This window comes from Podarcis melisellensis, assembly GCF_964234715.1.
Source record: "Podarcis melisellensis genome assembly, chromosome: 11".
In the NCBI taxonomy this organism is placed as follows: domain Eukaryota; kingdom Metazoa; phylum Chordata; class Lepidosauria; order Squamata; family Lacertidae; genus Podarcis; species Podarcis melisellensis.
Window position 1 is genome coordinate 40870309 of NC_138543.1, and position 72020 is coordinate 40942328.

At 41.6% G+C, this 72020-nt stretch overlaps 3 protein-coding genes across 8 annotated transcripts in view; 2 read left to right on the forward strand and 1 right to left on the reverse strand.

The window, feature by feature from the left end:
• Positions 1 to 2515, forward strand: part of ANKRD55 (ankyrin repeat domain 55) — a 38999-nt gene extending 36484 nt beyond the window's left edge. Inside the window, exon 12 of the mRNA XM_081929470.1 lies at positions 715 to 2515. Within this exon, the coding sequence (XP_081785596.1) occupies positions 715 to 995 (281 nt within the window). The 3' untranslated portion in view covers positions 996 to 2515. The remainder of the gene's footprint in view (positions 1 to 714) is intronic.
• Positions 2516 to 26439: 23924 nt separating this feature from the next.
• IL6ST (interleukin 6 cytokine family signal transducer) lies at positions 26440 to 59404 on the forward strand. Its single transcript, XM_081929639.1, has 16 exons — positions 26440 to 26620; positions 32196 to 32276; positions 33684 to 33995; positions 35697 to 35829; positions 37555 to 37709; positions 40043 to 40194; positions 42564 to 42720; positions 44232 to 44314; positions 45179 to 45398; positions 46947 to 47123; positions 48040 to 48141; positions 48771 to 48917; positions 50565 to 50705; positions 51723 to 51819; positions 53299 to 53380; positions 54430 to 59404. Exons 2-16 carry the CDS (start codon positions 32210 to 32212, stop codon positions 55123 to 55125), a joined length of 2721 nt encoding a protein of 906 aa, XP_081785765.1. The 5' UTR covers positions 26440 to 26620; positions 32196 to 32209; the 3' UTR covers positions 55126 to 59404.
• A 4310-nt stretch (positions 59405 to 63714) lies between these two features.
• The window catches only part of IL31RA (interleukin 31 receptor A), an 18141-nt gene continuing 9835 nt past the window's right edge, over positions 63715 to 72020 (reverse strand). For all 6 annotated transcript variants that reach the window (XM_081930307.1, XM_081930303.1, XM_081930305.1 and 3 more), the window contains 8 exons: positions 71484 to 71706; positions 70674 to 70856; positions 69610 to 69711; positions 69192 to 69338; positions 68108 to 68248; positions 67274 to 67367; positions 66023 to 66089; positions 63715 to 64428 (listed from right to left, as the gene is read on the reverse strand). In XM_081930307.1, coding sequence (XP_081786433.1) covers positions 63955 to 64428; positions 66023 to 66089; positions 67274 to 67367; positions 68108 to 68248; positions 69192 to 69338; positions 69610 to 69711; positions 70674 to 70856; positions 71484 to 71706 — 1431 coding nt within the window. In that variant the 3' untranslated portion in view covers positions 63715 to 63954. The remainder of the gene's footprint in view (positions 64429 to 66022; positions 66090 to 67273; positions 67368 to 68107; positions 68249 to 69191; positions 69339 to 69609; positions 69712 to 70673; positions 70857 to 71483; positions 71707 to 72020) is intronic.

Genomic DNA, 72020 nt, shown 5'->3' on the forward strand with positions numbered 1-72020 from the left:
CACAAAATACATAACAAAACAAACAAATTAAGGAAACCAAACCCCTCACCCCCGATCTCACAAGCACATTTAAAAGGCCATAGATTGTTCAATCAGTCAAAGGCCTGGCTATAGAGAAACGCTTTTGCCTGGTGCCTAGAGATATGTAATGAAGGCTCCAGGAGAACCTCCCTAGGGAGAGCATTCCACAAACAGGGAGCCACCACAGAACAGGGATGAATTCAGTTTTGTCTATGCTCAACTTTAGTTTGTGTTGTGACATTCTAGGTGAGACTACAGATAGAGAATTATAAGGGGATGTCAGACACACCTATCCCTCCACATATCATGATCTCAATTCAAAAGCCACATACTGGGCTGACATCTTCATCAAGCTGTCCAGTACAACTCCAGGGCCTGCTTCTTCATCACAACCAGTTCAGACCTAATTAGCATATATGCGAAATTAGGGATGAGGTTGCCTTGGTGGTTGCAAGGGGCAAGTACCCATTCTGCCCATGGAAAGCAAGAACAGTTGATATGTTAAGTGTGCATAGTTAGACAGAGCAGCAGAATTCCAATATTACGATGGTGCATCTTAAAGCAGTTATGAGCATACATACATACATAATGCCTGCAGCATAACCCACTAGAGTGCACTAAAAAATATACATCTGACAAGCTGCATTATCTCTTGGTTTGTTCTCTCACTTTTCTCTCTTTGCTTTCTTCCAGCCCAGCTACCACCCAGCCAAGCTTCTCAGGGTGTCAAGGAGACAAAGACATTGTCTTTAAACTCATTACGAACTGGCACCTCTGTTCTCCCACCAGCACTTACCACAAAATCCCCCAAAGCAGGACTCTCTCGGAGTAATTTGCTGTACTCTTTCTTACCAGTGCTGTCAGCAGAGCCTCTCCGAACAAGCAGAGTTCTGCCTGCCATTCCAAGCCAGAAGGAACCCAGCCTCGTGGAAGCACTTAACCAATCGCACTGCAAATCAAACAGCGACAATTAGCTGAAGAATCCCGGGCCGTCCAACAACTGGCAGATAAAAAAAAAAAATGTACACATTGCTTTCCAATCCATTGTCAACGAGAGAGTTAGCAAACAGACTGTTTTAAAATTCATGCAGCACTTATCGCAGCAATCAATTGGGGGAATTTATTTAACTTAATAATATATTGGGAAAGTGCTAGCAAATGTGCTGTGGAAACAGAAGGGAGACGATGAAAACACAGTTTTTCTTAACTTTGTTATTTAGGAGCCAAGCAAGATTGCCTGTTTCCAGTGCCCAGTCAAATGTATTTAATATTTAGCACATGTACATCTCTTTGAGGTCTGATTTGCATACGGTGCCACCTTCAGGAGGCCACTCAAAAGGATCTACCTGTGCAGGTACTCCAAACACCAGGTATTACATTTAACGGAGTTGTAAGACATACCGTACATATGCAGCATTTACATGCCAGTATTCTGTGGCCTACATGGCAGCCATGTTCATGTGCAAATGCTCCAAACTTAGTCACCACACAGGCTAAGAACCTTTTAAACAGGATGTCCCTTATATAAAGCATGCACCCAGGTAAGTGCCTTTCAGAACTATCCCCACACAATGGTCCTGTTCTTTCATCATGATAGGCTACAGGTTGTCTTCAACCATGGTTTAATTAAGAACACCCCTGCCCTGCTTCTATTCCTTCTTTGTATTTTTCTGTTTTGTGGCTCATGGTTTGTTTGAACCAAGAAAATCACGATCCAGGTTCTGATGATGAAAGCCATACTATGGCTTATTTGGGTGCCGTATGGGGCGGGGGTGTGAGATAAGCAGGAGAGGAATGGCAAGGGGAACAGCATGGCAGGAAGCAAGCACATTCATGATTAAAGAATGGTTTAAGGCAAACAGGCTTGTTTTCCTGTGCAAACCAGGCCAAATGGCTGACCCAATTCAATCATCTGTAAGACCATTTTGAAGCTTGCATTAATTAGTAGGAGTTAAGCACTCTTAACCTCCAGCAGTTTGTACCCTGAGTGTTGGCTAGGATTTTCTCCTCTTTTTCCTTTTTAATTGGCAAAGGTTTTTAATATATCGAAACAAAATATAAACCAACGGTAAAAGAAAATGTTGACTATGACTGTAGAAGATCTATGAACTATAAATAAAACTCATACTTTACAAATTTCTTGATGTTGGATTGTCAAGAAATACGCATTTCCTGTGCTAGGAACAGTTGGTCCCTGTGATCTCTGTGCTAAATATAGTGCAGAAAAGGGCAGACCAACGAAGAGCATTGCCTTTTCAGTTGTATAGTTGACGATTGCAAAAGAAATATATATAATGCATATATTTGCAAATGTACATATCTGCATTCAGCAAACGCGCTTGGGGATTTCTCCACACGATCAGTTTAAACTTATTTGTGGTGCTTTTTCAAGCCATTACAGCAGCACTGCTATATTGCTCTGTTCACAGTTCCTCAGTTTTGCCAGCACCACCATGACAAATAAAGTACCGCTATCTAGGGCTTTTTGCTACAAGGGCATGTGTGGCATTGTTGTTGTTGTTGTTGTTGTTTATTAAATTTCAATATCACCCTTCGGCTGAAGATCACAGGGCTGTTTACAATATAAAAACACAAAAATATGCAAACCACAATAACAAACGAAAACAATAACCCCCCCCACACACACACATAGATTGCTTAATTAGCCATAGGTCTGGGAGGAAGAGAATGTTTTTGCCTGGTACGTAAAGATATGTCATGATATACAACACATTCACCAAAGTGTGAAAGGCTGTGGCCTGGTGATTTGTGTGCTGTTTGTTGGTGGGCATCCTCAGGACCCTACTTTCCCTTCCTGCAGTTCTTTATCTTTAAACTGGACTTGGACCAGTCAGCCCTTCAAATAGAGCACTGTCCACCATTCATTTTCCTTCCTTCCTGCTTTCCTTCTAGAAATAAACAAATAATAATGTTCCTTTGCCAGTTAGCGTGGCTAGAAGAATAAGGCATAACTATACAAACAGATTTCCATACTCTTATCTAAAGGAGGTCGCACAAACCTATGGGCAGATAAAATTTCTTCCACCACAATCCTATTTCCTGCTCAGAGGGATCTGCTCCTTCTTCTCAGGTTACTCCTTCTTCTCTGGAAGTTCAGATCCTATTCCTCCATCTCACAAAGGTCATTGTTGTTGTTGTTTAGTCGTTTAGTCGTGTCCGACTCTTCGTGACCCCATGGACCAGAGAACGCCAGGCACCTCTGTCCTCTACTGCCTCCCGCAGTTTGGTCAAACTCATGCTGGTAGCCTCGAAAACACTATCCAACCATCTCGTCCTCTGTCGCCCCCTTCTCCTTGTGCCCTCCATCTTTCCCAACATCAGGGTCTTCTCCAGGGAGTCTTCTCTTCTCATGAGGTGGCCAAAGTACTGGAGCCTCAGCTTCACAATCTGTCCTTCCAGTGAGCACTCAGGGTTGATTTCCTTCAGTATGGAGAGGTTTGATCTTCTTGCAGTCCATGGGACTCTCAAGAGTCTCCTCCAGCACCATAATTCAAAAGCATCAATTCTTCGGCGATCAGCCTTCTTTATGGTCCAGCTCTCACTTCCATACATCACTACAGTACTGGGAAAACCATAGCTTTAACTATACGAACCTTTGTTGGCAAGGTGATGTCTCTACTTCTCAAGATGCTGTCTAGGCCTCTCATTGCCCTTCTCCCAAGAAGCAGGCGTCTTTTAATTTCGTGGCTGCTGTCACCATCTGCAGTGATCATTGAGCCCAAGAAAGTAAAATCTCTCACTACCTCCATTTCTTCCCCTTCTATTTGCCAGGAGGTGATGGGACCAGTGGCCATGATCTTTGTTTTTTTGATGTTGAGCTTCAGACCATATTTTGCGCTCTCCTCTTTCACCCTCATTAAAAGGTTCTTTATTTCCTCCTCACTTTCTGCCATCAAGATTGTGTCATCTGCATATCTGAGGTTGTTGATATTTCTTCCGGCAATCTTAATTCCGGCTAGGGATTCATCCAGCCCGGCCTTTCGCATGATGAATTCTGCATATAAGTTAAATAAGCAGGGAGACAAAATACAGCCTTGTCGTACTCCTTTCCCAATTTTGAACCAATCAGTTGTTCCATATCCAGTTCTAACTGTAGCTTCTTGTCCCACATAGAGATTTCTCAGGAGACAGATGAGGTGATCTGGCACTCCCATTTCTTTAAGAACTTGCCATAGTTTGCCGTGGTCGACACAGTCAAAGGCTTTTGCATAGTCAATGAAGCAGAAGTAGATGTCTTTCTGGAACTCTCTAGCTTTCTCCATAATCCAGCGCATGTTTGCAATTTGGTCTCTGGTTCCTCTGCCTCTTCTAAATCCAGCTTGCACTTCTGGGAGTTCTCGGTCCACATACTGCTTGAGCCTTCCTTGTAGAATTTTAAGCATAACCTTGCTAGCGTGTGAAATGAGTGCAATTGTGCGGTAGTTGGAGCATTCTTTGGCACTGCCCTTCTTTGGGATTGGGATGTAGACTGATCTTCTCCAATCTTCTGGCCACTGCTGAGTTTTCCAAACTTGCTGGCATATTGAGTGTAGCACCTTAACAGCATCATCTTTTAAAATTTTAAATAGTTCAGCTGGAATACCGTCACTTCCACTGGCCTTGTTATTTGCAGTGCTTTCTAAGGCCCATTTGACTTCACTCTCCAGGATGTCTGGCTCAAGGTCAGCAACCACACTACCTGGGGTATACGGGACATCCATTTCTTTCTGGTATAATTCCTCTGTGTATTCTTGCCACCTCTTCTTGATGTCTTCTGCTTCTGTTAGGTCCTTTCCACTTTTGTCCTTTATTATGGAAATCTTTGTACGAAATGTTCCTTTCATATCTCCAATTTTCTTGAACAGATCTCTGGTTCTTCCCATTCTATTGCTTTCCTCTATTTCTTTGCATTGCTCGTTTAAGAAGGTCTTCTTGTCTCTCCTTGCAATTCTTTGGAAATCTGCATTCAATTTCCTGTATCTTTCACCATCTCCCTCACATTTTGCTTGCCTTCTCTCCCCCGCTATTTGTAAGGCCTCATTGGACAGCCACTTTGCTTTCTTGCATTTCCTTTTCATTGGGATGGTTTTCGTTGCTGCCTCCTGTATAATGTTACGAGCCTCCATCCATAGTTCTTCAGGCACTCTGTCCACCAAATCTAAATCCTTAAACCTGTTCCTCACTTCCACTGTGTATTCATAAGGGATTTGACTTAGATTGTATCTTACCGGCCCAGTGGTTTTTCCTACTTTCTTCAGTTTAAGCTTGAATTTTGCTATAAGAAGCTGATGATCTGAGCCACAGTCAGCTCCAGGTCTTGTTTTTGCTGACTGTATAGAGCTTCTCCATCTTTGGCTGCAGAGAATATAATCAATCTGATTTCGATGCTGCCCATCTGGTGATGTCCATGTGTAGAGTCATCTCTTGTGTTGTTGGAAAAGCGTGTTTGTGATGACCAGCTTGTTCTCTTGACAGAACTCTATTAGCCTTTGCCCTGCTTCGTTTTGATCTCCAAGGCCAAACTTGCCAGTTGTTCCTTTTATCTCTTGACTCCCTACTTTAGCATTCCAATCCCCTATGATGAGAAGAACATCCTTCTTTGGTGTCACTTCTATAAGGTGTTGTAAGTCTTCATAGAATTGGTCAATTTCAGTTTCTTCAGCACCAGTAGTTGGTGCATAAACTTGGATTACTGTGATGTTAAAAGGTCTGCCTTGGATTCGTATCGAGATCATTCTATCATTTTTGAGATTGCATCCCAGTACAGCCTTCGCCACTCTTCTGTTGACTATGAGGGCCACTCCATTTCTTTTACGGGTTTCTTGCCCACAGTAGTAGATATGATGGTCATCCGAACTGAATTCACCCATTCCCGTCCATTTTAGTTCACTGATGCCCAGGATGTCAATATTTATTCTTGCCATCTCATTTTTGACCACCTCCAACTTACCCAGGTTCATGGTTCTTACATTCCAGGTTCCTATGCAATATTTTTCTTTACAGCATTGGACTTTCCTTTCGCTTCCAGGCATATCCGCAACTGAGCGTCCTTTTGGCTTTGGCCCCGCCGCTTCATCAGCTCTGGATCTACTTGTACTTGCCCTCCGCTCTTCCCCAGTAGCATGTTGGACGCCTTCCGACCTGAGGGGCTCATCTTCCAGCGTCATAACTTTTATATGCCTGTTGTCTTTGTCCATGGAGTTTTCTTGGCAGGGATACTGGAGTGGCTTGCCGGTTCCTCCTCCAGGTGGATCACGTTTGGTCAAAACTCTCCACTATGACCTGTTCATCTTGGGTGCCCTGCTCGGCATAGTTCATAGCTTCTCTGAGTTCTTCAAGCCCCTTCGCCACGGCAAGGCAGTGATCCATGAAGGGGCACAAAGGTCATAGTTATTCATAAATCCCTTTCCAACTTCATTGTATCTAGCCTAGGTATGTACCTACCTACTAAATTCATAGGGGAATTTCTAAAAATCTCTCCCAGACTCTTCTCCCTAAATCTAGTCCCTAGTCCCTCTCAGGCTATTCTCCCTAAATCTGAGGGTCTGTGCTTGGGTGACTGACCTGACACCCCAAGCCCTGTTGAATTTTAAGCTTACAATAGGCACTTGCAGATGGCCTCTTGAGAAGGCTATCAACATCTACTACTAGCCAAGATATCTGTGCAGACCCTCCAAGTGTCCCTATTTTCCAGGGGCGTCCCTGATTTAGAGAAACCATCCAGTTTTCTGATTTAATCTTTGAATGTCCCAATTTTCCTTAGGCATTGGAGAAATGTTGGAGGGTATGGAATTATGCTACCCCCCCCCCAAGGTGTATGAAGGCAATCCTGTATGGGGAAGGTTTTTTAAATGTTTAATGTTTTATTGTGTTTTTATATATGTGGGAAGCTGCCCAGAGTGGCTGGGGCAACCCAGTAAGATGTGTGGGGTATAAATAGTAAAAATCACCATGGAATGGGACGTCCCTATTTTCATTGAAGAAATGTGGGAGGGTATGTCTGTATTGTATTGTAGGTGACCACAAGCGGGGAAAATGCTGTTGTATTAATTTACTTCATGACATTTTGTTTTCCTACAATTTTAGAAAATCATAGTGAGATTTTGCAAGCTGATTCCAAGCAAAATAGTATACTCGGAAACCTTCAGGCAATCATCTGTCTTTTATTCTCCAAAAGCACCACGCCTGAAATGTTCATGACTTCTTTAACCAATGTAGGGCAATGCCATCATTTTGGTAAGTGAACAAGACAACTGCATTACAGTCTGAATCTCTTCATTTAGAAGGGCGTGTCCATTTCATTTTATTGGAAATGATTGTGGTCCTTAAGCAATAACAACCTTTTTATATGGTATTTTTTTAATAGACGCCAACAAACCAGCTGGTCCTGATTAACACTACTGCTAATTTGTTGCCAAGAAATGCTTTCCTTGTAATTTTGTAGGAATGTATTTCCTTTTTTTATTGCAAAAATTGTAATTATGTTTCCCAGAATATTTCTGAGACAAGGACCAATCATCGCTGAATCGGAGCTCCATCACAATTACCATACCTTCCCCCATCCTTGAGTACAAAGTTCATCAGTGAGGAACAACCTGCTGCAATCAAGTACATCAACAGGGGCCACAAGATGAGCAGAAAACAGTCACAGAAACCTGAGAATGTGGGTGGAAATTATACCATCAGCTTTGCTGCATGTCTTCAAAGACTGCAGTGTGGGGAGAGCAGTTAAGCTTCACCATCACCTCACCACCAATTGCCTTCTGTAGCCCCAACTCTCAACAGCTGTTCTCCTAGTTCAGTTCCAAATGAATGGCTTTGATGGAAACACAGTTCTGGGCTGGAGAAAAGAGAAGCAGGTGAGGGAGAAATTGAAGGTAGAAGGCAGTACATAAGACAGGGATGAGCAACCTAAGACCCTCCAGACATTCTTGGACCCCAACTTCCATCACCCTCAGCACAGACAATGGTCAGGGATGATTAGAGTTGTAATCCATCAACATCTGAAGTGCTGTATGTTCCCTTCCAGCTTCTACTTCTGCTCTGAAAATTATGCCTTCTCAGTCCTGCTTTGGAGCTAAAGAACCCTGTGTTGAATAATGAAACTCTGTTCCCATCCACCCTGTACATTTAGAGCAGTATAATGCCACTCTAAACAGCCATGGCTTCCTACAAAGAATCCCAGAAACTTGCTGAGAGTTTTTGGGACGCTCCAATTCACAGAGCTACAATTCCCAGTGTGGTTTAGCCCTCAGTCCCTCTTCCCAGGCCACTTACATCTTGGTAGCATAGGTGGGGGTTGGCCACTGGCCCCAAGAGGGTTTACTTGAGCCTGCAGTGAGTTCATTGTGGCAGGAACTATCCTGTTCTTACTGGGCTCCTGAGAAAACAGAGACTTGCCAGCAGCAACCAAAGCAGAATCCAGTCCAAAGTCAGAGCCCAAGCAAACAGAGTCCACAAGAAGGGTCAGGTGAGAGGCAAAACCACAGCAGTCTGCAAACACTAGAGCTGTTTCTTGTATCTAAACAGAACTGTTAAGTTCTCTGAAATTAGTTATTGCCTCAGTTATGTTCTTGGATTTGTGTATTCAGTTCAGGAACCATTTGTGCCTTGCCAAAGGTTAGAAGCAGCTATTGGATAAAAGGCACTCGTGGATGGAATGCTTTTGTTGTGTTTTGTTTTAAAGCCGGAGACTTTGTTGATCTGCAAACAGTATCAGTCATGCCAGGCAGGGCAAAGCAGCCTCACCCCTGAGGTTCTTCCATCTGATTGGTGCAGCAGCAGTAGTGAAGGAAACTTGCTTAACATTTGCACCTAGATGTTCCCGCTTGTTTATCTTCTCTTTCATCATTTGTGCCTGTTTCTTTCTCCTCCACATCTTCAATGTAGACTTAATTCATGTATGTGATACACACAAGGAAACCACTCAACAGGAGTTATGGTTTACAAATTTAAAATAGAGTCCTCCCAAAACCAGCTCCAAGATCACAACATGTCAACGATGTGAGATATATTTTATTTTATTCTTCATTTTATGACCTTTGTTTCTCTTTGGGCTTCTTTTAAACTAAATTCTTCATTGCCTAATAAAGAGGAAGAATGTATGTTTGCTCCCATGTGCTTCTCTCACAAAGCAACACCTTATACATTTCCAATATGGTGATAATTATTGTGCTTCAAAAAATGTGGTCTATAATTGCTGAAGTACAACTTCATATTCTGGTTGCTTCATACAAAGCAAAGGTTTAACATCTATTCAGAGATATCACTTTCTGTAGACAAGAAGCCTTCAGTTAGCTATTCGTAGAATCATAGAATAGTAGAGTTGGAAGGGACCCTGAGGGTCATCTAGTCCAGCCCCCTGCAATGCAAGAATCAACTAAAGTATCCATGACAGGTGGCCACCCAACCTCTCCTTAGAAACCTCCAAGGAAGGAGAGTCCACCACCTTCTGAGAAAGTCTATTGCACTGTTGAACAGCTCTTACCATCAGAAGTTCTTCCTGATGTATTGCCTTTTTTTTTGCAATTTGAATACATTGGTTCGAATCGTACCAGTTCTATGAAATCCCCTAAAATATTCACCCACTTCTTCTAAGAATCAAGGTTCTGAGTTACAGGAAAAGGCATGGGACGGGCTGCAGTCCATTTTCTTCTTCTTTTGTCAATTTCACAATAATACTACTTGACCTTGACCTTGAAAACAAAAAAAGAGGGAATGTTCACCCTTTTCCTGTTTTTGTTCTTTGAACTTTTCAGTTGGGTGAACTCTCTGAGATTACTTTCTTTTCCCTTTTTTAAAAACTCACAAATGCAGAGCAAAAATGAAATGGAAAAACAAGTATTACACATCAGTTACCATTTTTCCATACAAAAGTGGAAACTGAGTGTAAAATATGTTGATCAAGCAGCCTTGCACTTTGACAAATTTAGGTTCATATTTGATCTAATGCTTTATTATTCCATAGCCTGTAATGATTTACATAATCCACACTTGGTTTAGCCATTAGGTAGATGGGGGTTGTGGATCTCTGCCCCTCTGACCCAACCACAGTTATTCTACCTGAGCAGGCAGACAGTAAACCAGCCAAAGCACTCCAGCAGGCAATGTGAGTTTGTTCTTGCTTGTGTAGGAAAGGAGCAGGCACCAGGTGGAGTAGTGAGTGAGATGCAGACAGGTATTGGAGGACCAAGCTGTATGTGCCACACTGTGACCTGCCTTGGTCGCCTAATATTGCTGCTGTCTCAGCAGAGAAGCTGGAATGAGATCAAACTGCAGTCCAATCAGCTTCTGCACAAGGAATGGGGGTGAAAGCGTAATCCTGGACCAATTGCACTGCCCCAATTCAAAGTGCTGGTTTTGACCTATCAAGCCTTAAACAATTCAGGACCCTAACAGCTCATGGACTGCCTCTTTCCATGTTAGCCACCCCCAGACCCTGTGATCAGTTTTTTTTTCCATTAGTAGTAGCAGCTGTAGTTGCAGTACTATTTTGTGTTCTCATTTTGTATTCTTCTGTTGTGAACCACCCTGTGATATTCAGAGGAAGGGCAGTACAGTATCCAAGTTTAATAAATAAATAATCTCATTTACTTAAGGCAGCAAAATGTCTTGAACTGATCCTGCGTCATTCTGGCTCTACCAGGAATTGACTGGTAACACCAAGCAGTCGATTGAAACGGGCAGTTCCTGAGATCATCTGTGTTCAGATATAAGTGGATGCTGTTTTGAATAAAGACGAAAGCTTTCAAAACAGCACTGATTTTAGCCACTGACTTTGTGTACCACCTTGTATATCACCAGCAGTACCACCCTGGATGCAACCCAATGGACATTCCTACTGGCTGTAGACCAGGGAGGAGGACCCTCTAACTTCCAGTTGTTGCTGGACTCCCATAACCTCTGAACATTTGTTATCTTGGCTGCAGCTGCTGGGAGTATGGATAACTTAATGCACAATAAAAAGGACAACTGGAGATACCCTGTGTCAGACCAGTGATCCATCTAGCCCAGTTCCACCTACATGACTCCATCTTGTAGCCACTCTCAAAAATCTCTGTAAGAGGCCTTTCAAAAGCCCTTCTAGCTGAGATCCATTAACTGAAGATGCCAGGAAGTGAACCAGGGTGGCCATCTTTCCTACTTTTCAGAGGAAAGTCATCTATTTGAAAGGCTGCCCATCTAAGGGTGGCTGCAAGATAAAAACACCCTAAGAAGGAAGAGCAGGGGCTTTGAAGTTGCCCATTGACAGAGAACATCTGGTCAGCAGTCACAAGGTCACCTGGTCACAATCTTCCCCATTATGAGATTTAATGCATTTCTATTTAAATTATAGTAATTGTTTCTATGTAAATAAATTAGCAAATTGCATATGTATCCTGTTTTGCCTTTTTTGTGACTTGTGTCCTCTTTTTTGGCAATGCATACCTGGCCACCCTGCATTGAACTTGGGATCTTCTGCATGCAAAGCATATGCTCCACAGAGCCAGTGAAAAAGAGGTGCCAGAACCAGTGGCAGAGTTAGCTGCATGGGAGCCCAGAGTGGCAACCATGCTGTGCACCGGGGGGGCAGGGCGAGCTGCGCGGCGGGGCCATCCACCACGCACAGGGTCAGCAGGGCAAGCCCCCCCCCCACGGTGTGCCTTTTTGTCACCCCCTCATAGATGACATCTGGGGCAGACCTCCCCCCCCTTCCTGCACCCCTGGCCAGAACTCACCATGAACACCTCCCTTGTTCTTCTATAATGGCCATGGCACCCACTTGAAAGGTGCTGGAACTGAGTTTCAGCAAGTTCCAGCTGGGGGGAAAAGCTCTGCACAGAGCTATAGCCAAATCCCTTTTCACAGAGAAGCATTTTCATTACATTACATTCTAACTCTGGCCTTGAAAACATATTTGGGATCTGTTGGTTAAGGAGAGGCTGCCAGTCCCATAATCTCCAGAATCCAGTTTGCCCAAAGAACCAAAATGCTAAAGGGCAGAGTTGTGGCGAACCAACAAAGACTGCTGTGTGGTTTCCCATGGTCTATTGTGTTCCTTATTTATAGCAGAGATGCATTTCTTTGGAAATGTGATGGCTTCGTTGCCAAGAATCCCATCCTCTATAATCTGCTCTGCTGAGAAATGTTTGTAAAAAAAATATAGCAGAGTTTGACGGGTGAGCCAAAAAAGCATATGGGAGGACAGATGTGAAGATCTTTTGGGGAACATAATCCCTCTGCTATCGGTCAGTGAAAATAAAGAGTGGCCTTCCTAGAAACCATTGTCATATCCTGAAATGCTCCTTTCTCCGAAATGTTTCAAGGGCTGTTCTCTCAATGGCACAGCTTTTTCCTGGTAAGTTTAATTAATTTGGTCTTGGCAGTCGTGTTAAGGGGAGAAACAGATGCCACTTGGGAAAGCCAGGGGTCTCAACCCCATGGTACTTTCATAACATTAATGGAGGCAGTTTCCAGCAACTAGTATTCAGGAGCTTTACTGCCTCCAGAAGCAGAGGCTGAACATAGCCAGCATGGCTAGTAGCTGTTGATAGCTTTATATTCCATTAATTTGTTGAAATATACTCTGAGTCGAGAGTGGATTTCATGCTCTTTATTCAGCTCATAGTGGTGAGGAGGAGTGAATGTCCCCTCAAAGTATCTGCTTTATATACATTATTTACACAATGGGCTGCATGTGATTGGCTAATTCCGGAATTCTCCTGTAGGCCAATCAGGTTGTGGATTCACTTCCATCTGGAGCCGGACTGGGTGGCTCCTGCAGACCAATCATACTGCTGCATTGCTCTAGGACCAATCAGACTGCTGCATTTTGGATCCTATTGTTCTAGGACCAATCAGACTGCTGCATTTTGGATCCTATTGTTCTAGGACCAATCAGACTGTTGCATTTTGGATCCTATTGTTCTAGGACCAATCAGACTGCTGCATTTTGGATCCTATTGTTCTAGGACCAATCAGACTGCTGCATTTTGGATCCTAGTCACTCAGTACATAACATTTGTCAAAACCTCCTTTAAAACCATCCAAGTTGACGGCCATCGCTGCCTCCTGTGGGAGCAAGTTCCATGATTTTAATTATGTTCTGCACAAAGAATTACTTTCTTTAATCTGCCCTGGATCTTCCAACATTCAGCTTCATCGGGTGTCAACAAGAATGAACCTATAGATGCAGCCCAAACATATATAAGTTTGCTCAAAAGTTAAGTTTTGCTGAGTTTGGTGGGACTTGCTCCCAGGAAAGCAGCCAAAGGGTTACCAAGAGAAAGGTTAAAAGTAAACTTCTTGAGCTTCGTGTAGAAAATGGGTGGGAGATCTTGGGTGAAACAGAAGTCAGCGGATAGTTTACAGAAGCTACTTCCTCCGATTCTTTTGTGAAAAGGAGGATGTTGATAATTAAAGCTTGATTCCCTGGATATGCAACTGGAACTGGCAGCAAACATGTAGAATCCAAGAGAAGGCTGAAGAGTTATCAGTCTAAACAGATTTGTTTGCTCTTAGATGGAGACTTCTCACCCACTACTCATATATAACGACATGTTGACACCTTCATTACATATATTTGTGGCTTTGTATGCACACATAGGTGTGGTATGTGGAATACCTTCTTCGAGATCCCTTCTCACCAATTCAAATACACATGCCAATTCATGCCCATTCAATTGGGGGGGCACCACAAATATTTTATGGGGTGGCCCCGAAGAAACCTTGGCCCTTAGGAGTTGACTCCTATGTCGGTGGCCAATTGATTTATTGTCACTTGAATATTGGACTTTAGGTCTTCAGCAGTTGCACGTTCCTACATTTTGACTGCAAGTTTGCAGATCCCGTTACTTAAGGGATCCAAGCAAACATTTACTTAATGCCCCTATTAATGTGGAACGAGCTGAAATATTTACTTTGGTACCTCGGTTTTAAAACGTAATTGTCAGGGGCTCAGGAGCAGAGGCACAGGAGAGGGAGGAAATGGAGAGCGAGGGGGAGGAATCCGAGGGGAGCGTAGGCGATGACAGTGGTCCGAGGGATTCCCTGAGTCTCTCCAGCGAATCGGAAGATTCACAGAAGGGGGCGCCCATGGCCAGGGCAAGGGGGGTGCCTAGGGGGACACCCCAGGAAGAAGGGGCCAGAGGGGACTCAGAGAGCAGCAGTTGGAAATCAGGACCAGCTTCCCCACCAGAGCACAGTGGGGGGGAGGAGTCCCAGGTATCGGGATCAGGCTGCTCACCACCAGCGAGAGGAGATGAGTCAGGATTGACCACGCCTCCATCGGAGAGCGCGGAAACGGTCGAGAGGAAGGTTGGAGGCTGGGCGCGCGCGCCAAGTTCAAATGTACAGGCGAGCGGCACAGCAGGTAGCCCGGATAGGGAACCAGGTCCTAAAGCCCGCCGGAAGGAGGGACAAGAGTCAGGGGGGTCAGCGTCAGAAGAGTCCAGAAAGGAGGAGACCCCGGGGGGCAGAAGGACCCAGAGGAGGAAAGAACAACGGAAGAGGTGGAGTAAGGCTAGAGTCTTAAACTGGTGTACAGGGGGCGGAGACTCAGACGGAGCTTCGCCGGTCTAGGTTCTAGACGTAGAGCTGCACGCTGCGGCTTGTAAATGGAAACTGAACTTCAATAAAGACTTTTGTACATTACCACCGGCTGGCGTTGGTCCTCTGTGAGCTGGGACCTAGAGGCAGCTCTGACAGTAATCCATTCAAGAAGACCATTCAAGTTCTGAAACATGTGAAACCTGAAAACTCAACAGCCAACAGCTAGGTCTCAGGATCTTGCACTCAGTGGAAGCCGCGTGGCATGTTCGACTTCTGGGGCGTGTTCGAAAGCCAAAGCATTTACTTCCAGTTTTATGGCAATCGTAAACCAAAATGTCCATCAACAGAGATGTTCAAAAACTGAGGTGCCACTGTATAGTACTTTCAAAGTTATTCACAGTTTGGTTTATAGGGGTGAAATGCTCAAACCTTTCCAACATTCGGCTACAAGTGTCAGCATTGGAATTTGCTGATAAAGCCAAAGTTGGAAGAGGTACTTATCATACCAGTTAAGGATTACAAGCAATAATTATTTTGGGTTTACTTATAAAGCCCACCACATAGGCTTTGTGACCCACTTGCAGAACACAACCCACAGAGTAAGGAAACACTACTCTAACCTAACAGAGGGACCCTCCTGACTGGTTTTTGGGGAGTAGTATTCTACATTCTTGAGCTGATGTAATGAAGTTTGCTTGTGGTTGATTTATACTGAACCATCCACACATCTTTCTCCTTTGCTAGTTGCGCTATGATTCTTCCCCAAGATTACCATGCTAGTGCCCTCTGGCAGGACACTGTTTTGCTACAGTGCAACAAAAGCTGGACACACAAAAAAAACCCCACTTGGAATATTTGTGGTGGTATGGTTTTGAAATGAAGAGGTATATCCACAAAACATTTGCGGGCACAAACAGCATTGAAAGCGCATTGTGTGTAATCACCCCAATACCATCATGAGCACAAATCATAACTGATGCACATTAGAAATGACATCTGGAGAGGCCCAGATTATTCAAAGCTAGTAGTAACTTCACAGAAATTGTGAGGGCAGTGGAAGGTGATGAGACACTTCTGGTCTTCCTAAACCAAGAAAGCATGAGTTTCTGGGAATTAGAGGGAAAGCCGGATCTTCCAGGACAAAGATTAAAATGGGAGGACAGCTTTTGAATCAGCCTACCTGCTGGACAGCTGAAAAGCATTGGAGGAATATTGCTTCTAGTTTGGCTGGAAAGTAGGGTACTGCTAGCATCTCACTCTCCAGCTAAGCTAGTAAAGGATGGCATTGAGTATAGAGAATCCAGCTCCCTAGGCTCAATTTGTTGGCCAAATTCTGATATAGGGGGTGAGATATGGGAGGGAGCGCACTGCTTTGTGCATATGGGCATCATTTCAGGACACAATGCTTCTGTTGAGTCACTCTTGGCCACAATCAAACCCAATATTATTTATTTGGAAAGCAACTCATAGAGAACTACTGATTCACGGCCATGTGAATCCTTCTGGTCATGTGGGATACCATCAAATAAAACTGCTATGAACCACTGTCACCTAAAAAGGACATTGGCATGCCATTTAAATGTGCTTATTGTGAATCATGAGACAATGAACCATTCCTTTCTGGCTGTCGGAACTGCCCTAGTCTACATCTTGATGTTGAGTACAGGGCAGAAGTACTGGCAAGGATCCCTTACCCCACTTTTATAGAGCAAAATGAGAGACGGCTGTGGAATACCATCTCCAGTTCCTGTTAGATTTAGCAACACAACCACATTACAGGGTGTGAAGCAGCATCTACTGATCTGCCAAACTGCTAAACAGAAGAGAGAGCAAATCACCTAACATGGTGATATGCATTGACTAAGCAGCTGAGACTTGCTCCATTTGTGTGTGGAAGAGGCAGTGAGCTGGTTCTCTCCCCTAACATTCTTCTCTCCGAGCTGGTGCCCTTCATGTGTGTTGGTCTACAACTCACTTTACCCCTGGGGCTTCTGAGAGTTGTAGGCATCATCTCTGGAGAGCACTGGGGACAGAGAAGCTGCTTTAGAGATAAAGGTCATTGATTCCAGTCCATACTGTGGGAGAGCCTACAGACCCTGGAAGTTGCTCTCTAGATTTTGTTAGTCACTTGATATTGCCCAGGGCAACCCAAAGTGACTTACTACCAACCAGACTGTTATGTACTGAGTTGAATAGGATCCAAAATGCAGCAGTCTGATTGGTCCTAGAACAATGCAGCAGTATGATTGGTCCGCGGGAGCCACCCAATACAGCTCCAGATGGAAGTGAATCCACAACCTGATTGGCCTACAGGAGAATTCCGGAATTAGCCAATCACGTGCAGCCCATTGTGTAAATAATGTATATAAATCATATACTTTGGGGAAACTTCCATTCCTCCTCACCACTATGAGCTGAATAAAGAGCATGAAATCCACTCTCGACTCTGAGTATATTTCACAGACAGAAAGACCAAAAAAGACCAAAAGAAAAAGATGCCAGGGATTTAATCTGGAACATTCTGCATGCAAACCAGATGCTCTACCACTGAGCTAAGAAAGCACTTCCCTTTAGGCAGTGGTGGCCTTTTGTCTTCCTCAGCCTTAGGCAGGAGCCTGGAATGATGAGAGAGCAACACAACAGAAAAGGTATTTGGGGGTGTTAAAGAGAGAAAGTCTCCATCCTACCCCATAAACAGCAGGTTGAAAAATTTCTTCATTCAAAGAGGATCTGTCGGCAAACGCAAGGGGCATGACTTGCAGGTGTGATCCTACTCCTCCATCACTGCCTAAGGATGTTTACTTAAAGACAGTGTTGCTCACCTAAAGACAAAGCGGTGGAGAATCACTTTTGTCACAATAGATGTGAAGGTGTCAGCCAATGTATGAGCTTTCCTAGTTGTACCACTTTGTCCTCGGTTCCGGCAAGCCCATGGCTTTCAAACCATTACATTTAAAACCGAACTAAATGAATAATGGTGTCCTGCCATGCTCTCACTGAACTCTGCATACTATCAATATAATTAGTTCACATTTCCATACCTAGTCCTGTGACTTGGTTTGTTTTAACTGTGTTGTTGTTGCTTACTCTGGGTTTTGAATGGTAGGCACCTGACCTGGGACTTGCTGGTGAAGGGCAGGGAATTAATATATTCATCATTGTTATTATTTCATAAAATGCATTTCATAAAATTTAAATGCTGCTTGATTGGAAAAGAAAAACAAAAACCTCAAAGAGGTTTACAAAAAGAATAAGAATAAGAATGAAGGGGTGTCAATCATGGTCACCAAATCTTGTGTTGTTTGCGCTTGAACATCTGCTACAGAACATGCAGTTGTCTTTACCTTAACCCTTCTGGTTTTTCAACAAAATCAACCACTTGTCTGGAAGCTGCATGGCTATGTGAGCATCATCTATCTTTACCAGGCCACTTCACACTGAAATAGGAAGAGGGCTTGTTGCTGCATGCTTCCTTCCTCTTCAAAGCACAGGCCACATTCGATTGCTGGGGCATCTTGCCCTTACCCACACTGAAGGTGCTTTTATTTTTGGCATTGTGGTTCGGTGTTGAGTGGCAAGTGCTGCCTGAGTAGCTCAATGACATCACACATTTGAATTCCAAAGGGGAGTTGCCAAAATCAATCTTTGACGTTCCCTTGCCTGGCAGATCTCAGGTTGGAAATGAACAGGGAGGGGTCCCTGTGTAGATTAAAAACTGGGAGCAAGCAGGAACCAAAGTCCTGCAGAGGAGGAGCAAACTGTTGGGTGCTCCAGGTATCCAAAAGCTTGTTTATTCCCTAAGGACGCCCTAATCTTCAAGTGCTTTTTGATATTATTAATGCTTTTAAAATATTTTAGATGTGTTTAATTGTAGTTTTATTTGCAACAATGACAAAATCAGAGGAATAAGTGTGGGCAAGCAAAATTATAAAACCAAAGCATTTGCAGACAATAAGCATTCGCAGTCTTAACTTTGGAACAACCCCTAGAAAGTGCATTCGAGTTATTAAAGGAGATAAATGAATTTGCAAAACTGGCAGGCTTTAAAATAAACAAAGGTAAAACCAAAATGTCAGTCAAGAACATGGATGATCAAATTAAGAAGAAATTAGGGGAAATTGCTAGTTGGGAAATAGAGAAAAAAATGAAGTATTTAGGAATGTGGTTGATGGCAAATAATCATAATATATAAAAGGATAATTATATGAAGACTTGGAAAGAAATTTTAAAAGTCCTAGATATATAGGGCAGAATATAACTATCTCTAATGGGGAGAATCTGGGCGATAAAAATGAATATTCTCCTAAAAATGTTATTTCTGTTTCAAATGACCCCAACGCTTAATGATGTATGCTGTCTTAAAGAATGGTAAAAAGTTCTGTCTAAATTTATATGGGGGGTAGAGAAATCCAGGATAAAACATATTCTTATTGATATAAAGGATAAAGGCTATAATCATTCATGAGCGATTTCAGCAGCAAAACCCAATGAAAAATCTGTACCTGCTGGCTTGTGGTTTATCTTCAGGAGAAGAAAAGGCTAATCACAAACCCTACTCAAATCTGAAGTGGAGTCCCTAAGATTGTATTGTGGTACTACTAGTCTGCATGTTATTTTCACTGAAACATGCATTTTTATGCACGCTTTAGCCCAGGTATATGCATTTTCACACAGTTTACCTGGCTGAAGAACTGCATTGCAAAATTTGGAGAGCTGAAAACTTCAAAGGATGGCTGCATTTCAGTTCACGCATTGTTTCAAAAAGTACAAGTCTGGTAGGCTCTCCTTTTCATGTGAACTAAACTGAATTTCCCCAGCATCCCTCCTTCCAACCTGACTTCTATCATGCTTTCCACCCTGTTAAGTGTGCAGAACAATACAGCCTCATCAGCAACCATGGCAAGAACCTATTGAAGGCGGTGGACATGGTTGACAGGCTTAAGAGCCATGAATCTGGGGAACAGCTGCTCTGTCCAGAATAAAGTTCCAGATGAGGAACGAGAGAGTTGAGCCAAATAGGTTGAGGGTGAGGATGAGTTGAAGAGTGTCTGAGAAGTGGAATGTTACGTGACAACTAGCAGACTGGAAACGTCGCAGGAACCAAGCCAGCAACTGCAAAGCAGGAAGCCAGGCTCAGAAAGGTCATATCCACACCATGCATTGCAAGCACTCTTATGCCACTTTAACAATCACAGTGGCCTCCTGCTTTGCCAAAGGCAAAAAGGGGTTGGTCCCCCCCCCCCTTTTGGAGGGATTTCTGAAGCAAATGCAACACACAAGTAGTGAAGAAAGCCTGAAATTTATCAAGCAGCAGGCTTATCTCGCACAAGAAGAAAATAGATCAGGCAAATGACAACCCCTCCTTTCAGCTGCTGGGATCCCCAGGGACATAGCAGCAGAGTAGACCTTCATCTAGCCAGGCTATGCAACACCTACATCAGTTAGTGCCTGCATCAAACCTTCTCTCTCTCTGGCTCAGACCCTATGGTTTTTATACCCTTGTCCACCCCAAGTCATGAGGCTTACCGGTAATTGCTTAACCAACTTCACCCGGCTTGATTGTTAAGCTACCTTCACCTGCCTTGGGGGGGGGGGCTGGTCTCATGATCTAGGCCAGCAGGCAAGCAAAGTAATTAATCTACAATTGTGTTTTCTCTGCGCAAGGAGCATTCCTGCAAGCAATCAAGTCAGCAGGAATCACTACTGCTGAGCTTAGGAGAGTGGTGAAGCCCTGCTTTATTAAGGGTTAATTGCACAAGGCCACCTACGCCTCCTCGGGTTAACCGTTTATTTTCCACTACACCTCCTTGCAACTCTCAGCACACGTAATGAATTACAGTTCCCATGTTTCTTTGGGGGAAGCCATGACCCTTAAAGTGGCATGAGATCATAAGACAAGCCAGCTGGATCAGGCCGAGGGCCCATCTTGTCCAGCATCCTGTTCTCAAAGCAGCTAACTAGATGCCAATGTGGAAACCTGTGTGGTGTTCTTACGGAGCCCCCGGTCGTCTCACGGACTAGTGGCCCATGCACCACTAGTCTGCTGCCACCAACCAGGTCCTCCCCAGTAAATCACTTAGTCTCAGTCGGGTTCTTAAGTTAACAAAGAAGAGTGTAGTTCATTGCAAACACAAATAAACTTTAACTGCATTCAAAACGTTGTTACTCTTTACCTTCTTAGTCTTATTTTATCCTGTCTCTAACTCTTCTACCTCCCCTCACACAAGAACCAACTGCCTCTCTATTTCCAACTGTCTGCCAACTGCTTTTCCAATTGCCTTTCCCAACCAACTAAAACCAACCAACCCAAACCTCAGGCTAAGCCCTTTTATAAACAGGTAGGCTCCGCCTCTGGCTTTTCTATTGGTCTAACTATTAACTCTTTCTCTCCCCCTGTACAGACATTTTTTTAAAAACCGGGCAAACGCCACACCTGCAAGCAGGATTTGATCGCAAGAACGCTCTTCCCTTCTGTGGCAGTCATGTTGCACCCCGGGAGCTGCCAGAGGGGTGACAAGTGAGGGTGCAGGCCTGAAAAGTGAATGTGAAAAGAGGCTTGCAATGCAATACACAAAGCCATTGGAAACCTGAAGCCAGTGGGATCAAGACTGCTCTGTTACAGGATAGCTAGCTTAAGTGCTTTGTAGGCAGTACTTCCCTCCAGAGTCTACCCCTTTCTCTGATGAAATGTGATGCTGAAAGTATGAAAGAACTGCAAAAAAGAACTGCCAGCAATGTCAGATCATTCAATCCTTAACTCTTGATTAGTTCTTGGGTGGTTGTGCAACTGGGATACCTGACCAGGACACCTGAGTTCAGAAACAATAGCCAAACAATTCCAGGGAACGGTTGTGGCTCAGTGGCAGAGCATCTGCAAAAGGTTCGACTCCTGGAATCCGCAAGTAATATTAGGAGAGTTCCCTGTGTGAAAGTCTGGAAAAGTGCTGCCATTATAGAGATACAGACTACCTGGACCTTTGGACTCCTCCCGGGTCACAAACCCCTTCCCATGTCCTCACCAGCCCTGCTCCTTGCCCTTTTGCCAGACTGGGAGTGTCCTTCAGCTACGACAATGCCTCTGGCTTGCCTGGGTGGAGAGAGCAGTATGTAAACATCTGACTTTTGCATGGCTGAATCCATGTCCTACTGTCTGCAGGTAAAACAACTGCATCCGTTGCTCTGCCTTCTGTTGCCACTGCTTCCACCCACTGCCCGCATGTGGGCTCCAGAAGATTGCCCATGAGAGTCAATGTGTCCCTCTGGCTGAAAAAGTTCCCCCTGCCCTCCGCAGTTGTCAAGGTTTGTCTCCAGTTATGGAGGCTGGGTGGGGAGACAAGGTGTTCTTCTTACCCCAGCAGGACTCAGCTTGTCCCATAGGTGTTGGCTTGCCTCTAGGGAAGGCTCAAAGGTAGGTGGGAGCTGGGCTAGCCTGGAGACAGCCTTTGTTCTGCAGTGGCTGGGCCTGTCCCTACATGACAAGTCAGGTACGATGGTATGAAGAAGTACCTAGACTCAGATGATTTCTGTATTTCCAGTCATTAAACTCATGTAAATGTACACTGATTGCTCTCTTCTACAGACTTTCAAAGATTGACAGACGTGCGTTCATTCACTTTCAAATATATTAGAGAATTCACAAGTGTACACATTTTGTTTTTATTGTACTTACCTTCTATCTCCAGGGCAGAAACGAAGTAAACACATAAGCACAACATGTAAAAAATTACTCTTTTTACTGGCCCAGGATCAACTCATTTGCCCTACGGAGGAAGAGATATGAGAACACAGCTCCTATCTCTATAAGGACTCTCAAAATATAATTTATGATGTTAGTGTGTTGTCCTTCCCACAAGGAATTCAGGGTAGCAATACAGGAAGCTCTCACGTTTTATCCTCACAACGACCCTGTGAGACACAACAACTGGGCTAAGGTTGAAAAACTCACGTTGGAAAGATTTAAAATTGACAGTGCAACCCAGTGAAACAATCCCATTGAGTCCAGTGGATTTTATTCCAAGCTAAGTGGGTATAGAATAGAAGGTGAAATTACTGAATTGAATGTCCTTCATTTCCTCTTTGCAACTTCCTCAGGGGAGGCACCTGTCTTGTGAAATTCTATATACATGTACTCAGAAGTAATTCCCACTGAGTTCTGTAATACTTGCTCTCATGTAAAGTGGTATAGAATTAGAATTTAATTCCTATAGACCAGGCATGGCCAAACTTGGCCCTCCTGATGTTTTGGGACTACAATTCCCATCATCCCTGACCACCAGTCCAGTTAGCTAGAGATGTTGGGAGTTGTAGCCCCAAAACATCTGGAGGGCCAAGTTTGGCCATGCCTGCTATAGGCTATAATATTTTTCATAATTCCTGATCATTGGCCATATTGGCTGGGGCTGAAGAGGGTGCGAAATAGCAAGGCAGCTTCAGAAACAGGATTGAGAAAGCTCTAAGGTGTTATTGTAGGGGAGTGGAGGGTTGGTGATCAGGGCAGAGCCCCCCAGCAATTAAATAATAATTAAATATCTGCACAGTATTCATGTAAGGGACCATCACTGATCAGTCTGATTAAAAAAACTAAACTGTTACTTGCAACCAGGGAGGGATCCTCCCAGTTTCTCATATTTCCAGTCTTCTAAGTTCAGTTTTCCAGATTTCCACATCAGTTTGTGGTTTATTTGTTTTTTTAAAAGAGTCTTCATAAAAATTTATCAGTACCTTAGTACAAGTTTATTCTCATATGCACATTTTGGCAAAGCAGCTTCCCCCAATAGAATGTATTTTCCCCAATAGATGCATTTATATGCTACTCTAACATGTCCATTTTTGCATACAACACTTGACTAGAGTACTGCATTGCAAAATTTGGAGAAGTACAAATTTTGAAGGATGGGTGTGTTTTGGTTCACATGTTGTTTCAGAAAATGCATATTAGGTAAGTTTGCTTTTAAATGAGAACTGAAACAAATTTCTCCCCATCCCTAATTGCAACTAAAATGGTTTGGAAAGGTACTTCTTTTGCATACAAAGCAGCCAAAGTATGGCAAAAGAATCTCTTGTCAATTTATTTAAGTGTGTGGTTTATACCGTATATTTGTTACAGCTAATGATTTTGACAACTAGAAATACTGACTGTTTTCTGGATTGCATCTTCAGCCTGAATATCTTCTGTTAGTGATGTTGATATTCAGTGCCAGAATTACGTGTAAGCTAAACAAGCTAAAACTTAGGGCCCCACTCTCTTGGGGGGCCCAAAAAATTCAAAGAGAAAAAAACTGGATGTACATTTCCAAAATATAAGATAAAAACAAAATAAAACCTAGATACAGCAGCTGTATGTAGGTTTTATTTTATTGTGTTGTGTATGGACCTATTATGTCCATAAATTACCATATAGCATATATTCAACACAAAAAACAGTGACAATTTGTTGTTGACAAAGGACAGCTGGACACATAAAGGGTCCCATTACCTTCGGTAGCTTAGGGCCTTATCAAATCTAAATCCAGTCCTGCTGATATTTGAAAGGCAGAGAAACACCAGCTGTTTGCAATTTTTAAAGGGTTCTGTAATAAGGGTGAGACACTGAAGTGGAACCCATTTGAAATCAATTTAATAAATTCGCACATGTAAGGTCACAGGTTGGTGTAAGATCACTTTTCGTTTTTAGAGTAAAACTAGAGTTATTAATGTGTCTGAGTTTTAATTGTTTAATGTTTCTCACAAACACAGTTCAAACAAAGCACACACAATTCATGAGGTATGTCAGTAGTAATTTTTAGAATATTAATGACTAGTTTCCTTTGCTATTCATAGCTTTGTTTTCCAAGTAAAAGGGAGTTGAGAGTGTGAAGCGGCTATTTCAATTTTTCCACCAGGATTTCCTTGAGCAGGTAGAGGAGTGCCCTTCTTGTCTTATCTAGGTAAGTTTATTTGTTCTAGGTAAGTCTTTGTTCCATTATTTTAAGCCTATTGCTATGGCCACTTTTGCTCCTGGCCCTACTCACCACTGCCATGTGGCCCCCAGAAGATTACCCACAAGGGAATATGGACCTCTGACTGAAAAAATGTCCCCTGTCCCAATGCAGAGGAACCATTTCAGAACAGAAACAAGAAAATCCAGAATTTTCAGCTCTCTGGGAGCCTGCTGTTTATCTGTGTTCCTTCTGTGATACAGACATGGAAACAAGGCAGACACACCCTGGCCTTGTCCTGCACCAACTGATACAGTGTTTTGGTGGCTTGTGGCTGTCATCACATTAATTTTCTGTGTGGTGCTGAGGGTGTGTTTGTGTGTCATTTCCACATCATCTGCAGATTCTGCATAGGGTTTCTTTTTCCCCCACCTGGGCTGAGTGGTCATAGGATATTGTGGCTGTAGTGGTAGTGCTTCTCCCCTTCCCCAAGGTAATTTAATTAATATATTTATTTACTCTGCTTCATCACTGCGGCAGCAGTCCCAGGGCATGATACATTAAAATGCAAATTACAGGTCATATAAACAAACAGAACTTCACCAACTTGCTCTTAACACAATAATAAACAGACAGGCTGAGGTACTAATATCCAGAGAATGCCCAAATGTAAACTTACATGAAGAGCATTCTCCAACCTTGGAGACTGGAGTACAAAACATCTGGAGGGCACTAGGTTGGGGAAGACTGGTTTATGCAATGGGCCGCCATTTTGTTATTTAATAATAACAACAGAAACACTGTCACAAGAGCTAACTGTTTCTCATATTTTCATCCTTTATTTCTGTCCTGCTCTGTTTTATACATGTGAAACAGAATCTTCCCAGCAGCTTGTAAACAATGCTTCTGTGGAGAAACTATGCTTTAATTTCCGGAAGGATGGCTATGAAATTATTTGGCATTAGAACAATGTGGTACAGTGGCATCTTAAAGATAATCAAATGCCTGTGTCAATAATAAGTGAACTCTGACAGATGGAAGCTATTACCATAAACAAAGATAGTTGAGGCACCTTACAGTGCAATCCCATCCATGTCTACTCAAAAGTAAGGCCCAGTGACTTTAATGGGGCTTGCATCCAATAAATGGGGAATTGTTTGGGTATTTTTTGTTACTGATATTAGTATTTTGTAACTTTCCTTTTCGATACTATTATGATTCCTGTGGAAACAGGTTCCATTCGGTTCTGTACTTTTTGACTACTTTTGTTATGTTTGTAATTATGTAAACCTTTTCATGCTTTAAGCTGCGTGGAGCAGGGTTTTAATTATCATTATTATTTAGCAAATCTGTATACTGCCCTCCATCCGAAGATTGGCTTACAAATAAAATGATGGTGACTGAAAGGACTGCAACTGTAATATAAAGACTTAACAGATTCATTATAGCCATAAGCTTTCGTGGCCTTTCCCTTTCCCTTCCCTTTTCCTGTAGTGAGAACCTTGCTGGCTATATACCGTATTTGAAGCGCTACATAATAAAAACCCAAAATCAGCTTAATTATCCAGTGTATCTTGCTCACGTGCTAATAAGCAACCGAGCTCAACCGGGCTCCCTTCCAAAGTAAGCCAGCATATCGGATTGCACCTTCAGCCTGCAAAGCGCACATTCAGCCAAGCCCCAGGAATGTAAAACTGTACTGGGTTTACTTTTGCTGGTTAATTGATTGGGGCACGGAGCAAGGGGGGGGAGGATGTCACACTCTCTGAACGTTCGCTGCCCTGCGCGCAGGCGCCGTTGAGCGCTTGCGGCTCGCCACGCTCAATCGCAGCGCCCCCCGCCCACCTCCCCCTTTCCCGGCCTCTCTTCCCCTCCCTTCCCCTGCTGGGACCAGGAGCCCGGAATCCTGGCAGCCCAGAGGCCCGTTACGGGAAGCACCACCTCTGCCGTCTGCCCCGCCCACGGCCGTGACGTCACCGTCCTGCCCACCAATGGCGGCTCGAGCGAGGCGCTCGAGCTAGCGGAGTGGAGCCGTCAGTCAAGGCGAGCGGCGCACCGCAGTTCATAAGGTGTGCGCGTCGGCGGCGGTTCGTGAGGCGTCTGGTGGGGACGGTGATGGTCCGAGGCCTGTGGGAGTAGCGCGCCAGGAGGAGGTGAGTGAGGGGTGGGTTTACCGGCCCGCGTTGGCCTTCGGCTGAGGGGAGCAGCCTGTTTGCCAGGCCGAAAAGGAAAACTTGGCAGCTGCCCTCAGGGGGGCGGGGGGAGCCGCTCTCCGCTCCCCCCCCCCCCGCGGACGGGCCTTGTCCTCCGACGGCTGTGAGGGAACGAAGCCCGTTCTCGAGAAGCCCTCCTCGGTCGGGCTCCGGCCTCGGAGGCGGCCCCTGAATCGGCTCTCTCCTCAGCGGAGCCCTTTTAATGTGCGCGGCTGAGGCGCGTCCCGCTTTTCCGGCGCCTCGCGTTGCTTTGGGACGCCCACCGGCGCCTCAGACCGTCAGCGCTGGGTCGGCCTGGTTTGCGACGTCGCCCCCTGGTAACATTTCTCTTAGACACCACCCTCTAGTCGCGGCCGAGGGTGGCAGCAGAATTCCCCCTGCCCTCTTCTTCCTGCGCGTTCTTACGTGCGCGAAGAGGGGTCGGGGGGGGGAGGGGAGGGGCGAGTGCTCCGTACTCCGGGCTGCCTTGAGTTCTCAACCGAATGGGGCAAGTGGTCGTTCTTCCTCGACCAAGCATTCAAACTAATATCAATGCAAATATCTATTGAAAGGCTACCGTGTCGCGATCGGTTTGGAAAACCCGAGCTAATTTCTCACTGTTATTCCTTCCCCTCTTTTACACGATAAAGCTCAGCGGTCGTAGCAGATAAGGGTGTATAGAACTTTTATCTTCTGGGTCGCCTCTCTTTCCTCCACTGTTTCAATCTGGCCGTCCCTGATCTTTTCACTCCTGCTATAACTCCCCCCCCCCTTTTCCAAATTCTTATCTGTGGGGCGTTTTTTCAGGTAAGCCCCACATAATCGATCACATGATGCAGTGCACACACCCCATCTGAATGGGAATGCACATCAACTTTGTGGGGGCCCAGCCCCTTGAAATATGTTACTGTGGGGGCCAAAGCCCCTACGGCCTCTAGGAGTTGGCTCCTATGGTGGGGCACCACTGCCATTCTAAGAGAAAGAAGAAGGCGTTCGTGTTGAGTTCCAGCACATCTTTTTCTAGAAAAATAGCACTGCTGATTAGTCGATCAGTGGACTAGAGGGACTGGGCTAGTCCCCTAAATGTCCTTCTAGTGTCTCCTCCCCAAAGCCCAGAAAGCTGCTGCCCTGCTTAGGGAGGGAGGCACAATGCTCACCTGCAATTACAGCTTCAGAGGGCCTCAATCCAGTGGCGTAGCATGGGTTGTCAGCACCCGGGGCAAGGCAGGTAATTTGCGCCCCCTGACCCGTGGATTTTAGCACTCGAGAGTGCTGCGAGTGCGAGTGTGCCCCCCCCAGATGTTGCGGCCGGTACGGCCGGCCCCCCTGCACCCCCCACGCTATGCCACTGCCTCAATCACCCTCACAAGCTGGTTCCTCTGGCCCTAACTGATTACCTATGAAAAAATCACTGCATGCCACTGGATTGTATGTTCCCTGGCCAGGAGCTGAATCATGCCCCTGCAGTCTAAGTCTCATTATGTTGGTGGTAAACCCGTTCCTAAACTGGGGGCTACATTTGTGGTGTCCTTTAGACACTACTCCCATCAGCCTTGGCAGCATAGCCAGTGGTTTGGGATGATGGGAGTTTGTAATCCAGCAGTATCTTCCTTTCACTCCCTTTCTTTGACTTGTACAGTTTCAGACCAAACTGCTTTGGAGGAGGATGCAGTCTTTTTGTTATGTGCAGTTGATGGCATGCTATATAAACAATAGTGATAATGTGCAGTGTTCTAACACATTCTTGATATTGAATAGTACTGGGATCAAGCTAGAAGTACATGGTGGCATAGAGCAGTGTTTCCCAACCTTTTTTGGGCAAAGGCACACTTGTTTCATGAAAAAAATCTCGAGGCACACCACCATTAGAAAATGTTTAAAAAATTAACTCTGTGCCTATATTGACTATATATAAAGTAACTCTCTTTAATAGGAATCAAATAAACACAAAGAAAGTATTTTATAATTACTTTATTATGAAATAGTAAGTAAACAGAAATATGAAAAATTATAAAATACTTTATTCAGTGCGCAACCTGGGCCTGTTTGGCTGAACACAAAGCTGATATTCTGGCTGGAATCGAAGAAAGACACACACGTAGCTCTTCGTCAACAGCTCTCAGTCTCTCTCTGTATTTAGTTTTTATAGCAAATGAAGGAAGAGTAAGCAGGCTGGGGTGGGTTAAGTAAGGGCTGAAAGTGCCTAGATGAAGTGGGGGAAGCTAGAGAGGAGGTACATTCTGACGTTTGAGGATAGACTAGGTTCTTTATGTGAATGATAGGTGAGTTATTTGACAGATCGAACTGAGAGCAAGGTGTGGCTTGTGTAGCTGGGGTGGACATGAATGTTTGGGGTGCAAACCCCAGGCCGGCCAGGTCCGAGGGGAGGCAGGGAGAGACGGGCCTGCCTGCCTCTGGCTGCGCTGTGGTGTGTTTTGCCCCGACCGACGGACGGACGGACCGACCTGCCAGCTGTCTCCGCAGTAGCAGCGCGGACTGGAGCTCCGTCATTCTCCCCGCCGGTGCCCGGGGAGGGGAGTGTGGGGCGGCTGCTGTGGAAGCGACGGCGTGCTCCTCCTCCTCCTCCTCCTCCTGTCGGGCTAGAGCCAGCCAGCTAGTGCTCGCCCCTCCTTGCTCGAGCCGACCCCGCCGCCGGGGGCCTTCCCGTCCTCTCAGCAGCGCCGCCTCGCGTCCCTCGTCCGGGGGTTGGGAGGGGGCTGGGGGGGAGGAAGGGGGCGAGGGGGAGCAGCCGCTCCTGAGGAGATTCTGAGGCGGTGGCGGGCGACGCGTGGCGGAAGAGGAGCGGTCCCGCCAGCCCCGCATTTCTCTCTCTCTCTCCCTCACGGAAACCTTCCCCTCAGCTTCTGCCGCTTTTTCTCTTCTTTCCCTCTTCCTTTTTTTTTTAAAAAAAAAGAAAAATCTTTCCTTTCTCTCTTTTCCAGCCCCCCTCCCCTCTTCACGGAATTTCACTGCACTCGGGCGCCGCGGCGTACAGGCGCACTGCTCGCTCCTCTTTCCGCGCAGGCGCCTTCTCTCGCTCTTTCGCCTCCTTTTATTTCTCTCTCGATGGTCCGCCTACAAAGGAGCGAGGGAGGTGCCCCCCATGTTTGGATTTGCATCCAGCAGGAGATGCCGCCGCCGCCCCGCCTCTCGCCGCCCGCCTCGCCCGCCTCCCTCCCATGGCACACCAGGCAACGTCTCGCGGCACACTAGTGTGCCGCGGAACACCGGTTGGGAAACACTGGCATAGAGATTGGCTGTCATTCATCCTAGTTGATATCTCTTTTGAAAGGCAGACTGGTGCACCTCAATACTGTCTCTACTGTTTTTCTGAGCTTGCCATTTGTGCACTTCCTCTCCCCACCCTCCCAAGGATGCTAGGATCATCAGTATGCCTGATTAGGGGATTTCCACAGGGTTACTTGACTACAGTAGTGTATGGCATATAAAGGAAATGATACTATTTTTATTTGTATGATAAATTTGAGTAGAGTGCTGAGAATTACCATAGGAGAGTGGTGAGAATTTTCTCGGCATGTGGTTCTTTTACCTGAGTTGATGGTTTGCCTTTGACAAGATGGGAAACATAAGCAGTAGCCAGGAAAAATTTTCTTAAGGTGCTTCTTGGTTTGCTATCAAAGGCAAAAAGGACAAGATCAAAGTAGGCTTTCCATTTCCCCCCTCCCCAAATAACTTCCTGTGGATTCTGATTATCTTCTGCTGTGCATTGTTGTTGTTTAGTCGTTTAGTCGTGTCCGACTCTTCGTGACCCCATGGACCAGAGAACGCCAGGCACCTCTGTCCTCCACTGCCTCCCGCAGTTTGGTCAAACTCATGCTGGTAGCCTCGAAAACACTATCCAACCATCTCGTCCTCTGTCGCCCCCTTCTCCTTGTGCCCTCCATCTTTCCCAACATCAGGGTCTTCTCCAGGGAGTCTTCTCTTCTCATGAGGTGGCCAAGGTACTGGAGCCTCAGCTTCAGGATCTGTCCTTCCAGTAAGCACTCAGGGTTGATTTCCTTCAATATGGAGAGGTTTGATCTTCTTGCAGTCCATGGGACTCTCAAGAGTCTCCTCCAGCACCATAATTCAAAAGCATCAATTCTTCGGCGAGCAGCCTTCTTTAGCTATTTTAGCTAAAACTGTATTGGTACTTTGCAACCAAAATTTATTATAATATAGATTTTGGTTCTAAATACTGTATTAATGTAATGTGCAGCCTGATCATTGCAGTTAGGCATGTCTAGTCCCATTGAAGTAAGAAGCGCTGAGAGAAAACAAATCAGAATTTGGCTTGTTACTTGTGAACCCAGGCTTTTGGTTTGTTACTCTTCAGACAAACCATAAGCAGAAGCAGGGCAGCAGGAGGGAGAGAGAAGTGAAGCAAGACATGTTAACATTAAATCACAGTTTCAGTGTGACAGACAAACCAGACCATGCAAACATCTGCTTCTAAATGGGAAATTTTATAATGCACCTTATTTTTGTAGTTTTAAGTTGTTTTACACTGATTTTAATATTGTGTCTTAATGGTTTTAACTTTCTCGGAGACCTTAGGATGAAGGATCGGGTAATAAATTGTTATTATACTAATCCAAACACACTAAATCAGATATACCTTTTAGAAAATGTGCATCATTGGCCAAGGAAAGTTCTAGCCACAAGACAAAAAATGGACTTTATCAGTATATTTAACCATGATCACTAAGTAAACCACAACTGTCAATTTTATATTTTTATAAAATCAATATTGTGATAATAATTAACAAGCAAACTAGACATAAATTATATATAAAATGGAGTGTGTGTTAGTTTATACTTTTCCCTCACTTTATTGCATTGTGATAATGGTTGAGAAGTGAGCTCAGTAGCCATGCTCAGGCGCATTTTGTATCTGGTCATTGACCACTTGTGACCAGGTGAAGATGCCTGGGTGCCAGGATGGCACCTGACATCTCCACCATCTAAAGGTTCATGCCTGGGGATCATTGGATCTGAACTGTTTTCACACACTAATACCACATCCTATAGAATTCTGTCAGGTTTATTTATCTTTACAATTGAAATGAATTTCAGAAAGCAGAATGCTTTTTCTGTGCAGCCTGAGCAGGAGCAGGGGCCATTAAGAAAAAGAGGTAGGAATAGGAATATATGTGGACTGTCCCTGGATTGAGTACTTTTCTTCTTTAAGTTTTCAGAGTTCTTAAGCTAGCTCAAGGTGGTCATCCAAACTAGCCAGATGTTTAATTGATATTCAATCAATCATTTGGGGGGAAAAAGACTTTAGAGCCATCTTGCCCCAAAATGGCAACTAGACAAGTGGGGAGTTGCCTGTATTCCTGTTCTCACTCTTGGCTGTTTCCCTGAGTGCTATTCTTTTCTTGCTTCCCACAAAACCCTTTTGTTCATGGTTAATAAACCTGTCAGAACAGAGGAAACTACAGAACCTGTCTCCTGAGAAGTGTCTTCATAAAAAGAAAATAGTGACTGATTGAGCAGAGTAAAAATATTATATATAAAAAAATTGTTTTTACAGAGACTTGGTTCAAGATGTTTTCAAAATGGAGTTGGTTACTGCAAGCTGTGTGTACTCTCCTGAGCATTTACTCTTTTGGAGGTAAGTCTGCAGGATTAATAATAATAAATTGTTCCACTGTATTATAAAGCTCTGTCAGTTTGTTGATTTGTATACATTATAGGAAATGATTCTTGATTTTTACTTTGAATCTATTATATGGAAGGTAACGGCATAGAGACTACAGGCTTGTCAGATCTATTTGTTGTTTTTTATTAAAACCACAAGATCTGTGAGCCAGAGCCAGGTGTAAAAGGCATACAGTTAGATTACATTCTGAGTCTGTGTATTTGTTTTCGGCAGCAGAACTGAATCAAGTTCACTGAAAAGTCCACTCCTGGTTAACCCAGACTTTCTTCATTTCAGGAGCCTAATGTAAGGGGGGGGCGGTATTCTAGACAGATACCGTTGGCTTGTAAAGTCAAAATATAAAAAGTTGTGAAACAAGCCAATAGTTGATGTGGTAATATGAAAGGAAGGATATATAACTTATTATCAGGTTTTCTAGCTTGCTAAGTTCCTCTTTTTAAAAAGAAATCCTGTACAGTAGAGAAAGATTACACAAAAACCAATTAAGTTACTACATGTGGTATGTTGCGGTGGAAAGTGAGAAGATGGTTGAAATATTTCCTGCAAGATTAATATTTAAATTGCACAGACAAAATTGAATAATATGCTTTTGGAAATGAAATATAGGTGAAATTTCAAGACAATGTTTCTCTTTACATAATATTAAACAGGCCTAAGGAAATGTAACACATATATACTGCTACCTCTGCACATTTCTATCTTTTTTATTCACTCCTAATTCTGATGTTTGATAATGAAACTATCTTTGAAATCATGAGGTGTGGGGGAGTTCACTTAACTAGCACAGACAAGAAATGCAAATAGTCCTTAGGAAAATGATTACAGTTGCTAGACCTAATGTCTTGGGTCCTTAGATATGAGAACAGAAGTAAAGCTTCCTTTCCCTCCCCCATCCTCTGCATTACCCTGGAGAGAGTTGGGGTTCCTCATGAACAATGTGGGATGGGTTTGCTATGGTAGGGGAGGATTTTCCCCCAGATTGGAAGGAAATTCCCAACTATCCCAGCAGTCTCTGGTACCCCATCCCAAATTGTTGGGGGGGGGACCTTTTGGAGTAGCTTTTCAAGGTGCAGAGCTCTCACAAGATCTCACTGGAACCCAGAAGCTGCTGCTGCTGCTTGTGGGTGGGGGGGTGCCCATGGATGAGCAGGCCCAGAGGTGAATTCAATAAACCTATCTATGAACTTCCATCCAGTCATTTATCTTGGATGCAAGCAAATGTTGTCAGTTAATGTACAGTAGAAAAGTAAAGGGGGAGATGTATTTTCTAGGTAACTATTGTCTTCCATTGTCATATTGTATGCTTATAGCAATAGTAGCCATGTTAGTGAACAATACCAAACAAATGATCTCTCTCAGTTTCAGATGGATATACGCAACCATGTGGCTATATAACTCCGGAGTCTGCTGTAGTATCCCTTGAGTCCAGCTTTACAGCATACTGCATTTTTAGGGACTATTGTGTAGATTATGGCAACCTTCGTGCTGATAAAGTTATCTGGAGAATTCAAACTAAGGTTGTTCCTAAAGAACACTATAGCATAATAAATGAAACTGTTTCAAGAGTAACATTCAATGACACGTCTATATTGGCTTCTCCTCTGACTTGTAACATCTTAGTGGCGGGAAGCATTGAGCAGAACATCTATGGAATTCAAGTTGCCTTGGGCTGTAAGTATTTCTCCTTAAATTCTTCCTTGTGGGGATACACATAAAAGGAACAATCTATTGCCATGCAGTGGACCCTCTAATTACATACCACTCTGGATATGTAACTTTCAAGTTACGAACGTGGCAAACCCAGAAGTGTACGGGTTTCGCCACATGCACGGACTTTTCGGGTTGCGGGTGGACCTCTGGAACGAATTTAATTCATATCCGGAGGGTCCACTGTATAGTCATTCTCCTGCTCCTTATAACACTCTTAGAGGATGTTGGATTTTGTTGAATATATTGAAGACAACATGGAGAAATGCGAAATTTTTATTTCACATAGTTGAAAGGTACCAAGCAAAGAAAAAAGTTACATCGTCACTTGGCAAATATGTCACCAGGCAGGAGTAAGGGCAGAAATTGCTGCCTGAATGATGTTTGTTCCACATAGTAACTACACAATTTCTGCCCTTGTACTGTATTATGAGATTCTGAGTATGATTTTATTTTGAGAATAGTGGTGACCCACCTGGAGAACCTGTCAAAGATATAAAACGGGATATAAGTTTTCTAAATAAAGTTTAACTGTTACATGGGGATAGGCATTATGCTTCCATAAGAAAGGCAGTTCAGCAGGTATGCCTGTATTGTGTAGCATCAGTTTCAGCGTAGCCCCTTGACCCCTGTTCCTTCTGGCTTATTCAATCTAGCAGAGAGGGTGGTTGGGTACAGAGTGTGATTAGCACTTCATTGATTGCAGGGGTGGTGCATGCTGTCCTGGAAGAGGGAGTGGTGTGTCCTCCCTTAAATAAACCAGTCCTGGGCCCCTTAGTTATACTAGTTCCTCTACCAGTAAAAAATACCCTCTTCTTGGGTAGGTGGTAGAAAGAGTTTCAGTGCAGGATGACCACCTACTATTCTTGGAAAAGGCAATTTTTTTATTCCAGTCTGGGTTCAGGCCTGGTCATGGGAATGAATTGGCCTTGGTCACCCTAATGGATGAGCTTTACAAAGAGCAGGGCAAGCTGTGTGCAACCTTGTTCCTGCTTCTCGAATCTGCATCTTTTGACACCATTGGTCATGGCATCTTCCTTGACTGGGAGCAGTCATTGGGCTTTTTTGTACACAATGTTATGGCTCCTGTTACCCCTTTAGGGTTGTCTGCCCTGAAACCATATAGGTCAGTAGTTAGTAGGATACACCACCTTAGTTGGCATCATGCCCATTCTGTTCGGAGTGTCATCTGACCCTAAGCTATTGTAGAGTAGCAGAAATCAGTCTGTGAGTAGCCTGCTTGCACAATATTGGATGCAACTTGGGGAATGAACAGGTGAACAATATTAGATTTTGATACACAAATTCTATTTACAGCTGTATATGCTGCCTCGTATGTAAAAATGATACTATTGCTTCAAGTGTTTTTATTTTCCTATTTTATTTGTAAGCTGTCTGGAGTCCCTCTGAGGGAAAAAGGCAGGAAATAAATACTTCCCTTCTTGTAATATTTTATGTCAACTGTGGTGTTTTGATGTACTTCCTTTTTACCTTTACCTTTGATGACCTTTTGACATGAATGCTCTGCTTTACAGTATTGAAAAAAACAATTAAAAATGAGGTGGTTTTTTTGAAAAAAATGATTAGGACCAAAATGAATTCATGTTGTTTTTGCAAGTGTACTCCTAGATTAACTTCTGTTTATTTGTGTGTGTTTAAATGCAGTTTCTCCAGACAAGCCTGAGAATTTGAGTTGCATTGTGCATCAGACAGGAAGAAAGACATATTCTCAAACTTGTACTTGGGAGCCTGGAAGATACACATTTCTGGACACCAATTATACTTTGAAATCTCGGTGGTAGATATCTTTTTTTCAGTTTTAAAGACCTGTAGTTAATTTGTTGAATACAAAACTTTGAATTCTTAATATTTGTTGTCAAGCATACAATTTTTTAAAGGGAAGTCACTTGTTCAAAATATTTAAACATTGCTCTAAACTGTGTCTAAGTAGCACAGTGGTCCTGCTAGTTTAAAAGAGCTGAAAGCCAAAATAGGCAGTGGATGAGAAAAAGGGGACTAAAACTACTGAATAGCTGAATCTTGAGGGACTATAACTTTGGTTACTGATATGGTTTGCAACCAGGGTGGATAAATAATCAGATTTATTTTTTTTAGTTAAATCGGATTTTTTTTAAATAAAATGCTTTTGGACGAAACCTCTTTCTAAAGATATTTTCTATTTAAGTTACATTATTGTCCAAAAGCTATCCATCAGGAAATAAGGATTTGTTTTTAATTATGTAGCATGAGGTTTTATATGCAGTGTTTAAATTTTTTGGTAAATGAATTCCACTAATCCATTCACATTGTCATGCTCTTTCAGAGGTTTTTGTAAGATTATTTGGGGCATTTTTTTCTAACAAGAAGATATTATCACGGATGCTTGTTTTTGCTGTTTTTAGTGTATCTTTTATCTCTGTTGGAAGCCGCCCAGAGTGGCTGGGGAGACCCAGCCAGATGGGCGGGGTACCAATAAATTATTATTAAAAGTTTGAATTTGTGTCTGCAGAGATAACATGCCTTTTCTTCACAGGAAAAATGTTATAAAATAAACATGCAGAGTTGAGGAAAAAAACCTTAATCCCATTGTTCCTTTGCAAATTTATATACACAGAATCAACCCCTTAGCTCTTAAATGCTAAGTTCCAAGAGGTTCAATGAATAGATTGTTTGGAGTGGAATAGATCTGCACAAGTACCTAAGTGTGAAGCAGTAAAAATGAAAGTGCAACCTTGTGAGCAGAATACTCACAATATATGCATATTCATAATAATCATAATTATCTGTCTATGTATTTCTAATAGTATAACCAAATCGATAATTTTTGATATAGCTGTAAAAAGTACTCTGAAAATTTATTATTCCAAAAATGAAACCTTCATCTGGTTGTGAATATTAAGATTATACCAGCAAAAATGACTCCTTCTCTAAAACAATTATTTACATCAGTAAATCTTACTGACTAGTGATTTAAATTGATTTGATTTAAATCAAATCCATGCTGTTTGCAGCAAGATTTTTTTTTAAAGAGCAGAATATTTTGTAAGAGGAAAAGAGAGAACAATAGTTTGCTTTAAAGAAAACAACATAATGTTTAGAGATATCTACCAGACTTTTGGTTGATGCATGCAAGTCAACCTACTTATGACTGGTTAGATGGTGTACTAGTAAGTAAGTAAGTAAGTAAGTAAGTAAGAACAGCCACTTCCTATTTTACTTAAAAGTATTTCGATGAAAGCAAAATGCTTTTGGATTAAAGCAAATTGCTTTTGAAAAAAAAATCTGATTTGGTGTCCTTTTATCAAAGCCCCACCTTTAAATAAATAATTTTCTTTGTGATATTGTGGAGCAAATGCTACAGTCCAAAGCTCATTTACTACAGAGTAAGTTTCATTGAATTCTGCTAGACTCACCTCTGTTTAAATCTGTCAAGGATATGTACATATAGTTGTGGTTTTTGAAGTATTGGGACCAATATAAATTTTAGTGTATTAAATCCTGCTTCTTTTTCTCCAACTTCTAGGCCAAACGAAGAGTTTCCTGACTGCCTGGGTGCCAATAATTCTTGTACCACTACTGTGGTTGTATTTTTTGTCAACTTGGAAGTGTGGGTAGAAGCAAAGAATGCTCTTGGGGTAGTTGAATCTGATCGCATTGTGTTTGATCCTATAAAACTAGGTAAATATATCAGTAGGGCTACTCCTATGAATGATTTCATATCGTCATATCTTCTAAGGAAGATAATGTTTCTTTATATGGTGAAAGAAGGAATAGGGTGGAAGAACAAGACCACCACCTCAGTGTCATACTTCTAGTTAAAAGTCACACTGGGGAGAGTCTAGAAAAGTATGGTAAACCAATGTGCCTGAAGCTGGAAGGCAATGGCTTAGGAAAAATATCTAAAAATTTTAAGAGGACAATAGCTGGCAAAGAAAACTGATGAGACCTGAGAGACTTTAAGCAGGGACTGACCAACCAAAGATTCTGGGTTCATCAAGCAGCCTGCTCCCCTTCCATAATGGGATTGCTAACTCCAGTCATCAAAAGATGCAGCTTCTAACAGTTGGATTTCTGTAGCCAAAATAGATACACCAGCCTTTCTGGAGGTGGCTCCTCTTAATAATTTTAGTTGCTTCTCCTCTAGTTCTCTGATAATGGTTGAGACTCATAGAATGGATCCGAATAAACCAAACAATTGGTTTAATTTACTGGTTTTAGCACAAAGCAAGTGTCACTTGCACTCAGATCAAGCCTATCTACTGTTTGATTTTATTCAACAAAGTTCTTACACAGAGTTTGGGTGGACTGAACCCAAAAAAAGGTACTCAAATGTAGTTTTTTAAATAGAGTTATTAATAAAATTGACCATATGGATTATATATTTCCCGTGTTAAACTAACTCAACTGGCTTCCTGTGCATTTCAGGGCATGATCCGAAGTGCTTTTTTAACATTTTAAAGAGATCTCGACTGATTTCATAATGGCATCCGGTGATTAGCACGTGTCAAATTTCAGAAGAGAATGCTAAATAACTAATCAGTGGTTACAACAAGCACCTTTGAATTCACTTTCAGCACCAGTTAGCTGTTTTGTGCAAGGAGCCTGCCTTCAAAGGGACTTGCTATAACTGATCAACAATTACAGGAATCTCTGTTGAAGTCTGTTTGGGTACCTGGCCCCCTTTCCTGCATGAACCTCTCCTGCAGTTACGATATTCAGAGCTCCTTACATTGTTGCCCCTACTTTCAGAGGTTAGGCAGGTGGCAAATGTGGAATAGGACCTTTTTTGTGGCTATAGAAAACTCACATTCAGGATACAGTCACTTTCAAGTTTTAGGCACCAACTGAAACATTTTCATTTTTCTGAGATTTTATTATTAGGTTGGTGCTTTCATTGCTATTTCTGAGTGTTACCCTCCAATTTTTGTTTTATTTTGCTGTTCACTTTTTTATCAGGTGTTTTATTTTATTGCTTTATATTTACTACATACATTTTTATACATTTTGCAGAGGTTCCATAATGTCAAATACCAACAGTATTGCATCTTTTGAAAGTTTTCCCTCAATGTATAGCACGCCATGAATTTCCGGTTAACTTTCCATAAACTTTCCCATTGTTTCATACCAATATTATACCTAAAATCCTGGGCCCATTTAATCTTGGTGGCTTTAACCTCCTCCTCCTCTTTGACTTCCCAGTCAAGGAGGAGTCGGTATGTATTGGAAAGAATTTTTGTTTTGGAATTGATCAAATCTGTTTCCAGTCTGGGTGCTTCTGTCGAAAAACCCTTTTTTTTAAATCCATCTTAAATGTCTCAAATAGTTGATAGTATCGAAACCAATCTGCTATTTGCTCTCTTACTTCTTCAAAACTTTTTAGCTTTAATTCGTTTGTTTCTTCCTTTAGTAAAGTTTTGTAAGTTGGCGAGTTCCCTTCCGTATTTTTCCTTTTTACCGCGGTTGCCTCAACTGGTGAAATCTTAGGCTCTAAAAGATCTTTATATTTCTCCCAAACCATGTACAGGGATTTTCTAACACTGCCTCATAATATAATTTTAGGTCAGACAGGGCAAAGCCTCCTCTTTCCTTTGCATTGATTAGAATTTGATGTTTAATTCTAGGTCTTTTTCCCTGCCATAAAAATTTTGAGATTTCTTTTTGCCAGGTTTTGAGGCAGCCCGCTCCACCCAGAATCATATAGTTATCCTAAAATAAATTGATGGTTTTTGGAGAGATCCAGATACTTAAGTATTTTGCTTTATTGCAGATCTTTAAGCCAGATGTTTTTTCCAGGTCTTCCTTTTCTTACATTGTTACATATTTAAGCAGCAATTTTGTTTTGGAGAGGTTTAGTTTGAAGCCCGCCACTTCTCTGAAAGTTTGTGCTCCTGTTATAAAGGAGCAAAAGTTGTTCTGTGTACCTGAATATTAGACTTCAAATTAATTGGAACCTATATATTAAAAACAATGAAATGGCCTGTGACTAATTGAGTGCACCTTTTTTCCCCTAGTAAAACCGCTGCCGCCATCCAATCTGTCCCTCAACTCAGGAGAATTTCCCAGAGTCCTAAAGCTATCATGGGAAAACCTATTTCATGAAGCACCACTGGAGCTGAGATTTCAAATTCGATACAAGATCATTGATAGTATAAACTGGATCCAGGTAACCCCACACCCATTATTTGTCAATTTTTTTGTAGCATTTTCTTTTATACAGTTGGTGTGTTTGCATCCAAAGAGCTGTGACAGTTGCATTTTATCTACTAGAATGGTATTTGTTTAAATGAGAGAAAATATAGATTTCAGTTAAGTGTTCAGTGGAAACATTTATAAATTATGTGAAAAGAATTATAAAAAATTCTTGTTGGGAAAAGTGAAATAGAAATTGAAGAATAGGTCAGAAGGAAAATAAACTGTTGAGGAAACTTGTCGATTCTACTTCACAGTAGTTTCTAAGGGATTGACAGGCTGCTGCCAGGATAGGAAAATAAGTTTGACTTGATAATTGTCGAAACTAAATTTTAAAAAATCATTCCAGTAGCACTTTAGAGACCAATTAAGTTAGTTATTGGTATGAGTTTTCATGTGCATGCACACTTCTTCAGATCCCACATAAGCTTTATATAAGCTTGTATATAAGCTTTATATTGATAGCAAATGTCTATCCCTATTGGGATGGGTAATTGCAAGGTGTTGCATCTTTCAGAGGGAGTTATTCTGACTTTTTCCAGTAGTAGTACTGAAACAGCTTAAAACACTGAAACAGCTTAAAACACCCTTTTTAATTACCTTTATTAAGATATGCAATCCTCTTGACTGCCCTTGACCTCTCAGAGGCTTTTTGCCACTATTGGCTATGGTTTTCTTCTGGTGCAACTCAAGGAGGTGGGAGTTGAAGGTACTGCATTACAGTACAGTGGTTCCATTCCTACCTGCAGGGTCACAGCCAGAAAGTAGTTCTAGGAGGCTGTTCCTCAGCCCTGTGGCTTTTGATTTGTGCAGTCACGCAAGGGTCCATTCTGTCTTGTGCTAGTCAACATTCTGTATGAAACTGTTGAGGACTTTTCCTTTGAGGATTTGGCACAGTACCATCACTATGCCAGTAATAAACAGCTCTATCTCTCCATTCTATCTGAATCTGGAGAGGTTGTGAAAGTGTTGGACCAGTGTCTCGAAGCAATGATATAGCTAAATTCCTAAAACCGCTGAAAGGGAAACTTTAAAAAAAAAACAGCAAGAGCTCTTGCTGCAAATTCCTTCTCATTAGAATGGTGTGGTAGAAAAAGGAAAAGGTGCCACAGCAAATATAATGTGAAGCAGTAAGGATCTAGCTCCAAGGGATACTTCGTCTACTTGGGTCTTTTATGATGAAGGGAGAAGGTTCCATCTGCTTAAGAACCCTGTCTCTACCTCCTGCTCCACATGAATTGCAGTACACATTAATTTGTGTGCTTTCACATTTTAAGACTATAAGCTTGGGATATTTTTTAAGACAGTGGAGGCTAAATTTCAGAATCCTGGTTTCAGACAGGATTAATGGCACGTGTGAACTCCTTGGAAAACTAGGCAGCTGCTTGAAACTAGTACTGGGCCAAAGTAGTGCCCAGCCAAATTTCATAGGCTTGAAGGATTGGGGGCAGAGTGAAATCGCTGCAAAGACTGCATTGCGTGGACAGGCGGAGTCCCCAGATCCTGCGCGGTCCCCCCGTCATGTGGAATAACGACTCAAGACAACGTGCTATGGGATTAAATTGGCCACAACTTTATTAAATTTCAAATGTGGGTAGACCTTGGCTCAGGCATTGGGCGTTCTCCCTCCCCAGGTCACCATTCTAGCCATTTTCTTGTACAGGAAAGACCCCTGGAAACACTGCTACACCTTTACAATGCCTTTAATTTATTGTTTTTTAAAAAAAAAATAGAGAAGGGGAGAGAACCCTTCGCTGCATTGTAATGTACAATAGAGCTTTCTGAAATTAACCTTTTCAGACCCCCCCCCAAATACCCATATAATTTCTGTTACAATTTTATTTTCCTCTTGCCTATGGCATGTGATCAGAATCGAACCCACCTCAGTTAACCTCCTGTCAACCTATGGAAATAGGACAATTGGTAGCTTAGCTTTTGTAGGTGGCGAGGGTTTAACTGGATACAGTACCTGACCTGAAAAATATATATTCTGATGCTTGTTATCAACATACCTCAGGATTGCAAAAAAATATATGATGCAACATAAGAATTATTATATAGTTACTTTCTCTCTCTTGATAAGATGTTTACTCCATAAGCTTTCTCAGTTTTTGAAGCAGGCAAAAAACACTAAATGGAGGGTGGAGAGAATAGTGACTAAACAATAGTGTAATTTGAATTTAAGTTCTTTATCACAATTTCATGTTTTATGCTAACGAGGGTCATTCAAACAAAATATCTAAATTTGCTATGCTGATTTTGAGAGAGAGCTTGAAAATTCAGTATAGTGGATGTTGTTCATTCACTAGTAGCACTTCTTAAAGCCCAGTTTCATTTTGGCAGATTCCTCTTGAAGACACAGCATCACACAGAGATTCCTTCTTCATTCAAGATCTCAGACCAAACACAAAATATGTGTTTCAGCTGTGTTGTGTAACTAGTTGGGGAGAGCACTGGAGTGACTGGAGTAAAGAAGTAGTTGGGTTCACAGCTGAAGATAGTAAGTAAGATTCCAAACTTCTCCAGTTTGCTCCGAATTGTCAAAATGTGTTTCTGATTAAAAGGTTTCTACACAATAAATATGTATACATATGTGTAATAACTATGATACAATAGAATGCAATTTGTCATTTAAATCATGAGTAGCAAACAGTAGTTATTAATATTTGCGAATTTACTCTGATGTTTGTTCATCTCTTATTAACCTCCAAGTAATGGTTCAGCATTATCTTGTACTTTATTTCACAATAGATGATGATAAAGCTCAATTTCTCAACAAATTAATGAGTTTTCTTCCTTCTCTTACCTTGACCAAATTTGTCAGTTTTACCATTTGAACTGTAAATCATCCCTGTATCTCAGAGGGTTGGTTCCCCCCCAGTTATAGCTGATTACCATATGGCCAGCTGCTAATAAGTACAGTAGGCCTGTAACTTACAAGCATTTACCTTTACACGCATTTACAGCTTTACACACTTAACAAAATAATAATATAATTAAAAAGGGGAACCAGGAAAAAAGACTTTGGCAATTCCACTCACCATTGCACCCAGTGTGTTTTGACTATATACAATTTCAGCTTTAGGGACGATTCCCAAAACATAAGCTGAGGGCTTACTGTGAATCACCAGCTCTCTATCTTCTGACAGAATCAGATCTTTGACACAATCAAATAAAATAATTATTGGGTTCTAATTTCCTCTATTTCACAGATTACCAACATACAAAAAAGATTTTACTTTTGGAGAAGGCCAAATTATTTGGTGCCTATCTGTATTTTAGCATTAATTGTACAACATACTTGATTTGAACCCCTATAAATGTGGTTTAAACCTTAAAGAGATTAAGAACTAACAAAAATTGTTTATAAAACAATTATTCTAAGTTGATATTGAGAGTTTGATTTGGAACATGTTTCCAAAGCTATTTACATGTTCATTGATACTTGAAACACCAACTCTTATTCTTATTTGGATTGGTAGTTAGTACAAGATAAATCAAAATCCATGAACATGCTGTATGTATTCCTAAAAAACTTACTCTAGAAATAAAAAAAAATTATAATGACTTTCTGTATCTGCTTTCTTATCTTCCCCACTCCCTCACTATATTCCTAACTGGTGGTGAGTAAAAAGTTTGGGCCTTTTAGCCTGCCTGGGTCTGTCTTTCCTTCAGATCACACAACTGTGATCCTTACTTCAGAAAAGCTGTGGGAGCCTCCCAGCCACTTTTCCTGGCTGCTTGTCCCAAATCATGGAGGTGATATCAGCAGACACATGCCCAGCTGTATGTCACAGCCGACCATTGGATGACCAGACGGCAGCTATTCTTCATGTTCCATCTACTGCAACAAAGCACTTGTGAATATATATATATATATATATATATATATATATATATATATACTTGGATCTTTTTCAGTACGCTACATATATATTAAAGAAAAATGAATAAAAATGAATAGTGGGCTAAATAAACATAATTCTTAAGAGAGATGTTTGTCTTTATCAGAACCAACTAAAGGACCAGATCTGTGGAGGAAGATTAGTCCTGTTCACTCACCAGAAAACTGGACTCTGGTGCTGATCTGGAAGGTAAGTAGTACCAAATTTACTACACTGCATGTCTGATTTCCTCATGTTCTCACTAATATCTGTCATCTGCACACAAACATAATTCCTGTTATATGTAAACTCATGATACTATAACACTACTGTAAACACTTTCTTCTAGGTGGTAGCTTCTTTCACAACATATTGCACTCAGGATATATTGAAGTGTAAGATATGCACACGTGTAGCTTATGAAGTAAAAGGCTCATGTATGTCACATTTGCTACTTGTCCGTTTTTAAAATAAACAGGGATGAAGATCTTATGCTTTCTTAGTCCTTGCTTCTGCAAACTGCAAGTTGTACAGGTATATATGTAAACATATACCTTCTCCGTAAACATGGCACACATGGATGTAGTTTCTGGATAACAGTTCTGTGAAATACTGCTTGAGAATTGTCCATGTTTGGCTTATGAGGCAAAATTATTTTGAATGAGGTGATTTATTCTCTATGAACAAAACTTTAACACGTAAGCCTGATCTCAGCAAGTTACAAGATAGTGTGTTCCTGTCATAATGGATGAGAAGCATGAAATGATGTTAGCTGGAGCATTGTGCCCAAGGCCAGATGGTAAATATCATGTCTGAGTAGGACTTTGGAAAAGGTATCATGCATAGCTCTGTAGTAGACAAGCTTTGCATAAAAAAGGATCCTTGTACAATATTGGTTAGGATCTTGGTTAGCAAGTCTGAGAAAGGCTCTGCCTTAGACATTGGTGAGCTGCAGCTCATCAGAATAGATGGTTCTGGCTTAAGTGACAGCTAAAGGTCTTACTCTCATTAGCTAATCTCAGATGTTCACATATAAACTGTCAAATAAAACAGATCTTTTTCTATTTTGGACAGGAGTTAAATCCTTCTGAAGCTAATGGAATAATTTTGAAATACGATGTATCTATCTTGGGAAAGCCACCACTTCATTTTCAACAGCAATTCTACAGTCTGAACACCACACAGCTGACTCTAAATGTAGAAAATGGGACATATGAAGTGAGAATTAAAGCATCAAACAGTGTGGGTGAATCTCCTGCATCAGTTTTGCTGATCCCAGCAACTAACTCAAGAGGTAAGTTTTCCCACATGGCATTGAGTATATATCCCACTTTTTTGCCTACTTCACACATCCCATTAGAAGGGTCGCATGTAAGATTAAACTAAACGGTCAACCACAACACTTAAGTGAATGCTACTGAAAAGTTTGTGCTGCACTCCTTCCTTGCTCCTGCTGCACGGCGAACAAAAAAAGTTTGCCTTGTCATGTCATCTGAACCCAGGTCCTTGGTTTGTTTTGCTACACAAACTAGGAGCAGCAGCCAAGGTTTGTGCTTGCTGCTTGTGGTTTGTTAGGGGAGAAACAAACCTCAAGCCTGAGTTTGGAAGACACAACAAAGCCAGAGAAGTACAACAAGAACTTTTTAGCTACATGCTGCACATTCCCATTAAATCATAGCTCGTTTCTAACTATGGTTTAATGTGATGTGTAAACTGGATCCCCACAAGAGGAGAAAATGTTAACTTATTGAAGGATATCAGTCATTCAGTTTCTGTTTGTTTTCAAATTAGCATTCCATCTGTCCAGTTCATTTTATTTTATTACATGTATAATGCACCTTTCTTCTGTCATGGAACCCAAAATGGCATACATGGTTCCAGGCCATCTAGGTATTTGCCATACCCAGAACTGCTTAGCTTCAACCATAAGGTGGCTTCAGATAATGCTGCTGCTTCCTCATCAAATCTCTTTTCTTTTAACTTAAGATCCAGGTGCTTTACAGGATAGCTTCTAAACGTTTGACTTATTTAAGGCAGTGTAGGCATTAGTAAATGGAATCAAGCTTGTGAGACTTGGCATCTTCATTCTAACTTGGACAGTACCAATACAGATTATTTATTATGAAGTTATAAACCGCAACAAAATAAAACCAATACTCCTACAAGCATCTGTCATGGATGCTTTAGCTGAGATTCATGCATTGCAGGGCGTTGGACTAGATGACCCCTGTCGTGTCTTTAAAATTTATGGATCTATGAGAAATAAAATACTATAACATACAAATACATTAAAATGGGTTGTAAGTCTATAGCTGAGAGGAACAAGTGGGGATTACATATCTGGTATCTGTAAGACTTCCTCTGAAATACGTGGCACCACCTAACAACTGAAACAGGAATAAGTACATATTAAAAACGTATTTTATTCCCTTACTATATACTGCTATATTTATATGGCAATTTCTCAGTGTGACAGATCTGTCCACTAATATGTCATTCTTATTTTTTGCTTTCAGCCATTGCAGCACAGTAGCTATTAAGGAGCAATGAAAACTTTATTAAATGTGCTTCAAAATGTAAACTTTTGAATTCTCTTTGGGTGTCAAAACTTGAATTGTAACTTACCTTTGATGCTGTTTGATCTGTGACCTTGGGCGTCTGCTCAGGCTCTATTAACATTTTGTTGTAGTGAAATATAATTACAGCTCTCCAACAACCCCTTTTAGTTTTTTAATGTTTAAAATGTTATAGAATGTTTTAGAAATAAAAATACTAATTGTATTATTTCTAATGTTTTAGAAATAAAAATACAAATTTAACAGTATGTTTATGGTCATTTCAGCTCCTGTGAAAAATCTTACAGCATTTCCTAAAGATGGCAAGCTCTGGGTAGAGTGGACAGTTCCTAAAACTGATGTTAATAGATACATAATTGAATGGTATGAAGAGTGTGACAATTTGACATGTGCTAGTGAATGGCAACAGGAGTCTGGAACGAAAAATCGCACATTTTTAAGAGGTAACTCTCAATATTTATAAACTCTTGGGTATTTATAGAGTACACAAACTTTTTTATACCTTAAAGACATGTGATTTTGTTTTTTTTAGATAAAAAGGCACTTGTAATTAGACATCTTTTTAAATATAAAAGAAATATAAATATGTCTATAATAGTTGATCTTTCCAAGCTCCTGTCACACATGGGGAGGAATTCCTTTAGGGCACTTTTTATAGGTTGAGAGAGCTGAATTCAGTGTTACAGCATGCCAGTTTTGTCCTTTTGTGAAGTCTTATCAGTGTGTGTGCCCCTCTTTGCCAATGACTGAGCTCTGAATAAAATCAGTCTCCCTTTCATCATAGTCCAGAGGTGATCCTGCTTCTCATCCCTTTTGTGTCAAGTGAACATATTGAAACCTGCAAGAGAGACAACAGAGCTCAGTAGCTACACTAACAACAGATGGGAAAACAGACCTCGGGTGTCACAGCTATGCTTCAGGATTACAGTTTTCCAGTATAGTTAAGAAACTCTCTGACACTGCATTTACTAGGGAGCTTCACAGATTTTCATAGAGAATGCTGTTCTGTCCCCACCCATGGATAGCTTGGTCATCGCAACCCCAAAAAGTTCCCTTTTAGACATTTCAGATAGAGAATAAGTATGAAACATTTGCACAATCACTTGCCAGCATGTCCTATATAGCATCCAAGATTCATTCTGATGTATTTTAGAATAGCTTCTAGGCTGTTCAGCTGACTTTCCAGGTGTTTAGAGTATTTGTACCCCACTCCTCAGCTGAAAACGCTCCTGGAGTGGAAATGAAGGGATTTGATTAAAGGTATGCAGGGAATTGATGAACTAGTGTTCAAAATGGAAATGTCAGTGGATCTATATATTTGAGAATATGCAAATCTGATTTTTAAAATTATTTCCTTAGGAGGCATAAAGCCACGGAAAAGCTATAAAATAAGTGTGTATCCATTATATTCAAATGGTCAAGGAGAAGAAAGATCAATACAAGCATACCTTGAAGAAGATGGTACGTTTAAAGCACCAGAATTTCTCTTGCATCACGGTAGCCAAAAACGTCTTCGGACTTCTGCATCAATAGGTGGCATGACTGCATTGGGCAGATGGTGTTTTCTGAGAAATTAACTCGCATTGTGCAGCTAGCTTAAGGGTTGGCCAAACCAGATTCATGTGGTCATATGGTTTCTATTTTAAATGTGATAAGTAAAGAAAAACCTCCAGAGTCTTTAGCTTTCTTCTGACGTGACTAGTGATCTAGTGTTTACTCATGTGCTCCTCTCCCCTTTGCTCTGGAAATATTTATGAAAATCTGTGATAAATGGCCTATACTTTTTAAATGTGGAGGTTTTTTACTTTTTATTCTCTGTACATAGTTATTAATATATGGGCTCTTATGCAAACCTTGTTGTCTTCGTTATTATAATTTCTTAGAACTCTCAACAAAATACAGACTTTGAAAATTAAAGGTTCTTCTTTTCTTACAATACAATCAGCCATAGTATTTCATTTGCCAGTATACCTTCAGGCTTGTTCTATATTAAAACAGATAAAATGGCATTTTAATATAACAAACTTAAAATAAGCAGTTATCTAGAATTTGCGCTTCAGAATTAATTTTTCAATATTTTCCACTCATAGCACCTGCTATAGGTCCCACTGTTCGCACAGCAAAAGTTGGAAAAACTGATGCCCTTATTGAATGGGAACCTCTTTCAGTAGAAGAACAGAATGGATTTATCAAATACTACAATATAATTTACAGAACAGCTACTGGAAATGAAACAGGTAATTGAGTTTTGCTTATCATGTTTAAATATATGATTCAACTGAGATTACTTTTTCTAAAGATATTTTAAGATTTGCTTTGCCTTTTTCTCTACCCATAAACTCCAGACATTTTAAGTTAGCATTTATGTCTGCAGCAGCATCATAATGTATAGAGATGTAGCACAAATGTAGTAATTGCTATACCTCATTATGCATATGTTTTTTGCTGGCTCATATTTCTGGGAACAATTTTTTTCTTTTATAAAATCATTCCTTTTGACTGTGATCTATAGGAAGGAACTTTCAGTCATAAATTAAGCTCACTTCCTTCCAATTACTGAGTCGTCTCTCTTTGGTGTGGCTTTTAGCCTTTTACAACTTCCGTGAAATATATAAAAAGCTCTTCAAGCTTTCATAGCCTGACAAGCATAATATGCTCTATGTGAGCTTGTTTTGATGATCTGGAGGTTGCAAGCTGATGTAGAATGCAGAGGATACCTCTTGAAAGTCATTACATACACTGGAAAGTCATTAGGCATTAAAGCATCTGGATGTTTGCTGACTTTTCTGCAGCCTTTTGTGCACAGCACCAGATGCTCATTTTGACTAATGAGCGGCATAATCTAAGTATCTTACCTCCTCCCATGTGCCCTACCGCAGCCCTGAAAGATAAATGGAGAGCATGCTCGTTTGCCAAGATAGTAAGGTATCTCAGCAAATACTTTTTCATAGATTTATGCCTTGGAGTTTCTTCAAACCTTTTCATTTGATAGAGAGGAGGATTTCTCCACACATGCAGAAAGAAGGGGGAGCTTGTGGCCTGCTTCAGAAGTAACATTAAACCATGGTTTTGCACTACATGGATAAGCAGAAACAGAAGCAAGCCATGGGTGACCGCTCTCCTCTTCTCCAGTGTTGACTCCAAAGGGATTGAAAGCACTTCACTTGTTTTAAAGAAACTTGAGTTTATCATTGTTTCTAAACTACGGAAATGCTGGTTGGTTTAACATATAATTTGCTAAAAACAAACCAAGATCAAATTGTGGTTCCTGATCTTGGTTAGTATAGTTTAACTAACAAGAGTTTAACCAGTTCAGGTCTAATGATATTCTGGTTAGTTTTAAAAAAAAACCTGGAGGGGATGCTTCCGGTCCCCTTGTAGTCATGCCTGGAAAAGGAATGGGGTGGGGAGTACATGAGGCTGAAACTTGCTTCTGCTCACATAACACTAAGTCATAGCTTAGCGTTATGTAGCACCAGTGTTCTCGTAGCAAATTTCATTATTGGTGTGTTAAATATTTTTGTTTAAAAACACTTTTGAAGTTTAATCTTAAAGTGAAACATACATTATTTTACACTTCTTTTAATTTTTTAATTTATTTAAATGAAGGTCACAAACTTCTAACAAGATCTGTTTACATTTCACTTCTTTTCTAGTAGAGTATTGAACTTGAAACAAGTACTGTTTATTTGGTGATAGGGGTGTTATAGAAGAGTTTTATTTACCAGGCATGCATGTTTAAGTACAGTCTTCATATTTTCTTTTTATTTGAATCATGAAAATTATAACTGATGGGTAAAACTGGTTTTGCTGGTATAGTGTTAATACAAGAGCTGTCTACTGTTTTGTATAATGCATATCAAATGGGTGATTTTCATTTCCAGTTGTGTTTGTGGACCCTTCTAAAACGGAGTACCCACTGTCGTCCTTATCAAGTGACACTTTATACATGGTGCAGGTAGCAGCATACACAAAAAATGGAGGGAAAAGGGGTCCTGCTTTTACATTTACTACAAAGAAATTTGGTAAGTTCTTACATAAAATGTTTAATATATTTAATTGTTGAACTGCTCAGGACCTAGTATGTATTGGTAGCGCCACATGTCTAGTTTCATAGTTTAAGTAGTACTCTGGGACTGTATTCCACACTTGATAACCCTAACTTGATGATCAAAAGCAACCATTCGTCTCATCTGAAAGGTGGCTTGGGTGGCTGTCCATCCATCATGTGATGCCATCTAGTGCCCAGTGACAGAAATGGCACTTGAAGTCAAAGCATCTGCTTAAAAGAACTGGAAGGAATAGAATACCTGTGCATTGACTGAGTGCATTCCCTGTCTTTGGACACTAGGTGGCATCACACCACACAGGTTGGTTGGTTGGTTGGTTGGTTGGACACTCACTGAAAACATGAATTAAGATGGGTCGATATTATGACATGTTTTCTCACCTCTGCATATTACCTAGAGATACCTTTTTGCATTATCTTCACATACTTAAGAGAGAGTCTTTTGAGTGGCTGTATCCGGGTTTTGGAACTCCTTACAGCAGAGGCTCATAGACCTAGCCCCCTTGTTGATGGCCTTCTGCTGCCAGGCAAAGCCCTTATGTAAGTGGGCATTCGGCCTGCCAGGGTGGATTTGTTCTGCCATATTGCTGTAATTCATGTTCTCAATTAGTTGTCCTTTCTTACGTTTTAAATCTGTTCTTCCTTTCTTTTGATATTTTAACTGTATTACTGCTTATTTTGTGTGGATCAGTTTTTATTCTGGATTTTATTGTTAGTCACCTTAGGCTTTGCCTTATTATTTATTTTTAAGTAGGGCAAAAGTGTAACAAAATAGAAGATTTTGCTTATTATGCCTTAAAGCTCATCTAAATCATTTAAACTTTTTTTCTCTCAAGCAAAGAAGACTAGAGTCAGGTTCTGAAAGACTTAATTTATACTAATGGATTTCATGTTTTTAAAATATGATTGTACTAAGCACAGCATTTTTAGGGAGATATTAAAAACATCTAACATTTTGTCTTTTACCTTTTAGCGGAAGGAGAAATTGAAGCAATTGTTGTCCCTGTGTGCCTAGCAATCCTGCTATTTACTCTTTTAGGTGTATTATTTTGCTTCAACAAACGAGATAGGTAAGCATCCTTATTTCAATACATAGCATGGAAAATATTGCTGCCTTAACACTGAAAGAGGTATTAGGCAAAAGTTCTGAGTTTGCTCTGATTGGTTTTTTTTTTCCCTTTCAAGCCCAGGGCTGTATTTCCTCATGGGCTGTCTTGAGGCAGGGAGGGGCTGCTGCTTGACACTGGTGGAGACAAAATGCCAGAGGAACAGATGATGTTCTTTGGATAATAGGGTACATTGCAGCCATGCAAAAGGCAGAACTGTGTATACTCATATCTCTCCATCCAGGCAAGCAAGGGCAGCTATCACAATTCGAAGGCATGTACCAGCCAGGCAACAGCAGTAGAGCACAGGGTCTGGGAAAGGAGTATAGCTTGGGGTGGGTCCCATGTTCACATTCAGGCCCTGAGCCTGACATTCCCCACCCCTGCTTTTTGTAACCCTACAGAAAGAATTTATAACACTACTCATATTTTAGTTGGTGTATGTGTGTGTAATAATTTACATATTACCTTTCAGCTCTTGAAAGTACCCTCAATACAGTTCATAGCATTAAAACAGCTGATGAGCAGATTCACAACCTGGTTGGAATTAAAGCAAGTCAGAATCCTTTAGAGAGCCAGTGTGGTGTAGTGGTTAAGAGCGATAGACTCCTAATCTGGGGAACCGGGTTCGCGTCTCCGCTCCTCCACATGCAGCTGCTGGGTGACCTTGGGCCAGTCACACTTCTCTGAAGTCTCTCAGCCCCACTCACCTCACAGAGTGTTTGTTGTGGGGGAGGAAGGGAAAGGAGAATGTTAGCCGCTTTGAGACTCCTTAAAGGGAGTGAAAGGCGGGATATCAAATCCAAACTCTTCTTCCAAACTCTTCTTTAACCCACCTGCCTAAACATTGTTGGAGTGGGGGAGTACAGTTATCTCCTTTTAAGCGAATGTTCCACAGCTAGGGTGCTGCTGCAGCAGCGAAGGCCGTTCCATATCCTAGCCAGCCACGCCTCCTATGGAGATGGCACATGGAGCAGTGCATCTGGCTGTGGTGTGGAACAGAACCTTCTTGGTTGTGTCATGGATTGCATTCTTTGTTTAGAAATAAAGAAAACAGACTTTTGTAGTTTCTGGGCCTTACTGCCCCTTCCTTTTACAGCCATAGTGATGCTAAGTAAGGAGAACATTCCAACCTGGCCCAGTGCAAGTCTCTCCTGGCTTCCTTTTCTCAGCCAGAGCTGCCCTCTGTGAAGGTGAAAAGGCTGGCAGTGGTTTTCCAGATGTAGCATCAGACCTAGAATACTTGAAACACCTTCTGTCTGCATAATCTTTTCCCCTATTCACAAGGTGTGGCCAAGACCACAGGACCCCTGTTCACCTATATACAGAGCTCAAAAATCATAACATTAAGAATCCGAAAGTTGGAGCTTAACATTGGTGTAGGTTTTATCAGTAGGCACTTGCAATTGCAATGCAATGACTTGTCTCTTGATCCTTTGCCAGCATCAAGAAGCACATCTGGCCTAACGTGCCTGATCCTTCTAAGAGTGTTATTGCCCAGTGGTCACCACAAACGCCATCAAAGGTAAAAACAAAAACAGACTATTCTGAAGTACTTTGTCGTCCTCATCATTGTTTATTTGTATGCTGCCTTTCCATAGTTAAACCACTAATGTGGCAGTAGGATGCAACTGTCCTAAGTGAAAGGATAGTAATGGTTGGGAAAGGGAAGTGAAAACAGGCTAGAAATAAAATATTTTATTGTGGAATTTAATAGCATCCATTCTTGGGATATGAGTATCCCTGCCACAAAAATTCTTCATAGTCCAACAGTAACTGTGACTTTGTGTTTAAAACAGGACTTGCATTAACAGAAACCAAAACTAAGAAACTGAGTCTTCAGAACAGTGTAGAGATGTTACAAGTTGGGGGGGGGGATTTGGAGTAGAGAGCTCATTTCTAGTAATGAAAACAAATTCCTGGGCTGAGAGGCACTCAGAGGTGCTCTTGTCTTCAATTCTAAGAACACCTCTGCCCCTCTAATCCACTGAAATGTGCTTAGCTCCAGCTGGTGGATCTGTGAGGTCTGAGAAAAAAACAAAGATCCTGCAGGCTTGAAATCTGCCTACTCCTTTAGGGAACATGGAGATTGCTACAACAAACTCTAATGTATTGAGATTTAAAGATGAAAAATAAAAAGGAATACCCAGGTAGATGCAAGCTCCAGCACTTCTCATTTGAAAAGTTGTGGAGGAGGGAATTATTGCTCCATTTTTGTATCAGTAAACATGGAAGAAACTTAATATTTTTAATCCTTTAAGTAGAAATAATAAATTTGCTATCCTGGAGAGAATCCAATTTTATATACAGAAACTTTTTGAACCATGTTTGGGGAATAATGCAAATAAGGCAGTAGCGCTGTTGTGAACTTTGAATAATTCAGTATTTAGGTGAGAGGGGGTTAAAGTCAAAAGACTGAATTGGAGCTGCACTAACTCGCTGCTCAAGTAACTGTAAGTCCTAGAAGGATTTTTGAGTGCATGCTAATGACAGCATAATATAGATCCTGAATATAGTTAATCAAGTTGCATCATTTAAAGGTAGCATTAATTAAATCTGTGGTTTTTTCCTTAGCATTTTCATCATTCCAAAGATCAGATATATCCCGAAGGCAGCTTTACTGATGTCAGTGTGGTTGAAATTGACAAGAAGTCATTTTCTGAACAGGATCCTAAGCCTTTTGACTTGCTTAGAAAGGAGAAAAATGCCTCAGAAGGGCACAGCAGTGGTATAGGGGGGTCATCCTGCATGTCTTCTCCTCGACAAAGCGTTTCTGACAGCGATGAAGGTGAACCTGCTCAAAATACTTCCAGCACTGTGCAGTATTCAACTGTTGTACCCAATGGCTACCGGGACCAGATACCTTCAGTCCAAGTCTTTTCAAGGTCTGAGTCAACGCAACCTCTACTAGACTCGGAGGAGAGGCCCGAAGATCCGCCAGGGCTGGGAAGCGACAACTCGACACCAAGGCATCGCTATTTCAAACAGAATTGTAATAACGATGATACAGTCATGGAGGAGCCTCATTTGGATGGGGCAAAACAGATTTCTCCAATAAATGAGGAAGATGCTGCTGGACCTCAGACTTTGCAAATGGGTAGCTCTGGCCCAGATGAACATGATATTGCCTTAGCAGGTGCTTTCCACCCAAGCCCCAAAGGACTAGCTGCAGAGTTTGAAACAATGAGAATAAATGCAGTGACAGAGGATGAGGTCCCAAAGTGTTACTTACCACAGACTGTAAAGCAGGGTGGTTATATGCCCCAGTGAGGAGACACTGCCACCAGTAGATACTGTTACATTATTGGTTCTGATAAGTTAAACTGTTTTTTTAATCTTCTGCTGAACAATTCAGGTTCATTTATGGAAGAAAACGTGGACAACATGGGTTTGCGGACTTTGGTTTAAGTTGAAAGTTTCCACCCGTTCTTGCAGAAATATTCCTTCAAGCACTACATGTCACTCAACTTTTCAGGCAAATTAGTTGCCATTCAGTTTTCTTCTGGGGCATCACACTTCTTTTAAATTAAAATGGAACACACCTCGTTTTGCTAGAGGTAACGGCATAGAGATGGAGACTGACTGTGAATACCTTCTTACAGGATGAAGAGATTAGTGTATTATATTATGAAATGTGCTCTTTTCATCAACCTTGTTCTCAGCTTTGTAAAAGTACAGTGTTTTATACTGGAACAACTGTGCTTTTAAAATAATCTGGAGACCAAATCTGTGGCCAAACCTATGGCAGAATCAAAATATTAGATGGCATCTAATATTCCCAGATTAATGGACCAGAAACACTTTGTTTGGAAATGTGCCCTCCTTGCCAGTCAAGAACTACAAGCCAGTGGAGTGAGATATTTACATGAATCGTGACTATCAAAATACTATTAACATCAAATGCCAGTATTTCATACCCTTCCTGTCTTGCAAATTGAGCCAAATCTACTGCCGTTTAAACACTTTTAGAACTCATAACCTGTGCACTTATAAGTGCACTTTTTTGCTTTTTATCAGGATAGACTTGGGTGAAGTAAACATATTTAATAATAGATAATGAAGTTATATAGTAAGTGTGTTTTTAAGGGGGAAAGTCCACTGCTCTTTCTGACTGCCAATGCCAGGTTCTAGTATTCCCTGCTGCCATTATTAATTTGTAGAACAGAAGAAGAAAACTGCATAGCCATGGTGGACCCACAAAGACATCCTGAAGAACTGCAATATTGGCACTCTGCATGGAGGGTTTTCTCTTTCACCAATGAATAAATCTAGAAACATTTCTTGCAGATTCTGTTTGTATTTAATATAAAATCATTAAGTTGAGACTAATTTTTGAAGCAATCCAAAAGCACTACAATTGTTTTAACAGGAAATAAAAGTTAATTTGATTCTTCCTCAACAATTTAACTATGGTAGTGATTGTGTTTTGAAATCTCAGTGGCTTTTACTTTATAAGCTCTTGCACTGTAATTGGTGGCTATGAAGATCAGCCAGCCAGTCTCTTAAGAATGAATAGCTGTAAAACACATTTTAATGTTTTAAGGGTTTCTTCTATAAAAACAATTGATTACAGCAATGTTCTTGGAGTTCATAAATTATAATAATGAATTTGTGCCATAACCACCTCCAGACTTGTTTTTTTATGTTGAGCTAATAGATTTACTCTTCACCTGCTTGTAGTGCATGGCTCCTTAATGCCACTTTTATGATGCAGTTATACTTCATCCAGTGCTCTAAAAATGTAATGAATGCCAACAATATTCAGTCCATAGTTTATTGTGATTTTTCTATTTTTCAGAAACAAATCTTCCCAAGATTTATTTTGGGGGAAAGCAAAGTTAACACTGTGAATAGTGTTCTGGGTGCTTAATTAAACCCGCAATCCTAACACCTTACCTGGGAGTAAGCCCCATTGTGCTTTTTGAACTTGTTCTATACAGGCCCCAGTAAAATAAATGTAAGCTTCTCAGTGGCAAAAGCAGTCTGTTGTGACCATAATACAGTCTTCTTGTATGGTATCACAAGTGCCAGAATCCCATTTTATTGATTGAGCTGTCTGTCTTCATGTTATTCTCCAACACAGACAATTTAGTTCTACAATCACCTTACTTCATTACAGTTAAATATAGTTTAAAACACGTTGTTTGAAGTTTAGACTTCGCCTTTCCTTTGGCAAGCTTACCTCACCAAAATTTAAAAATATTTTAAAATAAAATTTAAAAATGGTTCTTCAGTGGAAGTACTCATGAAAAGTTTTATTGAGCATTTTCAAAAGTTTGTCACAGGGTATGGTATGAGACAACATGGAACTATACCTTGCTAAAGCTTAGTAGGTTTAGGTCTGCTCTGTCCTGAATGGGGACTACCTAAGAGTCATGTGTGCCTTGTCTTGGGTTCCATAATGAAAGAAAGGCAAGCTATAAATTGTTTTCCTTCTCTGGTACTCTAAATGCGCTATCCCTCTTGGTGATTTGTTATGCAGAACACAAAGTATTGTCTTGACATTTATTTGGGAGGGGCTGTCTCAATCAAATCAATGCCACTAACAGTGCAATCTTATACATGTCTACTTAAAAATAAGTCCCAGAGTTCAATGGAGCAAGCTTCCAGGTGTGTATGAAATCAGAATTCTAGCCTAAAGTTAGCAATCATATGCACACTTCCTAGTTCCATTGAAACCAGTGGGATTTAACTTCTGAAGCTTTTCTGGTGTGCAGAGAGGAAATGTCCAATCACCCATTGCCTGTGAAAGTTGGGCTTTAGTTCCACCTGGCGGTTGAAGGCAAGATGAACTCTTGGGAAGAGGAAGCTCCCACAATTCAGTTTACTCCTGCCTTTGTGCATTGTTTAATACACCATTCTAATGTTGAAAAGCGAGTTTTGAGATTTTGCTTCATTTGGCCGCACCAAAAGCTGATTTGTGACAGTAAAAAATAGCACCTAACATCTTCCTCAGGCATGTCAACACTAAATTCCCTGAATCCAGTTAACAGGCAATGTTAAGGTAAAAGGTTATTTACATGCTATATATATATATGTATGTAACTTTGTGGGGGAGATTTCACATGTGACATGCTTATTTTCTGTATTAAGAAAGCCACACTGCAGAAATTGACCTTAAAGCACTGCTTTCAAAAAATACAGAACAAAAAAAACCTTAACGCCTGTTTTTAAACCAGAGTTCTGAAGCAAGCTGAAATAAAAATGTAACTTTTTTAAGGTTAAGTATTACCCATTCCTTTGTGAGAGATAGAATTGTTATGTAATAAAATTCTACATGTAATTTTGTTCATAAAATTCAAACTAATGTGGCATTAAGTGTGACTTATAATTAAACACTGTGGTTTACTTTATCATGCATGGATTTAAACCAGATTCTGTTCTTAAATACTCAGAATTAAGGCTGAGTTCAGTAGGACTTGCACATGGATGCCTTGCTTGCATTTGGTGTCAGTGGGGTGAAACAACAAATACCTTCATACAAGCTCTGGGTTCAGATGTTCTGGAGCAATGCATTCCCTAACTCTGTATAGCATTTGTACATAGGCTGGTTGCAGGGATAGTACGAATACATTAACAGTTTATGCTGATACATGCATTCCATCCTATGTAATATGCTACCCATGTCTCTTTCTCACCCAATACTGCCTCCTTATGTTGCTTGTTAGCTAAAGTGATGGACAAACAAAATGAATGGAGATATACCATGCTCTGTTCTGACTGCTGGATGGAATGTTATCTGGAGAACTTTGTATTTAAGTCTACAGAAAAGTGGAAAACCTCATTTGATTTCAAAACAGCTGTGAAAATTTGATGCTGAACATCAGTATTGTAGCTTACTGCTCCAGACATCAATCTGGTAAAGGTTCATAAACACCTTCTGATTGTCAACTCACAGTAATGCACACAGTGCTTAATTTTTCATCAGGACCTGTCTGTGCTGCAGCTTGATACAACCATTTACAATCATTCACATGACTAATCTCTGTACTCTAGGAGGAAGGTTCTTGTCTGGGGCAGTTAACTAAGATGTACTTCCTACTTCCTGTCTGGCTTGGCTAGATGTGACCTGTTTCAACCAAGACCATACAAATGCAAGAGAAAATCTCAAAGATAAGGCACGGTCTTGAAGTTGCAGTCACTCAACTTCAATAGGTCACACTTTAGTGAAGACAACCTTCCACACACAAAAAGGAAAGCTGTGCAAACATCTTTCAGGCCTGCCTGGAGCAATTCCCAGAATTTCTTGGACAGTTGTTTCAGGTCAACTGACAGTCAATTCAGCTCCCAACTAAGCACTGACATGTAGTCAGCTGCTAGCATAAACAAGCCCTTGGCCATCCCTTATATAAGAACATCTGATACCCATTATCATCTCTATATAGGTGCATGTTTGTCATCCTCACAGTGTTGTGCAAACTATTGTTAACATATCTGTGTAGCCTTCAGTGTTTTTGGAGTACCGTATGTTGTATGTGTATGTTGCTTTTCTAGCTGCATAAGACTGAAGTCATACCGTAATTAAAAGTTGTCTTTTTGTTTCTCAATATTTCCCAGCAGTGTTTTGCTTTGTGTTTGTTTTGTTACATTATATTCATTAGTGCAGTGGCTATAAAACTGTAGGTCCTTATATACTGCTGTGCTGGAAGAGAAATATTTTGGAAAAGTCTCACCTGTTTGATGCAGCCACCTCTGCCCTCTAAAGCAGATTGACATTCAAAGCATTGATCCCTTCTCTGCCACTATATGGGTAGCAGCATCAATTGGAGAGAACAAGGATGCAGTGGGCTTCACTGAGGTGGTCTGTGCTACAGCTGAGTTAGAATCTGTAGCACAGGCATTGTTTACTGATTAAGAAACTCATGAGTGTGAAGGCTACCTCAAATTTTAATCCAGAAAAAGGAACTGGTCCAGTTATTGAAAGTATGGGGGAAACATAGGATGGCATGCAAGGTAGCCAACATGATGCTCTCCTGCTGTTGTGGACTCCTCAACCCAGCCAGCATGGCCAAGAGTTAAGAGATAGAAGTTGTGAACAACAACACTTGTAAGGTTGGCTATCTCTGCCCTAGAGGCCACTAGGTCAGAGAACTCTTGCCCCTTCACAAGTCCATCTCCTTTGTGCAGGACTACTGTAGATTCCGCCGTATTAGGCAACTGGGTGTATTAGACGACCCCCCAAATTGGCAGCTGCAATTTGGGGGGGTCGTCTAATATGCCCAGTCACCTAATACACTGGGCAGCTCCGCACCGGGAGAAAGCTGCCCGGTGCAGAGCTGAGCCTGCCCACTGCTGCTTCCGCGGCGGGCGGCAGACTCATCGCCGGGCGGCTTTCTCCTGGCATGGAGCCCGCCCACCTTATACCCGGCGTATAAGGCGACCCCCGACTTTTTAACCTATTTTCCGGGGTTAAAAAGTCACCTTATATGCCGGAATCTACGGTATTTGTATTCTATCATCTTGTAGGAACTAGGATGAGTTCGGTGGTCAAGTCCGAAACGGTCCAAAAACGGGCTGTACAAGTATAACAACATAGCTTGACTTACCAGAGATACTGAAAAGGTTCCTCAAGACTTGCAGAGAAGCTGTCCCTCTTCCTTGAATCTGAAAGCCTGAGCTACAGTGGGAACTAAGAGGTCTGTGAAGGGCAAACGACAGCTCCCATCTTTCTTTGGGGGAAGCCATGACTGCTCAGGTGGCATAAGAATGTCTTAAATGTATGGTGTGGGTAGAACCTCTAATGTTGCTTTACTGAACCAATTCCCCACTCTGCCACACAAAAATCTAGCAATGACTAGTTATGTCCTAATGCTATACTGCATTATCTTGCTTCACAATAGAGCTGTGAAGTCAACAACTGCACAGACACTAGCAATGACGAGTTGGGAATAGGCAAACCCTGTGGGAGTTATCTGGCAAAAGTGAGGTTAATATGAAAAACTGGCATTTTTCTATTACCATTGGTTGCCTGAACTAGTCACAGTATACTCACATTCTGTTCATGAAATGGATTGTTTCAAGATGTCCTTGAAAGATTGAACTCCACTCCTATTCACTTCACTCCAGTCTCACTTGTTACTCAGGGCTGAAACATATGCTCTCCCGTCACTTGCAACTTCATAATAAAGCCACCTAGAATTTAGCAGACTATTTAATGCTTTAATTGGCATTTTTTTCCAGCAGCTCAGAGTAGGATGGTACATTAAATAACAAGTCTCACACCAATATTTACAAATTTGATCTTGTTCATGTATCTTGTATCAATGTTTTGTATATGAGCAATTGATGCAGCATTTCAATATATACCATATTTGTTAATATTTATGATGTTTGTCCTCACAATAAATCTGTAGTGTACATCACTATTGTTTCCACTGACACATGGAAACTGGGGTCTTAAGCCATTGAAGCACTAGTCAGGTGTTCATTAACTGTATGAGCAGAGACTGACTGTGCCAGTTCCACATCTGACTTTCACACAATTTAAACGGGGCTTGTAAGCCTCTTAGGCTGAATGCAATGAAAGCCTCCCCCCAGATCAGGAATTCAGACTGCACAGTTTAACAGGCTTACAATCCCCACTCAGACCTTCCTGCGTTGAGCAGTTGGGGCAGCTACAACCTGTCTAGATACAATGTCTTGAATAGGCAAATTTGTGGCAAAAGCAGCACTTCTACTATATAGGAATACCAACAGGGCTGCCATCTAGAAAGGGCATGTAGATCTCCTGGCTAGGGCGTGGGTAGATAAAAAGGCTTTTTGGTTTCCCAAGGACCCAGGTCATCACCGCAGTTGATTGCGTGCCATGTGCTTAACCTCTAAAAGTGGCTGGCGTGGTCAGCTTTGGTAGTTGTGATCACCTGATCTGGGAATGCGATGGAACAAATTCCAAGTCCCATCCTTTGCTCATCATTTCAGCATCTGTTTGGACAACTAACAGCAATTGTGGGGGGTTATAATCTATGGAGTTTATTTGTGGTGCTGTCTCATTTCACCCACTCAACATCTACTTGCACCTTGCTGCTGTATTAGGAACACCTACCACCAACAGTATGCTAGGCAGTCTGCAAAATACAAAAAAATGATACAGAACTTGGCCTGGCGCTTATATTATCTTCATCAGACGTATAAGAACCTGTGGTGCTGAAGATGCTGGTGACCTCTGGCCACATTGTTGGAGACTAAAGAGAGTCGATTCTAGCAACATACAGAAGGCTAGAAGTTCTAAAATCCTGGTCTACATGCTGTAATTGGTATGCATGGGCCCTATATTTCCACAGAGGGTTTGGCTGCGGGGGGGGGGGGGCTAGAAATAGAAAAAGAGCTGCCTAATGGATGGAGAAATAGCTATCATACTTCTCATTTTGACAAGATCTTTGGAAGCTTCTTCTCTCTCTCGTCCTTTTTCTTTCTGGAAAGCCTAATATGCTTTCACAATGCTTTCAGCAATATGCCCTAAATAGATTAAACTGGTGGTTTAGCAACCAATAATGCCAAATAGCTTCAAATGGACAAGTAAGCTGAATGAAGTTGGACTGCTGTCATGATTCCTCTACTACAGGAAAGGCTGAAACCACAACTTGGCTAGTTTTCAAATTCTTCGGCTAAAAACATTTTTTGCCAAACCTGACAAGTCTTCCCATATGAGAAGATACATGAGATTCAAACATCCAATGTGAAATGGGAATAGAATGCATTTTTTTTTTCATTTACCTATATGCAAACCAAGTAACATAAGACTCCACAGTAAGGAGGATTGAAACAATGGAATATTTGTACTATGTATGTTTTGGTATCTATCCAAATAAGGTACCATATCAGTCACTTGAATAGGATTTTTGCCTAAGGAACTTTGTCCTTAATGCTTTTATTTTTCTTTTTACTTTGTTGTATACAACCCATTGTATTTTAAAGTCATACCCAGAGGAGACCCACTGACACTTAAGTCTTTTGACTTCAGTAGATCTATGCTGAGTATGACCTTGTGGGATACAGCCCCATGTTTATTATTGTTTCCTTTGAAGGAAATTCCATTTAACTTTTCAATTACATGCTTTGATTCCCTCCCCCTGCCTATTCAACTATGCTCCCATGCTTACCAGGTAGGTATGAAATATTAGGATTAAAATCATTAGAGGGTTTTTAAAAGGTGCTCTGGTATTCTAGAACACTTTGAGGATTGTGAGCATTTTTAAAAATATGTTTTCGATCCTCTGGTGTCAAAGCTTCCCAGTTGACTTTCTCCCCACATTCTGATGGCCGCAGAGGTTTGGGATGCAGAGAGATCGCCACCCCCTCCATCTCTGATCACTCTTTCTTTGGGTAGAGGATGTGGGGGAGAAATATAGTGCCTCCATATGAATTGCACTACTTTGTTTTTGCTAATGAACAGTGGCCCATGGAAAGCCATCAAATGCCTGATGCCGGATGTCAGGGGTTCAGGAGTGGAGGCACAGGGGAAGGAGGAAAGTTGCCGGCTGGGCGCGCGCGCCAAGTTCAAATGCACAGGCGCAGGGGACAGCGGGGAGCGAGGATTGGGAGCCAGGTCCTAAAGCACGCCGGAGGCAGGGGGAAGAATCCGGAGACTCTTCAGCATCAGAAGAGTCCAGAAAGGGCAACACCCCGGCGGGCAGACGGACCCAGAGGAGAAAGGAGCAAAGGAAGAGGTGGAGCAAAGCTAGGGTCTTGAACTGGTGTCTGGGGGGAGGAGATTCAGACGGAGTTTCAGCGGTCTAGGGTTGAGACGTAGAGCTGCGCGCCGCGGCTTTGGAATCGAAACTGAACCTTAATAAAGACTTTTGTATATAACAAGAACTGGTGTTGGTCCTCTGTGAGCTGGGACCTTGGGCAGCTCTGACACCAGTTGAAAATAGGATGGAGAACTTCATGTCCTAAATAATGGTCACAGCTAAACGAAGTCTGCAACACTCTCCTTGACTCAGGCAGCAGCAGCAGCAGCAGCAGCAGCATGCTTCTTTCAGTGAATCATAGAACTGTAGAATTGGAAGAGACTAGGGTTATCTAGTCCAACTCCCTGCAATGCCCAACGTGGGACTCAAACCCCTGACCCTGAGATTTAGAGTCTCATGCTCCATTAAATTACTCTGAACAGGGCTTTGAGAACAGTTTAAATGCATCCAGTGCCACATAACACTGTCCTGTTACAAAAACTGGTTGGCCTTTCGTTCCTTCTGTATTTTGGCCTAAGAACTCTCTTGTATGGACCGAGTTTTTCAAATATAGGTTGAACTCAGTTTTCTCCTTCAACTCTGGCTGATCGTGAACTTCATCATCTCCATAATCTCTAGAATCCGCTTTTGGAGCTGGAATTGGTGGGTTCCTGAAATCATGCCCCAGAGAGGTTGACTGTGCGAGAGGTACTATAGCTTCATGTTCTTCACTGCACAAAATCTCATGGTTGGCCATCAAGAGGTCTGAGGTAACATCAGTCTGGTTCAACCAGGTTTCAAGGGTCAGCGAGTGTAATTCATCACGATCCTTTCCACAAGGATCTACCCTCAAAACACTGAGTGTCTCATTCTCAGAGGGTGAGTTTCTCAACATTGTCTTCTCCTGGGAGGGGAAAAAGAGAAAGAAAGAGGATGTAAAGTTAAGTAATTAAGTTCCTCTTCGATCTTTACCAAGAGGGAAAAAATGAATAAGTCTCCAAAATTTGCAGAAACTTTGTAATTTCCTCCAATGAGTCCTTCCCTTTTGGAATCTTGCAAACGAACTACAAGTAAGCCTGCAGATGAGCAACTGTCCATCTGTTACACTCATAATCTCACATTCTTTGAATGATCCTCAAAGTAATATGAGTGCAGCCTGCTTGCTAATAATCAATACCATGGACACAAAGAGGAAAAGTCTCATTAACAAGTCTGTTCTGTCCTCCTTCATTCTAAGGAGAGGATGATGCCAGGTGGCATTTTCCATCCACTTGAGTTCTCAACCTCACTATAATATGCCCTAGTCCAGCCTGACTGACCTTTTTTGGCCCTAGAATCACCTCTCTCAAGGAAAGGCTGGAAGCAAAATTCAATTTTGTTTACTTTTTAATGAGAAGCTACCCAGTTCACAGTTGTCCTTAGAAATTCACACTTGTCCAAATTTTGCAATGCAGGTTTCTAGTCAAGTAATGTGTACAAAAATGCATAAAAATGCACACATTGTTGAAGATAATATGCAAAAATGCATTATATTGGGGAAATTGCTTACAAAAATGTGTATATTATTCAGAACTGCTTACAACAGTGAGTTTATCAGGGGAAATTCACAATGAAATATTGACTAATCTTAATGAGGTTTTTTATTTTTATTGCAATTTTCTCTAAAGAAATGTAGAGAACTGAATCTAAGATTGGAAAAATTTACCCATCCCTTTATGAGGGCCACAGTCCAGCAAGTAAGCATGATCAATGCATGTGCATGAGCCCACCCCACTCCATTTGCTAGGGGGCTGGGGTTGCTGGAAATTCTGCCTTTTACTTTGCACAGAATGGTCTCTCTAAAAGCCTGGAATTAAATAACACTCTTCTGTAGAGAGTGATCTCTAACGATCATGCAGTAACTCCAGATCAGATTGAAAGACTACTTGTGGCTTTGCCAGCTGAATCAGGCTCACAGGTTAGCCACCCTAGCCATAGACCAGTCAGAAAGAGAGAAATGATAACCATACTTTTATGAATGTTTAAAGCACTTCACATACACAGTCCTAGTAATCCTTGCAACCACCCTGTAACTTAAGCATTATCCTCAGTATTGCAGGAAAAGGAACAAAGAGGAGACCCCTGGAAGAAGTAGCCCCCTCTCTTCCCTCTACCACTGGCCACAGCTCTACTTTCCACTCTTCAAGCAAAAAGGACAAGTGTCTGTTGCTTGCCTTTGCAAGTCATGAGCTGGCAACAGCTGCTACTAGGAGCTGCTATTGCCTAATGGAGAGGGCGGGCAAGTAATAGTCTGGTGGAGGGGAAGGGCAGGAGCAAACACAAGCATGAAAGGGAGGCCAGAGCAAAGCGAAGTCTCGTGCATGCCCACAAGGGAAGTCAGGTTGCAGGGCAGTGTAATGAACAGGGACAGTCCTGGCCACCACAACACCTATTAGATATTCTTTTTCTTCTATTTTCAAACAAATTATCACACCGGATCAGCAAAAATTATTCATTACCTGAAATCCATTGGGAAAACTTGGTAGTACCGGATGTGGGATTTCAGGCCAGCAAATCTTTTTCAACCTGCCAAAACAAAATTTATCCATCTAATACAGGTATCTATTGACACCTATTAACAAGAAAAACCATTTAAACTAAGTTAAAATCAAGCCCCTTTTCCTCCATCCGTCATAATAAGTTTTTAATTTACCGTATTTTTCGCCCTATAGGACGCACTTTTTCCCCTCCAAAAATGAAGGGGAAATGTGTGTGCGTCCTATGGAGCGAATGCAGGCTTTCGCTGAAGCCTGGAGAGCGAGAGGCGTAGGTGCGCACCGACCCCTCTCGCTCTCCAGGCTTCAGGAAGCTGTCCGCAAGCCTTGCGCGCCCAGGGGGAGTTCCCGCGGGCTCGCAAGGCTTGCGGGCGGCAGCCTGCAGCGCGAAGCACGGGGTGCCCTCCGGAGGACGCCCCGTGCTTCGGGCAGGTGTCTGCAAGTCTTGCGCACCCGGCAGGAGTTCCCGCGGGCTCACAAGGCTTGCGGGCAGCAGCCTGTTCTGTGGGCTGGGGTTGGGAGAAGCTCGGGCTTCCCCCACCCCAGCCCCGCGGCTGGGGGGGAAAATAATTTTTTTTTATTCATTTCCCCCCTCAAAAAAAGAGGTGTGTCCTATGAGCCAGTGCACCCTATAGGACGAAAAATACGGTATGTAATTTGCCATAATTCAGTAATAAGATTTCTCAGCTCAGGGAGTGGCTCTGCCTTTCCTTTGTAGTGGTTTGTTTATCAGACACATATTTAACAAGCAAGAAACATTTTAAAAAAACTATGCTTCCATTTACTACAATGCCTCGTTTTCACCCATATAAAAGGTAAAGGTAAAGGTACCCCTGCCCGTACGGGCCAGTCTTGACAGACTCTGGGGTTGTGCGCCCATCTCACTTAAGAGGCCAGGGGCCAGCGCTGTCCGGAGACACTTCCGGGTCACATGGCCAGTGTGACATCGCTGCTCTGGCGAGCCAGAGCTGCACACGGAAACGCCGTTTACCTTCCCGCTGGTAAGCGGTCCCTATTTATCTACTTGCACCCGGAGGTGCTTTCGAACTGCTAGGTTGGCAGGCGCTGGGACCGAGCAGCGGGAGCGCACCCCGCAGCAGGGATTCGAACCGCCGACCTTTCGATCAGCAAGTCCTAGGCGCTGAGGCTTTAACCCACAGCGCCACCTGTGTCCCTTACACCCATATAAAAAGACTTATGCAAACATTTACTCACGTGCGTCTTTTCAGAGCCCACAATAACCCAACAGTTGTTAAGCATAGCATGAAAAATCCAACAATGAGAAACAGAAGAATAATATCTGTCTCACCTAGGAGGGGAAAGAGGAAGGGCAAAATGACTTCAAAATACAAACATCCAAGAATTTTAGGTTATCTCAAAAGTAAGTGCCAATGAGTTCAGTGGGACTTACTCCCGTTTACTGAACTATACTATATTTTAGCACTTAAAAAGGGAAGAAGGGGCTACAGTCTTGTAGAGAGGTCCCCAGTAAGAAAAAGAAAGAAAGAAATTCCATCAAAGGATGTGTGGTGCATCTTATTGTTGCACTTTTGACATATATAATGAACCACATAGATGGCTGCTGTAGAATGCAACTACATGGGTGTCACACAGCGGGGGGGGGGGAGGCTGTTTGTGTGTAGCAGCTTCCTGTCATGATACTGCATATCCTCCTCAGAGAGCCTTCAGCACAGTGCCCTGTCCATACAGTTGTGACCTGATTTAGTACTACTAAGCTAGGAGCAATGCAGCAGGGCGTGTGTATTTCAAGGAGGTAGTAACCTCAGCACTAGAGGAGTGGCCTGTAAGAACATTCTTACATGTATAACGGAAAAAAGTGAGATTACGTACAACCACAAGTTGGAAGTGCACCCTTTCTATGAGTTTATGTCAACTGTACATTCTTTCAATCAACAGAATTAAGGTTTCCTGGATTTCACTTTGTGCTATAACAGTGTTGGAGGAATAGGCTACCCTTTCTGAGGCCCAGTTCAACACACATTAAAAAGCGACCCATGAATAGAAAATTATTTGCACTGAGTAACTTACTAAGTTTATGGGTGATGAAATCTAGCTCTGTTCCATTGGTTCCTCCAGCCACGGTGCTTGCCATAACATGAGCTGTGTATTTGGTGTTAGCTTGCAAGGATTTAAGGTGGTATTCTAGAACATCAGCACTCACTGTTTCTCCTAATAAGACACAAATTTAGGGTTAAATGTTCATCTGGTCTAGTATAGACGAAATTCCTTCAAGTCTGAAGGATCTTCAAGAGCCATACAAAAGGAAACAGATTATTTTTTTACTACCAAGAGTTGTGAGATGCTGCTGCTCAGCAAAATGGACAGCAATGACACAGGTGACAAAATGTAAAATGATATTTTCTTAGAGAGAGTGAGTGGAATCTGCAACAAAATACTGCAGTGCATTCATGCCCCCTAAGAGGAGTGATGAAGATAGAAAGAAACACCTTCGTGGTGCAATTCAGGCCTCTTGAGGCTTGTGTTTCAAGCGTTGAGAAGTAATCACAAACACTCTTTTTCTTCCCACACTGGAATTATGGGGCTGGAGGGCTGAAAGCCCCAAGCCTGAGCATTTTATAATCATATAGCACGCACAGTAGTGGGTATAGTCAAACTTTCTTCAGCAAAGGTTTTCAAACTATGTCACAGTAAGCCAGGGAAAAAAATGAATTCCCCACATGTAATAACAAACTTGTTGACAAAACTAAGTTTGGCACCAGGTTTGAGAAGAGACAAACCAAAGGGAAAAAAGAGCCATTTAAAAGACAGGAAAATAATTAAGTGGTTGGCTCCTGTTCCAAGCACTGACAAAACAACATTAACCCTGCATGATATGTTTGGAAGGTCCAGGGATGGGTAGTAGTCAGCAGGTAGCATTCTGCCTCCACACTAAATCACATGTGCCCTTTTTCCCTGGCAGTTGTACCAAGGCAAATGTGTTGGATTACAAACAGAAAGCTTCCAAATTTTTCAGCTGTTCCTTTCCTTACCAGCAATCCATGCCAACATATGGAGGCCACCTGAGACTAAAGAACAGCACTACAGTCGAACACTGCTAAGAAGTGGTATTATGACAGCCTTCTAACTTTCTGCCTCTTATGTGTATACGTACCCAATTCTTTACCACCAGCAGCTTTGTAAAATATAGTGTAGTTAATAATATCACCACGTCTGTCTGCTTTTTTAATTTCCTCCCACGTTATGGCAGCTTCACTTTTATCAAAATATTTCACCACAGCAGTAGGACCTCGGATTGGGCCTAAATGGTGTAGGAAAATATAGCCAACAAAACTTTAATAAAAGAAATGATGTTGTGAATGATGTTCAGTGTTGCAAAATGCATAGCAATGTAGAAAAACAAGTTTCTAAACAACTAATGCAATTATACATATTTAACAGAACAATCCTATTGGAGGTAGTCGTAGGAAGGGAGAACCCAAAGCAGAGGAACTACAAGATTCAAAGCTAACTTATTCAGGTAGGATTAAGGGAGATTGATATTTGCCACAGAGGCAGTCATTTATACATACTTCCTTCTTGAAAGTAGGTTCTGGTGGAACTCGGCGCTTTTACTTCACCTTTATGTAAGGGATACACTGAAATGTTGTAACATATATAGGGATTGAAGGTTCCTGGGGGGGGGAAGGGGAAACAAAATGCACAGAATATTACTGCTCTTTCAAGATGTGCAGCAAGACTTTTAATTACACATAACATAACATAACATAACATAACGTAACAGAACAGAACATAAAACATAACATAACATTCACTCACACAGCAGCAACAGAAAAGCCACATGCCAAAATCAGGACTTTACAAACTTAGGACCTTTCCTTTATGACATATTTTCCTTGCTATATTGAAAAGCAGTATAGACTAAGAAACCTGCAAGGCCCAATTTTTATGCAGGATAAAACCAATATAAATGCAGCAATTAGGCTTTTTCTTTCTGAAAAACGACTCCTGGAACAGCTGATAACCAGACTTTTTATGCCAATACAGAAATGGAACTAGACTGTTTTGAGGAGTTTACATTAAAACAAAACACCATCACTAGATGGGATATAAACACTAGAAGTAAATAAATGTGTTTCCAACTTGTGGAGTTTTTCTCCAATAGATATTGTGTATTGCTTGCAGCCAAGCAAATAAGGCTGCACAGTAGTGTAAAGACCTTCATGTGACAGAAATCCACTCCCTTCTGTCTGTCCCTATCAGAATAGTCCAAATTTTCAAAACCTATCATCTGAAATAGCGCAAGCAATTTCAGCATGGGCTATTCTAGAAGACTTTAGCAGTGAAGAACAGCATTGCACCCATGTGCTTACCACTCAGAGATATTACTAACATGCAACCAAACGCAAAAGCACATAAATAAATACCCAACTGGAAACTGTCTCAACATAATGCTGTATTGTTTTAACACTCGATTGGGAGCTGCCCAGAGTGGCTGGGGAAACTCAGCCAGATGGGCGGGGTATAAATAATAAATTATTATTATTATTATTTACATCTTTAGATAGAAAAAAGGGGGAGTGAAGATACAGAAATAAATACATTGGGTTTAAAAGATAGTCTCCAGAACCCTTACCTTTTGGAAATGTCCAGTTTGTGACATTTGTTATGTATTCCCAAGATCTGTTGTATGGATCTGTCTCCAATTCATTATACCATTCTATAATGTATTCATTTATTTCTAACTCTGAAGTTTCCCATTCCAAAAACAAGTGCTCCTTTAAAGCAGAAGTATTCAAGCTAAGAATCCCTTGGAGATCTAAGAGAATGATTGCTGACATTAGCAGGAATGTTGACTTAAGCAGACTTCAGCAATTCAACTGAATATTATTCTGATTAATAAAATATTTGAGAACAGAAGACAAAAGGAAGCAGAAGGGTGTGTAGCAATAGCAATCCTTCCTAAGAAAACCTTTTAACATGATCCCCTACAGAAAACAAGGTACTCTGAGGAGCAATACTTCAGTACATTCTACATTTTATCAATACAGTATAGGATGCAAAAATAAATACACAATGAATAAGCAGTGAGACTGCATAGCAATATCCTTGCAGACAGGGATTCAAGTACAAAGAGAGGTCTTGGATTAGAAGTCCCATTTCTTAATTCTCCTGCACTAAAGTAATATTGCTTACTCAGTATCAGATAAGTCTTGATATTTAGGAAGCTATTTAAGACATTTTTGTTTTAGATGTATGCTCCATAACTAAGCATTTGCTGTTTTGCTCTTTTGCAAGCAAATGCTGCAAGCATGTAATTGTATTTTAAAGAAAATCTGAAAGGGGATACACATTTACAAACACAATGACAGATATCAACACCCGAACCACAGTGACCTATTACTACATTTTTTAAAAATCACACATTTTGATCACATAAACTCACTCATGCTTTCTTCATGTATTGATGGAATTTTCAAAACAGCCTCAGGAGAATCTCCAGCTACATTATGAGCAACAACACTGATCAAATAGGCTTCCCCTGTCAATCCGAAATTACTGGAATTATTTTTAGTGTTGACAGTTTTTTCAAAAGGAGGATTGGTTTTTGTAAAATACTTTATTCTGTAGCTATCTATTCTTCCAGAAGATGGAAATTCTTCATGTTTCTGTTAAAAAACAAAGCAAAATAGGACAGCATAGCAATCAAAGAAGATAAGACTCTTAAGACTTGTGTGCATTTACCTGAGAAAGCAGTGCTGAACACAATGGGACTTCCGAGCAAACATGCATAGGATCACAAACATTGCATAAAAACTAAAATGCAAGTCACACATACACACACGGAAAAGGACAGAGATGGGATCCTCTCTCTCCCCCTCTATACATATAGACATATACTTCTCATGGAATTAGAAAGCTTTGAAATATGCCAACCAGTTTTGAAAAGATGGTTATCCAATAAGTTTGCAGTCCATACACA

What these genes read in the sequence shown, in the direction of transcription:
- IL6ST (XM_081929639.1), top strand. Translation starts at nt 32,210, where the DNA reads ATGTTTTCAAAATGGAGTTGGTTACTGCAAGCTGTGTGTACTCTCCTG. An exon ending in AGCATACCTTGAAGAAGATG is followed by an intron (nt 48,142 to 48,770) that starts GTACGTTTAAAG and finishes TTCCACTCATAG; the next exon opens with CACCTGCTATAGGTCCCACT. An exon ending in TGCTTCAACAAACGAGATAG is followed by an intron (nt 51,820 to 53,298) that starts GTAAGCATCCTT and finishes ATCCTTTGCCAG; the next exon opens with CATCAAGAAGCACATCTGGC.